The sequence below is a fragment of the Pyrus communis genome, chromosome 1, assembly GCF_963583255.1.
Source record: "Pyrus communis chromosome 1, drPyrComm1.1, whole genome shotgun sequence".
In the NCBI taxonomy this organism is placed as follows: domain Eukaryota; kingdom Viridiplantae; phylum Streptophyta; class Magnoliopsida; order Rosales; family Rosaceae; genus Pyrus; species Pyrus communis.
The window spans coordinates 41391790-41460899 of NC_084803.1; the positions used below are offsets into that span (position 1 = coordinate 41391790).

Consider the following 69110-nt stretch of genomic DNA (forward strand, 5'->3'; position numbering starts at 1 on the left):
TGTTTCATATCTTCAACCTGCACAGCAAACACTGAGGATTCTGAGTGTGTTTTGTCTAATAATATACTCTTATCAAGGTTTCAATTGAAGCCAAATTGGAATCCTAGCAATTCACCTTATGAAATTAAATAGGATTGCATATGATTATGTACTCAGCACTATTCCTTCGTGGCTTCTGATTATGCGCTGAGATCCCCCCTGGTCATAGAGTAAGAGCCATTGGTGTTAAAACTTAAAAAGATTTAATTCCTTTGGGAAGATCACAACCCTACCTGTGCCGTTTTCAGTTTGATGATCGTACTGTGCAGTTGTAGAATTTCAGCCTTTAATGGTGTAGAATTTGCTATATTGTGTTACAGCCACACTCAGGCTTGATTTTACTATTGGTTTTGAATCCCAGGCCCGAAGAGTTTTCATATGTTGTCCTGTATTATTTTGGACTGGTGGTGCTTTACATTGCTGCTTATGTGTAGTAACAACACATGTATCCTGCACTGTACTTGTGATAAACAGAACCACAGTTTATTGAACAAATAGCATAAAGAGATTATGAGGTTACTGAGTTACACTAGAAATCTTGCAGTAGAAAAAGTATCATTGCCTTTTGTCTGCTTAATGTAAGGAAGGCATTATGATTAGCAGACTAGTATATTTTGCTGGCAGACAGACTAAATGATACTCTTTTTGTGTAACTTCTAGATACTGAGTAACTGAACTGATATTATGCATACGGTTTGCTCTACTAAGTTGTGTTTCTTTATAGTTAATTACCTTAAAGTGATCGAAAATTAGGTTGGTTGTGCACTATTAAGTCGTGTTGGGATTGTTGCACCAAGAATCAGTATATTTAAGGGTTCAGTTACAAGAGAATAAATACAACTAAAGCTACTTTATTAGAATTTATCGCCTTTTTTTGTTTTGTTTTGAACTTCGGTTCTTTGTATGCTTGTGTCCTTTCAATTTTTTATATTTTTCTTGGGTTTGAAGATCTACTATACATTTGATAAGCTTGTACTTGCAGGTGTACTTTAAAGCAACAGATCCATTCAATGAGAAGTGGCAAAGTGCTTGGGTCATCACTGCTTTCTGGGATATTCTTGCATTTGCATTGCTGTGTGTTATCTGCTATCTTTGGGCTCCATCCCAGAGTTCTCAACGGTGCGTTATATCTTTCTAATCTTATGTAGTTGATATAATGATGTTTTATTCTTTTCTTGGTTATTGAAATTTTCAAAATGGAAAAGTCTCCGATGGTGGTTGACTAAAGTGGGCTCAATATTCGGTACTTCCATATTCAATCAGAATCACCATATTCTGAACGATCAGTACTTTTGGTAGGGCTCTATATGGGAAATGTCTTTGGAGGTGTGCAGTTGAGAGATCTAGTCTCTCGAGAAAGTGGTGGAGAGGAAGTATGGTGATGATGTAAAAGAGTAAAGGATGCCACATTACTTGGGTTTTATGGAGCAATATCCCACATTATTCTTTAATTTTTAATGCCATTGATGGAATGTTTCCCTCATTTTTGACTTAAGGGACTCATCTGTAACTAACATTATCGCTTGTTATAATTCTTAGGATTCCCTTTTTCCTGACTGAGCTGACTTGTACTGCCAAATGTCCATAGGTATGCTTACTCAGATGAAGTGGGAGAAGAATCTGACGATGAAGAATCTCAAGCTCTTACGAGGGGCAAGCCAGAGGGTGATATCAGCTTAACCAAGCAAGAGAGGATTGAAAGTGCTGAAGATTTTGATGAAGATGATACAGAAGAAGACAAAAGGGAATGATCATTCAACAGGAACCCCATTTTTAACCTTTCGCTTCGTTCAAGGTCATGGAGGCCGACTTGCCCCTCAACTAACTTAAGTAATGTCCCGTTGGCCCCTTCAACTTGGCATGCAAACAGGTGGTGTACAATTTTTGCTACTTTCAACTCGGTCGAGTCAAAAGGATCCAGGTTTCTTTCCCTTGTTCTGAAAGCTAATTTCATTTGGTTGTGTATGTAAAAACCTTAGGTTGTCAACAAAGTTTTACAAGAGTAGATGGAATCGTGAAAAGAAAGAAAAAGTTGTGTATTGTGAAAAGCACGTTAAGCAATTGTAATCTTGATTGGTTGTGACATGTATCATGTTTTGTATTTTTGCTCTAAAGGATGTATTTCCATATTGTTGAGGTTGCTTCTGATATGATTTCTACATGGGTCGTTGAATTCTGGGTTTTGATTCATGTCGAACCCGACGGTGAACGAGGCGACGAACGAGACAACGGTGTTTGCGAGGAGGCCGAGTATTGCTTGGCGAGGGCATTGGCGGCAAGGTGGAGTTGGGGAGGACGACAGGCCAAAGCCCAGGCCTGAGGCAGTTTCCGGGAGGATGGGGAGGGCGAAGGAGGTGGTGTTTCAACTAATGTCCTCTTTTGTCTTTTCACACAATTTAAAATTAGAGAAAATTAGAGAAATGGTCACCGGACCTTGTCCCACCTAGAGCTTTGGTCCCTCAACTAAAATCCCAGTATTGGTCGTGAATTTGTTATAATATGGAGCAACAGTCCTTTTTGCTAACTGCGTTAGAAAATCTATCCAAAATAAGTGTTTAAACGGGCAAAAACAGATGGAAGTTTTAACCAACTTGGTCAAAAGAACCATTGGCTCGGTAATACAAGTTGAGGAACCAATGCTCACGAATTTTTAGTTCGGTGGATGAACTTACATGGGGTGTTTTAAATTTGAAAACTCAATTTTTAATTGGGCAAGGCACGGACATTAGACCAGTAATTGCATATTTGAAGCTGTTTGTTTCGGCCGGAATCCAAATGAACCAATTTGTAAAGATTACACGTCTACAAACAAAAATGCAAGTTGAATTTGGCCGGAATACAAATTTCATGTCATAGCATTCTTCAAGACGAAGGATCGAAGCTGTTTGTTCCGGCCGGAATCCAAATGAATCAATCTGTAAAAATCCAACAGTCAAATTAAGTTGAATTTTGCTCGTCGTAAGCTTTAGAGAATGCGGGTTACGAAAAGTACAAACAGTCGCATTCAATCTCGGGGGGCCTCTGATGCTACGAATCAAGTGCTTTCACAAAACTTGCTGCCTGAATACAGAGGTTTCAAAGGAGCTTCTTTTCTTTATCCACCAAGTCGGAGTGTTTAAGCAACATCCATTGTTTTGCATTGGTGTAAACAGTAAGAAAGACGAACTGCGAGAAGCAAACGAGCATTATCAAAGCTTCAAAAAGGAAAGGATACCGGGCGGGGGGATGCATGCTTAAATAAACAACATGAAGAACGACTGAGCACAAGACAGAGACTGCGATCACAAATGATCTCAAGGCGCTTGTGTCCCTTGTGGTCCGTCTTCCATTCGGCACATGGTTTAAAAGGACAAAGAGAGCAGATAGTGCAAGATAGGGTAGAACCAGTTTGTCACGGTGTAGAAGAGGGAACATTGAGAACAAGGCGTAAAGTGTCATCCAGGTAAAAAGAAATGGTTCTTCCATTGCCAAAAGACTTGCTGGCAGGAGAGGTAGTAAAATAGACTTCTCGTGCACTGGAAGTTAAGAACAAGAAGTATTATGCACCATAGTATCGTGAAATCATGAACAGAAGTTGAGATGATGGGAAAACTTCACTAACCTTGGAATGAGAAGAGATAAAACGAGAAAGCACTATTCAGCAACCCATAAAGGAAACCCGGCTTGCTCGGAGCCCATATCTGCTGAATCATTGAAGGCAGGAAAGTAGAAACAGTTGCACCCAAGCTGATGAGCTTCAGGGACTGTGTTGGAAATAATCTCTTCCATTTTACAAGAACCGAAGTGGTGCACCAGAAGTTAGCCACATAATCCTCAAATATCCCTCTCTCAAAAGGAGCAAGACGAGAGAGAACCTGCGCAATTGACCAAAACGAATAAGGAAACGAACACCTGTTGTGTGTTGTAAACAAGAGAAACCAAGCATATCTTGATTCTTTTTACAATATATATATATATATATATATATATATATCTTCTTTACTTTCTAAATACCCGTATCCTATTAAATTTTCTTTCTTCATAAGAATAAGAAATAAACACATAAATCAAGTGTCATTAACTGTTAACTAATATTTGTTATGTCTAACATCTTCAATGATTCTCTAAGTTGACCTTGTTGTCGGTTTTAAATTAAACCCACATGACAGTGCCATCAATAATTTGACATCTACATTGGGGAAACTTAAAAATGAGTAAAGTGTTTCAATGCCTGTGACTTATGATCCACGTAACTGTGTAAAATCCAGCACCATATACAAGTGAGTCATGAGTTTCAATGCTTGAGACATGATCCACATAACTGCATTCTTTTAGTTGGCTAAAAACATTCTGAAGCAAAATCTGAACCAGTGTATATATTTGTAGTTTGGGCATGAGCTAAAGCACACAGCATAACTTTGCCATGGTTTTGTAGATCTCGGAAGTAGAACCACAGAGAAGATTGAGTTTAAGTTAAAGATTTTTATTAAAAGAAACAACCTGAGGCTGAAAATTCACAAACTGACAAAATTAACTAGTGCTTACCCCAAAAAAGGCTTCCGTTGAATGAACATATGGCCACCATACAACAACAAACGTTCCCAGGACCACAAGGCCAAGTTTTAACACTTCTAGAACAGGATACCGGCGCTTTAGGCATTTACCCAGGAGATGACTGAAAAATGCAGGAGCAAAATACGCACTCATCTGCAGAAAACATATTACGTTCAGCAAATGGGTATTATTCTCTCCTGTAGAATCAATTTTGGTAAAAAAGTGGGTTCCACTCATATTTATTGTAATGAGACTGAGTGAGTTTCCAAAATGGACAATTCATTTGTTATTCCAACATATTCTGAACTTGAATCATGAAATCATTTCAATATTTTTATGGTATACAAGGTTGTGGTGGGGGGTCCTAGGGGAGCTCTACTGATAGCGTGCCTCTATGATGAGAATTGGGCTCTCACCATCCACCCTCCTCAGGCCTTAGGTTTCCATTTAAAACAAAGAATGAGAAATCAATGTTGTGATTTGTGACAACTGCAGGCAAAGTTCCAAATCATCTAATAAGAACAAGATGATTATGACAAAAAGTAACTACCAGTGGTCCAGTAGATCACGTCATCGTGTGATTCATGGTAACCACCATAGTCGCTCTTTCATCAGATCAAGTTACCTACCACCCGTATTTTGATTAGCGAAAAAAGACAGTGCATTAATTCTCACATTAATATGCAAGAGCCAGCCACTTATGTGTTCATTTTCAGAAATCCATTTGCCAATATTATACGCTAACTTTCTCCAATTACTTTTGAGGTAAAATTAAAAATGTCTCTTGACAATTTCGATACAACAGTTTAGTTTTCATGCCACAGTTAAGGGAGGAAATATAAATGTCACCAAGAATAAAGAATGAAACTTAAACAACCATGAGGCACGTTTAAAACCGAATCACAAGATACCTGTTTGTGGTTGAGAGCAAGACTGTATAGGACACAGGCTACAAGATCTTTATCCGAAAGAACAGAGGCAATAGCTCCCACAGTCAGACCCAAGCTGATGCAATTATACTGAACAAAAACCAAAAAGAAAAAGATTGTAAATCTAAACAGTTCCGAGTAAGAACTACAAATATTGCATGGACGCCAACAAAAATGTTCAGAATGCAATAGAAAAATCAAATGTAACCTGGAAGTGACCATGATCAATTAGGATGAGACAAGGATTAAGTAAAATAATTGCGATATGCCACGCTATGTCACTCCTTTGGCGACTTGGATTTTGACCAGCATAGTAAACAAGAACAAAGTATAAAACAGCAGGAAAGAACACCAAGGCATCAGATGACAACACCGTCCACCTCATGAGTAGTTTTCCCAAATAGGACTCATGGCCACGGGAAGCGAAAAGCGCAACTGACTCAGGACTGAAATGTCTGAGGAAAAGGCCATGAACATAACTCTGATAGGCAGTGAGAGGAGGGTAGTCAAGACCCCAGTATCCGAGATCATTGACAGTACTGTTTCGATACCATTGGTTGATTGGCAGATTGATAGTGATCTCCATCCAATGCCTCTGTGCTTCAAAGTCCCCAAACTTGGGAGGATTTCCAGCACCAGAGTAAGGATGCAGCGAGACCGCGGCTCGAACCAACAAGGAGAACAATGCAATGGACAAGAAGGAAGCTGTGATTCCCCTGTGGATCAACCACCACCAACCATCAGATTCAACAATCAGCTTTTCATCCTTGCCCTTTCTAAAATTACCCTTCTTTTTGGAGGTCTTGTCCATTTTCTCTATTTCTTTCTTTCTTTTGGGACAAAAAGCAAACACTTGGCCTGCAACCCAATAGAGATCAAGGAACGCCAATCAATTCAATCAACTGACAGTCAAAGAACACCCACACCCACTGCCCGGAGAGATCACCATGGCCATAGACCCCAGCCACACCACCACCTGATCCGCCAGGGCCGCCACCCAAACTACAACAACGACGAGGATGAGACCCGCTGTATCACCTGCTCTTCCTCCTAAACTGTACGCAGCCCTATCCCTCCGAATTGGGACCCAATCAGCTGCTAATCACCAGTAGCACTACCAGCTGCTAATCACCTGAAGCGCCATCATCACCTCCATTTGGCTCCGATCTGATGGGCGGGGAATTTGCGGGACTCTGTTTGGCTCCAATTGGTAAACGCACCCTTTGATTCTTAAACTAATTTGATCTAATTTAATGATAATTAATATTTAAAAGTTTAACAGTAACTGCCACTTAAACTAGTGATTCCTCTTAACTTAAAAAATTATAAGTGAGATATCTTATGTTCGATTCTTATTAAAAATAAATTTGAACCATATTATTACTAACCTATTGTGAGACTAAACTCATCATCTTCCCTTAATGTAAATAATATCATTTGTTCAACAAAAAAAAAAGTTGGTGCCGTTTTAGACTATCTCCAGAGGAGATGTAAAAATGTCACTATATAATCTCTATTAATTAATAAAACACTCATTATCAACCAAAATCTATGAAATTACCAATTTAATCTTCTAATTAAAACAGAACATGAATAAGAAATATGAGGCAGAAATGTAACTTCACATAACCAAATTTTGCTGTTTTTTTTTTCAAAACCTCACATACATGTAATCCTAACATATTTCTAATTAAAAAAAAAATTCACTCCCACATTATCTATCACTCTCTTCCTCTCTCATTATATTTCAAAAACAAAAATAAAAAAATTTCTCACACCCTATGTGTGTGCCCATATGCTAGTATATATAACGGAAACAAATGACGTACTATTGCCTTCAAATTTGGTTTTTGTTATTTCCAAAGCCATTCCACTTACTTTACTTTAAATGATATCATATTTAACTATTATTTTATTATTTTTAAACCAACAACCCATCTTTTATAGCGATGGTATTGGTACGATTACCGTACTAAAACCCATGTACCAATTACATACCAAAATTTTGGTATGACAACATCTATTACCATTACCGTGTCATACTTTCCGTATTCCGAATTTCGGCATGCCAAATAGTTCGGTTGGCATGGTATGGTAATGGTAATTACTCATTTGTTTTGGGCCAAAATTTGATTTTTTTTTCCAACCCAATTCAAGGCCCAAACGTGTTTTGGTCACTTCCCTTGGGTATCTAAAACTTTTTTATTTAATTATGAGAATTTTATAGAGATTCATTTAAGAAATAAGAAGTAAATAGATGGAAAAATTACTGAAAGAACCCAATATCCCTAAAAAAAGTAGTCCAAAGATTCATAAATTCCATCTCTACATTCTTTAAAATTGTAAAAAAAATTAACTTGATAGACAAACCCAGGGGAAAGACATCCCAATTTGATGAAGGAGAATATGATATGGACTCCGGAGAGAGAGTTGCCGGAACTGGAGCAACAAAGATGAAGTTGGTGGCTAGATGAGTGAAAAGATGAAAAGTCGCAGCGCAATAAGGCTTAGGTTTTTTTATTGGGAAAGTAGAGGTTAAAGGGTAAGATGATTGAATAAATGACTAGGAAAAAAAATATAAAGTGCATATATAATATTAATAATACCTAATTATATATAAATGAATAAATAAATGATATAATATTAATAGTAGTGGTATGATATGGTATACCACTGGTAATGGTTTTGAATACCATTACCGTACAAAAAAATGTATGGTATGGTACAAATACCGCATCATTACTAATGGTACGAAAATTTTGGCACAACTTTGTAATGATACTGTTGGTAATTCGGTTGGTATGGTAATTTGACAAAAAATTTCACCTCTAATCTTTTATTATTTTTGTTTAAAAAAAACATAAATGGAGCAATAAATTTTGGCATATTGAATGAAAGGAAAATATTGATAATATGTTAAATTACCAAGCAGGGCTGGCACTGATGGGTGCAAGTGGTGCTACCGCACAGGGCCCCCATCTCAGAAGGGCACTGATTTTTCAATTTTGCATGCATATATGTATATATAGTAGTAAGTGTAGAATATTACAAACTTAAGTCTTAGCACAAGTGGAATTATTGCTTCTTTACATCATCCTAAGGGAATGGTTCAAAACTCATCTCCATCATTTTTTCAGTTTATATTTTTATTAAATGCATAAGTTTCCACAAAATAATATAAAAATTTCACACAATAACATGAAAATTTGAACCCTGATCCTCTAAATAGTTAAGGGAAAACAATACGCCACCTTTCCACTTGTTGATTTGTTAAATTTGTTTGTAGTATTAGAATTTATAGAAGCTCAATTGAAAACTAAAATTATTATTTTGAACAAAAAAATTAAAAATTTTTTTTTTTAATTCTTAGTACTTTTTTGGGCCTCCAATTCACTTTCGCACATGGTCTCTGAAATCTCAGGGCCGACTCTGTTACCAAGTTAGCTATCAAAATGAAATTTGATGTTTTGAATTTGACGTTCTCTTTGGAGATGCTGAGTAAAACTACACTCTTTTTGTGAAAATATTTTTAAGAGAATTGTCAAGTGGACTCTTTGAAAAATGAGATTCTTCATGTCCTCTCTACAAACTAACAATTTAACGTCAATTTCTGTGCTGATATTATAAAATATTATCTTAAAAATAGGAGTGGCAAAAAATTCATAAAAAAACTCTCACCTTTAACCGTCATTTTTCTATTTTTAATCACCACCCTGTCAATTACACGCCGAAACCCTAAGGATTAAATGGAAAATGCTTTTACCCAACGGGAAAGGGGCCGGATGTTCCTATTGATTCGCCCTGGTGGACATCTCTACTTTTGCTTCGTTGGATGTTGGAACTAAAGAAACCAGCGAAGTAGCCAACTAAGCGAAAGTACCAGCTATTTCTCTCTCTCTCTCTGTCTCTCTAGGAGTACAAAGTTGATTTGGTGATCAATCAGCCATGGCGAGCAGTAACAATGGAAGCGGAGGAGAAGGAGGAGATCCGCCGCTTAAGCAATTGGCGGAGCTTGGCAAAACCCTAAAAGAAGGGGAGAGGCTTCTGGGGCCAACCCGACGACCCGACGGTACGCTCCGTAAACCAATCCGCATTCGGGCTGGATATGTCCCCCAAGAGGAAGTCGCCATTTACCAATCCAAAGGTGCTTTGGTATGTTATCATTTTCTCTCTTTGTACCCTTTTGCCTTTTGCCGACAAAACTGTCAGTTGGAATGTTTGGTGATTAGAAATCAAAAGAAAAGTGAAAAAGTTTGAATCTTTTGATAAACCCGTGTTTTTTTTCGTCTCGGTTTGATTGTTTGTGGAAATTGGGAAGGTTACAAGTTAGTTGTTTGAATTTAGTGAATGGAAGCTCAGACTGGGATTTTTACTTTTGTAATGCAGTGGAAAAAGGAGATGGCCTCAGCGGCTGGACCTCCGGGTTATGATGATACTTCCGTTGATACAACGAAACCCAAGACTAAGTCTGTAAAGAGGAACGAAAGAAAAAAAGAGAAGCGGATACAGGTTTGTCTTCATTTCTTTTTTCCTTTGTTGATCATTGTTTGTTGCCATATGGAATTTGTAGAGTAGATTTTAGCGAAATTCCTATGCGCTTTGGTTTTCAAGTGCAAAGTTCGGGAACCTACTCATGAGGGGCGATTTGATGGTGTAGTTTAGCCGTCATGTTTGCCCAAAAGCCAGAAATTTGAGTCACTTGGGAGCTAGAATCACAAACAAAACGGCTTTATCTGATCGTGGACCACATGGTTCATCAAGATAACAAATGATATTTGCACCAGCGTGAGCTGAAAACATCAACACAAGATGGTAATAAGGAAAAAATATAAGACTCTCCCTTCGATGCATCCCTAGCTGACTAAAAGCCTTTTAATATTTGATTATTCTTTCTCCCCTAAATAGGTGTCAAATGAAAGCAAAGGCACAACATTTTGTTCTCTTGACATTTCTTAGCGATATACAGTATACTCAATGTCTGGCTATGACAAAAACCAAGGCTAAGCATCTGAAGTGTAATGCTGTATGGATGAATGGATGCTCTCTTAGGTTAGTCTTATAAGTAGCACGTCATCAGAAACAGGACACTTCGTAAGATGACGTTGTCCACTGTTCAAACTCTATAAAAGAAGACTTTAGAGGGTTTAAATCTTTTTATACGGCGTTGTCGAGGTGTATCTGTGCTCTTCCCCTTGGAATGCAAATCAGGGCACCTATGCACCTCCCCGTGTGTCATTTTCTATAATTTGAGAATGATCTTAAAGTTAGATCTGGTTCTTAGTTGGTGTTTGTATAGCTGTGTAAAGGAGACTCGCACATGCTGCAGTTTCTTTCATTCGGCACTTGTGGGGCAAATTTTTGTTTCTTCACTCTTGTGAAATCAACATGTATAGGTAAACAATTTTGAATTGCATACTTCTTTCTTCTGCCAAGCTATCTTAATAGCTCTGCGAAGGATGAACAAAGAAGGCCATGTATGTTAATATCCTAATAGAAGCTTTGAAATAATGGAGCTTTTTCTATTTCACCAGCTGAACATCTTGGGGGATTTTCTGGTATTTTTACTCCAACGATTAGGTAAGTCTTTTACTTATGTTTTTAATAGATTTCCCTCTCTTTTTTTTTCTTTTTTTTTTTTCTGTTTTTTTTTTTTGTTCATAAGCTTTATGGTTGTAAGTTATACTTTTGGTGCTTATAAAAGGTTAATTAAACAAGAAATATAATAGAAAATGTAATTGATGTGATTTCTTAGGAGTAGGGATGGGCAACGGTTACGGCGGGCGGGTAACCGCGGTTATTTACCCATAACCGTTTATGCTCATACCCGCATAACCGTTTAACCGTTGGATAATTGCCTAAACGGTTATACCCATACCCATAACCGTTTATAAACGGTTAACCATACCCATAACCGCATACCCATTTAACCATAACCGTTTACCCATTTACCCTATTTAACCCGTTTATCTTTTTTTTTTTTTTTTTTTTTTAACCATTACTCATTTTTCACCTGTCTACATGTTTTTTAACAACTTGAAAATTAAAAAAAAATTGTCATAATTTTCTTTTTTTTGACAATTAAACACCGTTATAGGTACATTCATCATACATTTTGGTATTTTAATTTTTTAAGTCCTTATACCATTCCAATAATTAAAATAATAGTTTATGGACGATATTTTTAACTGTAACCAATGAAGGTAAATATAATATTTGCTAAGTATTATTGGGTTACAAAAATTGTTTAGAAGACATTTCTGTCAATTTTACGGTTACCAGCAAGGAATTTAAATTAATTTGGCGAATTCCTTGATGATGAGAATCATCATTCCTGTAGCAGTGTTATTGAGAGGAGGACCGATGAATTCCTTGCTAATTTATTGGGTGCTAAGTATTCTTGGATCGAGAACATGGTTTGTGTTAATTTTACATATATAAAATAAATGGGTAAACGGTTACCCGTTTATAACCGCGGTTAATACCCATAACCGCCCATTTAAATTTCGCGGGTAAACGGTTATACCCATAACCGTTTATTTATCTAAACGGTTACCCATAACTGTAACCGTTTAATTTAAATGGGCGGATAACCGTGGTTACCCATAACCAATGGGTATTTGCCCATCCCTACAAGTTAGGAGTGCTACTATTTGTTTCACTAATGATTGGTGATGAAGGGTCTCCGTTGCATTAGCATATAAACATTAACTACCTAGGTTATTGATGCAAGCTTTAGGGACGTAAGGGTTACAGTGGTGCCGACCACGAGAGAGAGAGAGGAGTGTAGACTTTGTAGCATATGTGGGGTCACTGGGGTGTGAATAAAACAGAATTTGAGGAAAATAGGGTGCTGATCTTGTTTAAACTGGTTTTACAATTTCTTAAGTGGCAGTGAAGTTGGGTTTTAGAGCTAACAATGAGAAAGATAGATCCCTTTGGTTTGTTCTTGTGAATATTGGATTTGACTGCAAGGTTTCTCTCCCACTTTTACTACTGCCTTCAGGCTAACAGCTCAGCACAAACCAGTCCACGGAACAGACAAGATTGTATGTGAAGCCGCATTCTAATACATAGGTATAAACGGATTCAGTGCCTCATGAGGACATCCAGTTTAAGACAACAACAGCAGCCCACATAAAGCATGATATGATCTAGAGACCATCCGATCCACTTCAAGACCAGCTTTACCATACCCATATTCAAATCTATGTTCATAGGAGCTGTTTCAGCGCTTACATCAGTGTTCAATTGAATGCTAAAACTGGTCAAAGTTAAAGTGGTTCCTTTTTTAAATTGATTTCTTTTACTATTTTATTTCGTCATTCTAAAGAATTCAGAACTTTCAAAAACTTTAAATATTTGAGGTGTAAAAGTTTTGAAAATTTGATGGGGGTGGCTCCGTGATCTATTGCTCCCATTCTAGATCCACTTTGTGCTGCTCAAAGTCATATGTTATACATTGCCATCTCACATACTCAATGTATTGCCCTAACGATATTGCCTTCCAAGGTAGAAATTATGATGTAATGCTGTTATAAGGGAGTGAAAACAATAGGCAATAATCCCTTTTTCATCTTTACGTTTATGTTCAGGTTTGTCCATGTATTGGAATAACTTAGTTACGAAGTAAGAGGAATTGTCTTTGTTCTTGTTTGCTAAGAACACAAAAGATATACAAAGCACAGATATGGGAATTTGTGATTTTGAACTTTTAGCTTTGCTTTTAAGTTTAGCAAGAGACGGTTTTCAATATAGAAATGCTTTTAATCTTCTGAACTCATGTAATTACTGTTGTGTAAAATTACAGGTTTCTGGAATCAGTGTTAATCTGTAATTTGATATTGCGGTTTTCAAGCTGCTTGATTTCTTCTGTTAATGTGTGATCTGCAGGCTGCTCTTGAGAAGGAGAAAACCTCGGAAAGTGGGGAAACAAAGGAAGAAGAAGTTGAAAATTTGGGTCATGTATCAGAAGCTGTCAAGTCATTGGCATCTCAGATGAACGAGCTAGGTGTTTCTTCTAGTCCTTCTTTAGTTACCCCTCCCTCTGACTCAACTGAGGATTCGAGTCCAGCAGGTCCAGCTCAAGATATAGATAAAAAAATTCGAGCTCTTAAAAAGAAGGTATAGTTTATTAACCCTTTTAGCCTTGCCTTTAAATGATATAAGACCATCTGTTTTCCTTGCTCCAGTATGACTATGGAAATTGTTCGGAAGTTTAGGAATACGTAGCCCTATCCTTTTTGCGTGTCATGGATTTGTCAAGATAATTTTCTCCTTTTGATGTCAAATTCAGTTAAAACTTATACATATCGGTTTTGATTGAGAACTTTGGGGTACGCGTTACATCAAAAGGTTTTTTTCTAAAACAAAAATGGATTTATTTACTAAATACTTGAAAGAAAAGAAGCAGATGCTATAGTCAGTTATATGTAAGGTGATTACTCCTTGTACTGCAAAGTGAATTATTAAGTTTTCTCTCCGGTTTAAGCCTACAATTTGGTGCAGAAACGTCCAGGATCCGCAAAAATTTTGACATGATTTGAAAAACTATGCAGTGCGTTTTCTCATACGTTATGGTTCGCCTTTGCAGATTCGACTTGCAGAAGCTCAACAGCAGAAAGCTAATCAGCAAGATGTTAAGTCAGAACAGTTGGACAAGTTGACGAAACTGGAAGGTTGGCGTAAGGAGCTAAAGCTTTTGGAGGATAAAAAGGAGGCGGAATCGGTTGCACTGTAAACAAGGGTTTGTGTCAGAATCAAGAAACCATTTTTCTTTTTTTCATTTATGTTTTTTCTCATGAAGACATGAATGCTGATTTAGAAAGAGGTTCATCTCTTCATACTTTGTTCTCATTAGCTTAATTTATATGTGCTTTATATGATCGTACGGGTACAATGTAGTACCTGATCCACCCCTAACGGGGACCGTACATACCATGTCTGTCCATCTCCGTCGTGCTCATTTTGTTGGTCTCTTCATTCATAGTTCCACATTCGCATCTCCCGGAGATGCAAATGTGTTTTTACATCTCAGATTTGCATCTCTCCATCGGAGATGCTCAATCAGTTGTCTCACAGCAACTTGAGCAGGCCACCAGGAGCAGGAGTAATGTGAATTTGAATTTTGTGGCTTGTTTGTGGACTCCGTCGAGTAAGATGTGCGAGTTGTGACAACTCCAATTTGGCAAGTTATTTCTTGGATACTTTTTGTATATAGTACGTAGGATCATCCAAAAATGCTTAATTAGTCACAAACAATTGGGCTGGCTCAATAGAAGGCAGGATTCTTCCATGCTACATGCTATGTAGCATTGAATGCTACGAGTATCAGATGACCTGAATTATTGCTTTTATATGGTCATGTGTATGCAAGCTATCCAATGCTCGTAGCATTTAATGATATGTAGCACCGAAGTGGAACCCTATTTTACGACAGTTTTTATTCTCATTTTTTAACATACAACCGTCAGATTAATGATCCTAAGGACGGTCGGACAAAAAATGTGGCAAGGCGAACTAGTTTGGCCGCAGAAAATGGAAAGAGAAGAGGCGAAAGGGGACTCGTCTTCATCGCAACCCTAATAACATGATGAAGAAAATAAAGTCTTCCCCGGGAAAACAACATCGCGTTGCGTACGCAGTTGAGCCGCGTGGTCAGCTGCGCACGGCGGCAACCATCAAACTCGGCCCTGGATACAATCGATTTAGTCTCTATGGTTTCCTTTCTGCCTGAATTTGGTTTGCTTGTGTCAAATTGTAGGCATAGATGGCTTGACTCGGAAGTTTGACAATTGTAGGCCAAGACACCCCGCAAGGCCCATGGGTTCCTCCAAAAGACCTAACCCTAAAAGCAGAGGGCTCCCCTACAAGCAACATTTCTGTTTCTGATAGGTAATAACTAGGAAATCTGTGCCCAATAAGACTCTAATCAGCACTGGTAATTTGGGATTTTGCAGAAATGGCAATGTTACTGCAAAACCAGAGCATACAGCAGCAGGTCAAAACATATGGATTAAAATTTTGAAAGTGCAGAGGTTACAGACTACGACCAAAAACCAGAACGAACTCAAAAATTGCCCGAGGGTCTGCAAGAGCCATTGTATTTCATAATACAACAAACACATCATACTTCCCCACACCCAGTCCCACTAGTGTTGTATTCAAAAATGCCTATGGATCCCGTATTTAGCATTTACGAGGATTCGACACCTGAATCATCTGGTCCTGGAGCATATTGTTCAAAATCACCAGGGCTCCATCTGCAAATCAAGTGAAGTCGGAAACTAGCCATCTTGGTTCCCAACAAACGCTGCGTACAAAAAAGGTAAATTAGGTCACACGTATTATTATCATTACTCATTTGTTTCAACAGATTTCATAATACGAGAAATTGAGGGTAACCGTCATGCATAAAAACTCAGTTGGGATGTACTTGAAATACAAACCAAGTAAAAATATGATCATGAAACAAACCAGTATCCGAGCTGACTCAGGTGACAAAGGCTTTCCTTCATCACAGACAAGGAAGTCTGAAACAAGCTCGATAACACCTGCAAGTATGAATAGACCCAAACCGTTTACATTGTCTTCTCTTACAAGTGCAGAGACTGGCAAACCAAGAAAGCAAATAGGTACCTTTGTTTAATCGGACAGGCATCCCTTGTTTTCTAAGAAAGGGCTCCATCTCATGACTGAATTGCTCCAAAGGACCCTCCTTAAGCTCCACCTAATACATTTGAAAGAAGATTCACGAGTTAATGGTTGGAATAGTTGAAAGCTAACAGCTAAACCAAATAATATAACCCCAGAAGATAAGTCTAGTGTTTCAACTATAACCTCACAATATAACACTAACTACACACAAAAAAAATAAAAATATCAAGAACCTTTTCCGTTGAAACGCTTCCTGTCCTTGCGAAGTCATGCTCCTCATATTCATTGAATAACCTGCAAAGAAAGAGAGGATTTGAAAACATAGTAAAATAAAACAAGTACAAGGTACTTGGAAGAAAGGATATTTTCAAAATTTGAAACTTAAAAAGAAAATGAGCACATATTCAGATAAAACTCTCGAGGTACCCTACAACCACAAGATCAGAACAATTATAAGTGGAAAAATAATGTACGCACCAAAGCTCTTCACCAGAAACATTCGATTAACCAGGGATAAGATGCGTTAATAGAGTATTTATATTGTTGAACATCTCACTATTAGCAAACTTTAGTTTCTTCCTTCAAACTGTACTATATTCTTTTTATTTCAACTATTTTTCCACAGGTAAGGTGCGTTAATAGAGTATTCATAATGTAGATAAAGACATATGTGTTTTGTAATCCACATTCAGTAAAATCACTGCAGGCATGGATCTCATATAATTGACCATCATAGACTCCCTTATATGTCAATAAGGTACAATATTGTGAAGTTCTATGAACTGAGTTATAAAGCTTCATATCGCCCATCACCTATATAAGTAGATAATCCAAAACTCCATACATTTCCCAAGCGTGTAAACATGAGTAAATGTGTTCTTTTACCTTTCAACCTCTACCTTAGGCAAATTGGTAAAACATAGACCAGCATCTCCATGCAGAACCTAAGAAAAATAAACAAAAGGTATAAGACAATAATTTCAACTTAAAAAAAGACAGTAGAAATCTTGGGTGCAATAAAGGAGTACCTTAGAAACTTTGTGGAGGCCTGGTCTAATCTCATCAGATTCCAACCGACCTAAGGCAATTTGCATGACTTTGTTTGAGCCAAGGAAAAACCTGAGAACAACAATGAAATCCCTCATGATACACTTGCTCATATTGTAGAATCCATGACTAAGAAACTTATCTTTCCACAAAACAATTACATACTTACATGTACAAGTTGAAATAACCATATTATCAGCACAGTTAGTTTACTCCAATACAGGATTTATTCTCTCAAAGCCAACTTTTTCTAGTTCAAAGATCAATTCTCGGCCAACAACTCACTTTCAATTGTGGTTGGTTGTCCACAGGAAAGTGATCTTAAATCGTTTTAAGGCTTTAAAGTTTGATTTTGAAAAGGCTGCCTGGGTTTTGTAAAGATGCTTTCTCACGCCTTGAAAAAGTTTCCATCCTCAAAGCCATAAGAAGCATCAAATTTTTCTTGGCCACATTTTAATTTTCTTTGAAAGTTGAGAGATGGGAAAAAGAATTTGAAGTCTTACATTGTTTAAGATTACAGAGCACCCCACCGATGAAAAAATACAATTAATTTCTTCCTAGGAAAACCAATCAAAGCACAAAAAAAGTTGAATTTATTTTCTCCATTTTTATCTGCAAAGTCTCTCCTCTCTTAGCTTATATTGCAAAACAACTTATAGATGACCGATACTCTCCATGTTTAGGATGCAATCAAATTAAGAAGAGTTGAAACATTGATTGAAAGTATTCTGCGTATTCAACGAATTATCAGCCTAAAACTGCAATGTCAACTTGAGTTTTTGTTTTTTTTTTTTTTTTTTTTGGGTACCAAACATCAGCGTGCGAGTTTGTTTCTCTAAATTTCACGGCATACATACTGAGTTACCAGTTACCACTAAAACCAATGGAGCATTTTAAAAATGAACTTGCCTGCTGTTTGATTTGAGCTGATCTCTGAACTCCTTGAATTTGTGATTCCGCATGTTCTCAAAAGAGAACACATAAGCAGAACTGTAATCTTCCGCTGCCTGCCGAATTGTATTTACTATTGTTTCTTTATGTTCCCTTCCCTTCTTCTTTGTCTTGGATAATGTAACTGCAACCATTAATTCAATCAATCACAAAACGGACCATAACATTATTCATATTTCATACCACTCTCCAATTCATAAGACCAATCGCTCAATGCTCGCAAGATGTACGAGATAACAAATTAAAACTTTCATCATATGCATCAAATTTCAATAATTATCAAAATTTTCATTTTTTACAAGTTAAATTTCTGTTACCATCAAACTAAAAACTCTTAACAAATGAAAATAATATGAAACAAAATTCAAACCAATTTAATTTTAGCTTCCAATTTAAACCACACAAACATAATATTAAAAAAATAGAAAAAGAATTCAACAATTCAAACCCAAAACCAATTATATGTAAAACAAAAGAAAACAATCTCTTAATTCATGATAAACAACCTAATTTACAGAGATTTCAGCTGACAGTTCGAAACATAAATATACTTATATATGTATTAATATTAAAAACGAATAAAAGGATTGGAATTTCTTGGTTTTCTGCAAGTTTTCTCGGCAACCAAACAGAAAGGAGTGAGACTGCGGACCTTGTCGATCGCGCTTAGACTTAGGCATGGCGAAGGATTGGAAGTGGGCGGCTTCTGGTTGGCTCTCTGCTTTTTGCCCCCTGCGACTGCAGAAACCCCAACGAGCGGCAAAAGGGTTTTATCGTTCTTTGTTTCTAGGGTTTTGAGTTGCCAGTTGATGGCGGGTCGGTTAGGCCCGGTTTGGATGGGTCATAAACTTATTTTCATTTTTAAAAATGGGACAACCGGTGGCATACCACGATTATCCACTTATTCTGGCGTTAGAAATACTCATATAATCATTTTAGTCTTTCCTGACCACAAATCTCGCGTCATAAACTTTGATTCTATTCTTTGGGTGTTGAGAAATTATGCGTCCCATGCTTAAATTTCTCAAAACTCTAATACAGCCCATGCTTTGAAAAGTAGTTTGTAAACTACATTTTACTACCTCAACCTCAATTTTAGGTCACATAACAAATTTATAGATTTATGTTATGATGACTAAACGATGATTGTGCAAAAACGTGATATTATGACTCACAAAATTAAAATGTTTTTTTTTTTTTGCAAAGTAACAAAAAAAAAATTAAAATTAAAAAAGTCAAAAACTTTTTGCGAAAATTAGGTTTCTGTGTGCAGGTGGCAGGCTGACAGAATATGCTATTTTTAAGTTTTTGAAAAATTTTATTTTGGCGGGAACTTATTTCAAAATCTCCTTTAACCACCTTCTACACCTTGCGGGACCCACAATCCTACGTTTATGCATCATCTTGTCAAATTCCACGTCAAGTTTTAACGGAGTTCATGATGCTAGGCTAATAGAAATATGAATTTGAGATCAAAACGTAATTTTAGATAATGAAAGTGAGATAAAAAAAATTAAAGGTAAAAAAGTGCAAATTTCATGATACTTGAGAATTAGCAAGTAAAGATCTTGCCATGTCATCAGTTAACAAAAAAAGTTAACGACTAGGCTAAGGGCTGGTTTGGTATTGCTGTGTTTTGAAAAAAAATTGCTTCTACTGTGTTGTTAGAATAAGTAGCTGTGAAATAAAGCAGCAGAGTATTTGGTAAACTTTTTTTATAAAAGTGCTTTTGGAAAAAAAAAAAATAATAATAATATTATAGTGTTTGGTAAACTTTTATGTAAAACAGTTGTGACTGTGTGAAATAACCAAAAATTGTATAATATTAGATGTGCCATTAATTTAATTTTCTTTAAGTCTTCCCCCTTTATTTTCTCCATTTGCATTGAGAAGTCTCTCCCACTACCCCACTACTGAACCAGACTTTCCAAAAACCAAAAACATCTCTCTAGAAGTCTCCCTCACAACCCCAATTTTCTCAGTTTTTATTTTTTTTTGCTCCGTCTTCTTCTTTTTTATTTTATGCTCCGTTCCTCAATCTCTCCCACCTATCATCTAATTTGCAGTACATACATGGTCTAGTTGCTCGAGGAGTTCATTATATACATTGGGCAAGGCCAACGCTCCAGGATGTTGATTTCTTTCTTCTTCCGAGACTAATCATTTTTTCTTTTTGAACTTGTGTAGTGTGAATTTGATCATATGAAGTAGTTTCTTGTATTTAATTTTGGGTATTTGGAATAATTGAGTTTTGGTGTCCGTCTAAGCAATATGGGCTCTCATAATTTGCAGAAATATGAAGATCAGTCACCTATAAGTGGTGCAACCTGGGAAATTTGGCAAATTTGCAATGCCAAAACCGAATCTGGTCCTCGCTGGAAAAGATGGTGGTATTTCTCAGTACGATTTTGTCGGCATGGGAGTGAGAGAAGACAGACAAGAGATGGGAGGAAGGATAGAGGCAAAAACAACGTCCTAGGGTATGGAATCCAAGGTCAATAACGGTGATTGTTGAAGCTGGGAGTGAATGGCGTTGTGGCAGGATCGGCGAGGACGACCTTCCAATTGAAGTCGGCGACGTTTTCCAATTGGTCTTATGTGTAATTATTTAATTGTTTAAGGTCATTTTGGTTGAAAGTTTCGTTAAAGGGCTCATCGCTTCTTGCAAATTAGGTTTGAGCATAAGCAGTGGAAGCAAAAAAAGTCAATTTTTTAAAGGTAGCTTTTGCTGCTTTGAAATTTCAATTTTTTTTCGCCCAAAACTGTGAAAAAAACTGAAGTTGAATGTTTACCAAACACAAAAAAACTGACTTTTTTGGATACCCGTTTTAAAAAAAAAAACTCATCATATCAAACCAGTACTAATACAAGTATCAAAATGGCAAAAGAATCAAATTTTAAGTATAAAAGTTATAAGAAGAAAACTAAAAGTAGTAAGTGCACCAAACTTGGAAAAGCAAAAGGTGTAGGATTATCTTTCCTCCTAGTCCCATCCCCTTTCCATCATTCTTCACATATTATTTTTTGTCTTATTATTTTTATAAAAAAATTAATACAAAATGTTGATATGACTTAACCGTAATCGTTAAAAAAGAAGACGAATGAGAGATAGATTAGGAGGGGAGAATTCTCCTTGAAAGTAAAATGGGAAATACAGCTCCATTTTCCTTTCTTTTTTAAATAAGCTCGAAAGGGAATGTCTTGGCGCGCCCTAGGCCCAGAAAAAGCCAGACATTTCTTAGACATTTCTTACTCTCTCTCCACAGGCCATGGAGGAGACCGCCATCGTTTCAAAACTTGAAGCCTCCAACTCCGCCGGCCTTCATCCCCTCGTCGCCGCCTACCTTCAGCCCTTCACTGAACTCCAGAACCCCAAAAAAACAAAAAAACCAACCAAATCCCAAGACCACCAAACCCTCCTCCGCACGCTCGCCAAGAAATTCCTCCCCTTCCTCAACCGCTCGCTATCCCTTCTCCCCAAACGCCTCGCCGACCCCTCAAAGTTAGATGACAAATTTGCCCTAGAACTCTTCGATATTTACCGGCTCTGCCTCGACTGCCTGGCCGCCGTGTCCTCTGTGTTGTCCGCTTCACCGTACTCGTTTCACTACCCGAGGGTGAGGATGGTGAGTTGCCTTGTGTCATGTGGGCGGTACAAGGATGCGGAAAGTGAGGGGTTTAGGGTTTTGGAGAGCCTTAAGGCGATTGAATGTGGATCGAAGAAATCGGTGAAATCGGATCGGAGATTTGTGCCGGATGTGGAGAAGGGGGGTGGAGATAAAGATTTTGGGTCTTTGGTGGGTGAAATTGTGGTGACGCTTGTGAAATGTGCGGCCATGAGTCAGAGTAAGGACAGTGAGGTGTTTGAGCGGGTGCTTTGTTTGGCTGAGGAGGTCATGCCGTGGTTCCGGTGAGTGAGTCATCCGATTTTCGCTTTCCGTACAATATTGCTGTTAGTATTTTGAATTAAATGTTTCAAGTTGAAAAGCAGAACCCTGAACTTATCTGAAGCAGGCACAGTTTCACTGGCATTTCGAGCACTTAAACATTATTTGTGATTTTACAGCAATGATAAGTAGTTTACTGATTGGTGTACCTGATATGAAATGTCTTAGGGTATTAGATGCAAGCACATGTGAGAAGTTGCACAGGAATCTGGTTGCCTATCTGAGTAGGTGTACTCAATTTTTAGTTGGGGAGCTATCGGTGTTCAATGGGGATCTTGTGCAAAAGTTCTGCATTGTAACCATGACCGAGTATGCTAAGTCGCCAATGAAAGACACAATGTTCAAGGTAGCCTATGTTTGATTCTATAGTACGGATTTTATAAAAATTTGATGCACGTATCTAATCAGTCTTTTTCTTTTGTTCATACAGTTTGCCCGTACAATATGTTCATCTTTATTCTTGTTTCAAGAGGATACATTCACACTCACTCGCATCTTATTTTGCTTGTTGGACTCCCTTGTCCACGAATGTAAGGTAATGCAGATGGTTTTAAATGTGTATTTTAGGATTGAGGAATGTGATTTGACCAAGATGTCTATGCTCATAAATCGTCAGTGCCCATGTCAATGTTTAGTTTCCAGATATTCGTTTGAAGGCTGAGCCAGTTTGTATTAGACATTTTGACCTCTATTTCAACTAAATGGCAGAAATATGATCACATGCTTTTATTTGTATTCTTGAACTTTGGGATACCATATAATAACTAAGCTAAAGAAAGGTTTCCATATCTTCTGGGTTCAAAGTACTTTGGCCTTTTTGAAAATGTATGATGGCTTGGGAATTAGACATCAGATCATGCAGATTTTTTAGTTGTTACATTTTTTTTTCGTTGTATGTACTTGGTATGATTTAGACCTCCGATTTGATTGCCTTTGTTTTCTTTTTTAAGACATATCATAATTGTTTTCTTAATTGTATTATTCTTTTGGCTCAACAATCGCATTACAATGGTATAGTTAGATAATTAATTTAGGGTAGGTTTTCCGCTTCACTTTTATCTGAGGAAAATGAAAAGGGAAAAATATCACAGTGATTATTGAAGACCACAAATATTATTTGACTCTTTGACAAAAAAATAGAGAAAAGAATATTATGTCTAATTGAATTGACTTTTATATTAATTGTTGTTTCTGCAAATAATGTAACAGTTTAGTTAATATTTATTAAAAAATTGTTATTTGATCATAAAATAAACAAGTATCAAATTTTCGGTAGAAGTGAATGTACATGAGAATATCCTAATTAAAAAATCATTCTAATTAGTAGCATATAGGTCCTTTGTAAAAGGGTGGTGCCATCCACACACCCTCTGTTAATTTTTGCCCTTTGATCCTCTTCAATTCATTCAATTTGACGGCCGGGAATTTAGAGGAGTGTGGGAAAGGTAAAAAGGAGTGTTGGATAGCACCACCCTTGTAAAACCTTGGACTAGTCTGCGTGGTATTTAATCTGAATTACTTCATATTTTTAGTATACTAAAATTCTCATGCAATGTATGTTTTAATTTGTTACTATCCCTTAATAAATGAACACAACGTGCTATCTTTGGACCTTAATTTTGGTGAAGAAATTATATGACAGGGTCTCTAACTAAAGTTCTTGTGTGGAGGAGAACTTAAGCTAGATTTTCCACTTGTTTATTGTTCATTTTCATCAATTTTCTTTGGACTAAGTACTTTTTATTGTCTTTCTTATGAGAATTATACTGCAACATACAGTTGATTACCAATTCATATGCGTGGACTTTTAGTACTTTCCCTTGTTACCGAGTTACATCTTGATGGCAACTTTTTATTTATTTGAATTGTACCTCATAAACAAATGTTGCCTTGAACCTTATATACAATTTCTTTACTTTTGGAGGTGGTGCTATCTTCATATGAACTGTTTGGAGATAATTACTTATGGATTTATAACTTGAATTAGTCAGAATGATTGCATTTCTGTAAACTTTGGCAGGCTGAAGTGGAAAATACAGGAAAAGAGTTAGTTGAACTTATTGCTTATTGTGCCAAGAAATGTCAAAATACAAACACAAACCTTTGCGGTATTATTGGATCTCATTTAAATAAGTTAGCAGGTGATTTCCATCAGGTATCTTATTTATGTAGTTTGCTCATATAAATTTCACTAAACTGGCACTCATTGGCAGTGTTTGTATTTGTATGTTGTAATGAAAATACTACCTTTTTGTGCAGGCTGGAACACCTTTTCAGTTAATTCTGAGGGTTTATGCCACTGGATTGCACTTTGTTGATCGTAGTATGAAGTCAAAAGTTGGTCATTTTCAATCCTTTGAAGGTGCAATTAGAGTTTTGCTTGATGATGGGGACACAGTGAATCGCTTGTCCGGTTTGCTTGGTTCATTGAGAAGTTATTTCCAAATTGGCTGCAATGACGACTCTTTGTTATCCAATTCGCAATTGAGTTCGGACAGTGGGGACTCATTGATTCAAATGCAGAAGGATAGAAAGAACTATCTTCTGTCTTATTTTAATGCATTGAAATTCTTATGCCAGCCGCTCACAGAGTTTGTAAATTCAGGAAGGAAACAGATTATTACTAATAATGAAGCTGCTTCTGTTTCTACTGAAGTGTGCCATATCCAGGGTGCATTCCATCAGTTTTGTGACATTTTTCTTTCTCTTAAAATGTGAGTCAATGATAAGGTTCAGTGTTTCGTTTCTTTGAGTACTATGAACACGTGAATGAAGTTGCTTGGTCTTTTAATCCACAATTTCTTCAGTCTTTTCCCTAACTACTGTCCTACAAGATTATAGTCAGTTGATGTTGCAAGATTTATCTGAAATATGCTTGTGCCTAGGTACAGATGTACATATGAGGTGGATAGAGATGGATTTGATGGAAACAGCACCCTTGATGTTGCTGTGGCTGCTTTTACCCTCTCCATCATAACAAAGCTGAACATTCAGGTTGTCATTCTTGTGATATAATGCTGAAATGGTCCCAGTTATTTGTTTTCTCATTAGTGAAATGTTTATTTCTTATGACTCTTGTACAGCACAATCTTTATCTGCGCAAACTAGGTAATTGGCTTGCCTTTTTCTTATTTCAGAAGAGTGTGCAAATACTTGAAAATGTCATCACCAGTGTTTGGATTCAACCTCATGGTCTAAAGCATCTGTATGTCTCTCTGTACAATATCGGGGTACATTTGTACCGGAACAAGGAGCTAAAAGAGGTATTCTTTTACAGAATGAATATTTATGACTGGATGGCATATGGTGTAGTATGAGAAGCATCATTTTCAGTCTAAAGTAATGTTGGTTTCTATTATATTCTACTTGTTATCTTTATTGTACTTGGCTCTGTAAGTGCTTTTATGGCTTGAATAAATTCTTGCCATGCATCCATTCTAAACATTGAACTATATCTTGTTTGAAGTTTCTTTTTCTCTTAACAACCATTTTATACAATTAGCTTTAGTAATTTAGTTTGATCTACATTTCATCAGAACTATTTTGTTTTAAGTTCCAAAGATGATTCCCGAGGCTTGGTTTGAGGTCCATATTAGATAGATTTGGTATTTTTTTTGTATATATTGCGTTTAGTTATTAAAATTTCTAGGTAGTAGATTCGAGAGGGAAGAGGGGGTATTTACTTTCTCTTATTCTTGTTTGGATAGGTAGAAGAAAGACAGAAAGAAATGTTTAATTCAGGATATTTTTTCAAAAATCAAGCACAACACAAATTTCATTTTCTTTGCAAACCTCTCATCTTTTGTCTCCATTCCGCTCCAAATTTTATTGTTCAAATGAAAAAAATTCTCTGTATTTTTTTTCTCTCAATTTCTTTATCCAAAAACACCATGTATCAAGATAAAGAATATATCTGGAAATTGACACATTTATTTATGTTGTCTATATGCAGAAATGCTGGAACTATGGGCTTAATATTTAAATACTATCGAATATTTGAGGGGCACCTCTGTAGTTGTTTATGTGTAAAGAGCCATGATAATCCTTTAGAGTTAGATACATATATTACACTACTCGATTTGGGTATCACCATAGCAGTATTGTCATGCAAATGTTTTACCTCAAGTATCTAAAGATGTTTGCTCTGTTGTCAATGTATTAATCTGCTCCCTGTCCAATGTGTTTCACATATGTATATCCCTCAAATATGACCATTTGAGGGACGCTCTGTTGTCCCCACTCCTCATTGTAGTTTGATAGATCCAAAACATTTATCTTTAGTTCTCCAACCAAAGTTCATTTTTTGCAAGGATGAAAAGCCCCTCAAATAAAACAATGTCATGTATATATTTGTGTGTGTGGGTACATAACACACATTGTGGCTGAAAAAGGGAAAACGATATCTTGTCAGACAGTTTGGCATGTTATACAGTCAGACTGAATAACTTAAAAAATGAGAGCTTCTTAAAGGAGATGATATAGTGTAGCCACTTTGGTATAACTCAAAAGCAGTTGATAAGGTAATAACGAAAAGTGAGCAATTTTTCTCCATACCCTTTTTGAAAGTTCGATGCTAGATGGATTTAATACCCATACAAGATGCGGTAGATCTTAAGAATAGGATCGCTTTGTGCTATAGTTTAAGCTTCTAGATGAATATGTGCATCTGCACTTTCATTTGAACTGGATAGAGTTCCAGACAAGGCACTGCTTTATTTCTTATTAACTGAACCTTTTATCCTTAGAAGTTAGCCATGACCCTTATAGACAATCCAGGCTCCTGCTATGTTTAAATATGTTTCACTCCTGACCTAATTTAACCAAATTCAAGGAAATTTTCTGTTGTTTTCTGATGTTTCTTTTTGTTCATGTAGTCACTTTGTACAGGATAGATACTCTTTTTCAATCTTATTGGATGGGGATGTAGCTGTTTGATTGTTCTGTGAATTGCTGTTGGATTTTGTAGTTGTATGTGGATCGTTTATTGGTGGAGGCTGGTTTTTAATTATTTAAGCTTAGTGTATATGTCGTCTACTATAATTTCTCTTTTCTTTTAATGAAATGTAGTTTCCTATGAAAAGATAAAACCACCTTATACCAAAAGCATTTTTGTACTTTACAATTCCTTGTTGAGGCCTTTCTTTTGCTTGACTTTGTAAAGTACCTCTGCAGGCATCACAGGCATTGAACTTATGTTGCAAGGCATCATGGACTCGTGTTATACGTCTTTGTGAGATGTTTGTACACAAACAAGAGGCGTCCGAGGTTGATCTGTCAGAAGATGCCATTTTAGATTTCTATAATGAGTGCTGTACGAGAAGTGCTTTTCTTTTGGACGTTCTTAATGAATTGCAGAGTTATGATGCGAAAAGAACTTTATTAGAGAGCCTTGAAAATTGGTCCATTGCTGCAAACTTGTTTGGGAGGCTGCCAGGTCCTATGGCTGTGGTGAAGCAGTGGGTTAAGGTATCATCTGGAATTTCCTTTACTTTTCGTATTGTGTTTACTTAACATCATCTAATCATCAAATGTCGACACAAAATCTCATTCTAATCATCTTATAATTATCTATTGTGTTCACTTAATATGCTGTATCTGGTATCTTACTTTTATTATGCCATATCTAGATGGAATGTAGACGTTACAAGGATGTGAATGTTGAAGATGATGCTCCAACCTTATACAGTTTGTTATTGTCTTATAAGAAAGTCCCAAAGAAGATAAACGAAACCGTTTTGGAACAGGTTGGAACATTTTGTATTTCTTTGCAGTTGGAGTTCATTATATATATATATCCCTAAGACTTTAGGTCGCACTTGTACTAACTTTTCTCACGTCTACATTTCTATCTTGAAATATCAGGAACTTCTTGCTTATGAGGGAATGACTGCTGTGAACCCTAAGTTTTGTCAGAAAATGCAAATGAAAATTATAGATTTCCTGCTGAAAGATGTGTATGTCACACCAAATAGTTGGTTACAAAAATCAAGAATTTTGTTGAAAAAGGGAAGGGCATTAAGGCTTTCTGGAAGCAATGGTCTGAAGGACTGTATTCAGTGTTTATCGGATGCAATATGTTTACTTGTAAGTCAATTTAGATATTAGTTTATTTTTTGTTGTATTTCCGAATCTTAATGACTCGCCTTTAGCGGGTAACCCTTTGATTTTTGCGTTTCTGGCTGACATGAATAAGCTACTGTATCAGAGTGAGATGTATGATGAAACCTGTACCCATGAAATTTCTCCTTGCCATCAATTAGCTGTGGCATATTGCTTACGTGCACTTTCTACCCAGGAAGCTGAACCCAACTCAAAGGTGCTAAATCATGAAAGTTATTTACTAAGATTGAGTAATTACTGCTAAAAAGCTTTATATGCTGTTTCTATATGCTTAAGTGTCATTGAATTTACAATATTTCCAACTATTTGATTTGTGTTTGTTATGACTCATGAGCAGCGAGTGCTTGAAGATATCAGTGCTGCCATTAATCTATGGTTGGGCATTTCTACTCCTGATAATTGCTCTCCGGCTGACAAGTGCTCCATGTTGTCTGAAAATACTATGTTGCTACTTTACAATGTCATTGATTTGTTATCCATCAAGGTTTGTCCTCTGATGTTGTTGGTGCTGTAGGATCCACCTGAAAATATTATTTCTTTAGGACATGATTTTATTCTTAACAATGACAATGCTTTTGTTTCTTCATTATCTTCAGGGTTGCATGGACTTTCATAATGATATACATAAGCTTATGATTAGATTATTTAAATGGAGGAATGTCCCATTAGAGAAGTGCGTGGCCAGATTTTGGGAATGTAGGAGGATTAGCCATGCCCTTTGTGCCTCACCTGTAAATGAGACATTCATTATGAACTTATCGGATCATTGTGGTGAACTTTCAAAGTCTAATGCTTTTTGGATAGATTCTCTAAAGGATTCCAGACCATTACTATTAGTGTTCCAACATAGTTTCTCATTTCTGTTTCCAAACTTTTCTCGGGGCCCATGGAATCATCAAAGCTTGTTTCGATCAGATATCACAATTGATGAAGTTAAGGAAGCTGCTTTTGGACTTATATCACAGGTAAGTTTCTCTCAAGTTGCCATCATGAACTCTTATGCCTTAATGACACAATAAATACATTTTGGTACTCTTCTTCTAGGCTCCTGTATCGACTTGGTCTGCTTACATAGCTGGATATCTCTACTATGATTTATCGGAAAGACTTGTTTCAAATGGACGGTTAATTGAGGTAGTCTGCATTGGTTTATTTTACTTGATTTATTTTGGTTTGTTAAATGCTAACAAAGTATTTTGCACTGTTAATTACTAGATGTTGAGATGCTTTCATGGTTTAATCAAGGGGATTCCTGCATGATGATTTTGTATTCATATTTCTTAATATTCTGTAGGCTCTCTCATATGCAAAAGAAGCTCACAACTTACGTGCTAAACTATTTGGAGGGAAATTTATGTTCTCTTCTGAGCGACAGCCCAAAAAGTACAATGAAGGGGGTATTTGTCAGGAGTTAACATATAGCATTCATGATATGCATATGCAAAGATCAGTTGCTAGTGAAGTTTGGCTTTTTGATACTAGTTCATGTGACCTGGAAAGCTATTATCTGAGTCCATGGAATGCACTTCAATGTTATCTTGAGAGCACTCTTCAGGTTTTTCTTCCTCTTTCTGTCAATCTTGTCAAAGTTCAAGTCTGGACCTATCTTTTACTAACATTGGATTTGAATTTGGATCTCCCATATAACCTGCAGGTAGGGGTTATCCTTGAAATAATTGGTAAAGGAGCTGAGGCCGAAGGTTTTTTACAATTTGGAAAAGCTTTTTCCTGCTCACAGAGCTTGCCACTATTTACAATTGTTTTTTCTACTGTCTTGGGTATAACAACTCTTTTATTTCTTGTCCGTTGTCTCACAATTATTTCTTCCTTCGCCCCTGGTTTCAAAAGAAGCGGATTGTAATAACTTGCTAATTCACTGTTCAAATTTGAGTGACTTTAGGAAAGCTTTACCACAAGCAGCAACTTTGGGATTTGGCGGAAAAGGAACTGCAAAGTGCCAAGCAATATTTTGGGGCTTGCAGCACAGATCTTTCTTGCATGAAATGCAGATTGTTGCTGGAAGCAACTGTTAATCAGAATCTTGGTGATTTATATCAAAGCATTTCTGAAAATACAAGAAGTACATCGTCAGATAAGTTGTCGCATGCTGAAAACCTGTACAAATCAGCCATTGCCATACTAAATCTTTCTGAGTGGAAAAATTCTGTTAGTTGTCCAGAAGAAGAGTGTGTTGAATGGACAATGCCTGGAAAAGCTAGTTTTAAAGACGTTGGATATTGTGTTAGCAGTATATATGCTGTTTCTGAAGAAAAACAGCGGGATAATAGAAAACCCACTAAGGAGGGCCTGAAAAGCAAGATGGATGCTAAAAAATGTAAAAAGACCAAAAATGCACCAAAACCGGTCGTGAAGAATCAGGTTTCAGTACCTGAGCACAATTTGAGGGTAACTCGGTCTAGATATCAATCTTCTCAGAACCAAAGCATAAGTGGAAATGGCATTGTCCAACTTGGTCCTTCAAAACATCTGCAAGGAAAAAGTGAGCATGATAGCCCTGATACTTTTAGCAAGAGGGAATTTCTTTTGGATTTAAAAAGCTGTGAGGTTGCTTTTGGGAGCAATGTAACTTGCATTTGCAACCAAATGAGGTGTTGGCAATGTCTTCCTATGGAAGTTATGGAATCTGGGTTAGTGACAGACTTAGTACATTTAAAATGGGAGTTTGTCCGCAGGCGTTTATCACTCAGGCTTCTCACAGGATTAGGTAGGGGGCAGCTCTACGTTATAATCTCTTACTTTCTATATCTGCATGCATGTTTGTCTATTGAATGAACTTCTGTTTGCACTGTAATAATTTCTCATTACACCCATCTTTTAATGAAAATTTTGTTACTATTTTAGCCTAAAGGAAAATTATTTAAAAAATTGATAGAGATTCAAGTCATGGCTCTTGCCTCATTTCCCAACACCAATGCCAGCTCATGTGTGTTGCCCTTTGGTAAGGCCAGCGCTGATGAGGCTGAGCATGGTGTCAGCACCAGTAGTGTGGGCCGAGGTGGTGATGGTGGTGGTCATGCTTATTGGAAAAAGGATGGACAATGCTTATTGTGTGCGTTTTTTGGAACTATGAAAGATGCTTTGAGTTTTGTCTCTAACCTCTTCCTTGTTTTAGGACTCTTTTTTATCATGTGGTTGTGGTGGTTTATGTAGCTGATCTTTGTGAAATGAGAAATGATCAGTACCATTTTACTTTATGTGTGATTAATTTTGATTTTGAGAGGTCAGACATAGCGCCATGGAAGAAACTGAAGTTCAGAGACTTTTAAGAGTGGATTCATCTGCATAAAATTGTCCTATCATTTTTAATGCTATCATTAGTATTATTAACAATTTTCTTAGCACTATAGTTTCTTGCTTTTGAATTGCCAAACGTGTCATGATTTCCATACATAGTTGTGTTCTTGCATTTTGTTTTGCAAGTTATGGCTAAAGTATGAGATCCAATGGACATGGAACTTTGTTTTGTGTTTTGCTTTAAAACTTTTTTGTTGCCGTAAAATATTTATTGATTAAATTTAGCAATTTTCAGGAAAATGCTTGGAGAGTCGTGGTCAAATTCACGAGACACATGAAATTATAGTGCAAACTGTATCAGTCTTGGTCAGCCGAAACCCATTTTGTCCTATTACCTCAACTGTTCCATTGACTTCCTTGCTTGATTTAATGGGAAAGGAGATCCCCGGGGATGTGTTCTGTGTTGAACGGGCAGAAGTACTGTTGAACATAAGTTGGTTGTCTTTGAAGAGTTACTGTTCTAAGGAAACCAGGTAATCTTAATAGTAAGTTCTTATGTATGTCTATGCATGCTTATTGCGTAAAAATGCCTTAATTTAGAATCAGGAGTATCACTGGCCACTTCCTTCTTAGTATAAAAGAGATGAGTAATGCCTTCAATTTTTTTTTCTTTTTGGGATAAGCTGCAATGGATTTATACAGTTTACCCATGCTCTTATGGGTACATGCAATTGCAGCAAACAATGTCGAAAAAGTTTAAAAATTGAAATTGTGTCACTTTCAGAGAAAATAAATCTGCTGGAAGTGCCCTTGACCTGCAAGAAAACCTTTTCAGAGACAGTGAGAGAATTTCATGCAAGTTTTTTTCTCTCCCTCTCTCTAAAATTTAGAAGGAGTTAATAATTTGGAATGATAATCAGTTGCTTTATGTTTGGAGCCAAACAGTCACATTTTAGTTTTACTAGGAGAAGAAAGGCATCTTTGGAACACAAAAGCCCTTTTTCTAAAAAAGTAATAGAAAATCCCGAGTTGCCAGCTGAAAATTTGTCCCAGTAGCTTGAAAAGGGTATAAAATTTTATTTAAAGAACCAGGGTGACTAAGGATGGCATCCTAATTTTGCCTAATTGAAGAACAAAACTTGTTTGGTTGCTTCTCTTAACTGGCCCAAATGCTTTTAGAAACAAAGCCATGTGTATATGTTCGTCTAATAAGAATTTTAGGTTTTCCAGAATTAGTATCATGTGTCTAAATTCACTTTGTGCTACAGTGATATCTGTAAATGATTGATAATTTAGAAAAAGAGCAATCGTGTTGAGCATATTGTTTGTTTCTTATATGATGCTTTAGCGCTGGAAAACTGTCCTAAAAGCTAGCTTTGAATATTTTTTTTTTTTTGCCTTTACAGTTGAATATTGGCTTTAACTGACAAATGGATGCCAATGTAAAGACCTAAGAAAAAATTTCAATTCCAAGGCAAATACCTAATGACAGATGCAAATGTTAACATGAGTGCATTGTTCAGATTTGTAATAGTGCTAATTGTTTTTCTCTCTCTTGATTTTCTTTCACCAGGAGTATGTGCTCTGATCTGCCTCATATTCAGCTACCAAAACTAGTGTCTTGGTTGATGCTAGCTTTTGTTCTCTGCCGCGACGTTCCTGTACTTTTCCAGAAGGTCAACTCTACCTTTCTTTTTTCTTTTATTTTGATTTTCTATTTATATTCTTTCATGGTCCTTTCATTGCATTGGCTGTAGTGTTTTCACTGATATATCATTCTCCATGTGTTTGTGAGTTGTTAATGGACTTTATTCTGATGTCAAGTGCATACGTCACACTATGATAGTAAGGAGCAAATCCTGAGCGTTTGTCTTTATGAACTACTATATCTCTTTTGTTTCATGACTCCTTTTTTTCCAAAAGAAAAATGAAATCATTTTTTTTAGGCTCAAGTAAAGCTAGCTTCTTTTGAAAGGCATGTTGCAACATTGTCGTACTGGGCGGAAAGTAACCCTGGTTTTATTTTAATGTTACAGGGTCAACTCTTGTCAAATTGGATTACATAGTCTAACATAGTTGGGGATGTTTATGTATTGAAAAGGAAAACAATTTCTTGGCTGCTTCTGTAACATTTAGTGCTTTAAGTAACTTTAGCCTGAACTGTGGCTTCTTTGCATTTTGGTCAGTTGAGTGTTTTTGGCTTTGAATTCAAACCTCTGGTCCTGCGTGTAGTCTCATTACAAATGGTGGATGGTGACTCAAATGCCTAAAAAGTAATCTGGAACATCCTGTTAACCATAATTTCTACAGGAATTATTTTGAACTCGCAATCCATTGTGTTCCATGTTTTTAAAAGGGAGGTCCATTTTATGATGGGATTGTATTACTGCATTGAGTCATGCAGTCCAAAAAGTTGGTTGACGGTTTGTAGAGGAATGCTATGGAGCCTTTGAAAGATTGATCTGTCCTGGGTTCATACTATATTGTGTTTGTTACAGAATATATAGATTTAAGAGGATCTTGTGGTATGCTTTTCTTCATTTAAAATATTTCCTATGGCTTTATGAGTAAGTTCAATTGTATTTATTGGATTCTGTAAACATGACAGGAGCTCAGATTGTTTTTTATTGTCACTGCTACATCATTTAAGTTCACTAGTGTTCTTTTGTTTTGTTAAAATTTGAATATGGGTGGATGATCACGGCGTTGTAAGGTTAGCAGACTTATTTTGTAAGGAGTTTTAGTTCTTGGGTTTAGTTCCTTATCTGTGTAAAACTTAAATAATAACCGCATTTAATTTGGATGTTATGGATTTGAGTTTCTTCTATTACAAATCCAAGTGTCTTCCTATATTTTTTGTCGTTTTGCTTTTATTTGGTTTCTATAAAGTTGTCATTATTCAAGATGATTGACTTTTGGTGCTAAACAGGTTTCCAGATTGCTTGCAGCTATATTTGTGCTTTCTGCCTCAAGTGATCTTTTTTCTTTGTCATCTTCTTCTAAAACTCTCCGTGAAAACCATTGGGCTTCTTATTTCCATCAAGCTTCACTTGGCACTCATCTTAGTTGCCAATTTTTCACAAATATATCTGGGATATGTAATGTTCAGCACCTTGTAAACACTGAGGTATGTTTACACACTTTGATTCTGTTTATTTAGTCTATTTAAGCAATAATCAAGCTACATACATAATAATGAATCTATATGAGAGATTTTAAACTTGGGGGCTTACATCAATTATTTGAATGTCTTAGCTCCCAAGATAAATGCAAATGGTATATTTTCTGGTTGCACACTCATTGTTCTGTTCTTGGGTAATTATGAACAAGTTTTGTCACCACTTGGATTGTTTAGTATTGAAATAAACCATCATTTGGACATTACCTCCCTACTGCTGTGAATGCATGTTGGAATTTGCTTTTAAGGCTCTCTAATCTTCATATTGTGTTCAGCTAATTAGCATTCCAGATTGTTGTAGTTGCATAGCAAACCCAATGTTTAATTCCTTTATTTAACACATACTAGTAAGTTAATGTTGTTAAAAATCCTTATTTTCAGGGTTCACATGTTCCTGGCTCAACTTGTTTGGGATCAGAAAAAAGGAATTTACTCAGGTTGTGTTTGTCACGTTACAAAATTGTTGGTGTCTGTTATTGAACCATTCTAACACGATTTGTTCGTATCTGATGCAGGCTTGCACCTGAGTCTATTCAAGAACTTGAAGGATTTGTAACACTGTTTTTTGCCGGCCTTCCTTGCACAACAATTATCTGTATAAGTTTGCTCGGAAGCCCTTATGCTAGTTTCCTACAGGAGCTGTTGTCCTTTCATACTTGTGTTCATGCATGGATTCTTGTATCACGCTTGAACTTGAAGAGTCAACCTATCATTATGCTTCTACCTGTGGATTCAGTATTAGAAGGTAAATTTTTAATGTTGGTAGGCATGAATTCAGAAGTTCATAGCATGTCTTGCACTGATCAACACTTGCAGTAATTTGTTTATGTTAAATTTCCACAGGAGACTCCTCTGATGATACAAGTTCTGGTTCTGTTAGTGTTTCTGAAGGAAAGGTTGGAAAGCGTTGGTGCTGCCCATGGGGTTCCACTGTGGTTGACAGGGTAGCTCCAGAATTTAGAATGATATTGGAGGAGAGTTATTTGTCTTCTTCAATCGAAGAAGAAGAAGATACAAAAGAGAATAGGGCGTTATGGTGGATGTGGAGAAATAAGCTTGATCGTCGCCTCTGTAAATTGTTGAAGTAGGTTTCTCTTTCCTCTCTTTGTATGCAAACTTTCGTGTGCTTAATTGTGCGACTCATGAATGTCCACCAACCTATTTTATTTTTATTGGATTTTGTTGAGATAATGAGTTTAGATTTGGGTTTTCAATCTATATATTCTGTTAATGGCAGTATAATTTTTATGAAAACGAAATTCTGTACCTTGTTTAATGTTTTAACATTAGACATCAGTTTTCAATTTGGAGAACTGTGTATCACTTGGCGCTCATGGTGTTATGTCTTCATGCACCAGGAACTTAGAAGATTTATGGTTTGGTCCTTGGAAATATGTGCTTCTGGGAGAATCGTCAAACTGCAAGCAGCTGGACTTGGTACATAAGAAGCTGGCACGGGATTTGAAATCTAAGTGCAAAATGGACATAGATGAGAGTCTTCTGAGAGTCATTCTTGGGGGTTCCAAATATGCCTTTGAAGGAGGAGGTGCATATGTTTCACAGCTTTGTTTCAAGAAAGGTTGCTATATTGGTAAAGCTGGATGTTCCGAGGAAAATAATTGGTTGGCATCACCTAACGAATCTAATGGTTATCAGAAACTATCTGAATTGGCTTTCCAACTAATACAGGGAGCAGTGAATGAGCTTGAAGGGCTAGATACTGTAAATAGAGAGCCCATCATTCTAGTGCTGGACTTCGAGGTGCAGGTATTGTGCTTGGTTCCTCTGTTTTCTACTTATTTAGAGAGGTTTTTGCAAAGTTATGAGCCAAATGTTTTTCTTCTCTGAATATTATCTTTTAAATTGAGCAAAGCATGGATGGTCAACAAATTCTGTAGTTTTCTATAATGAAATAAGGGGGTGTCGGAACAACATGAAATTACTCAGAAGTATAAAAAGAGTTGTCAACCATTTTGATCAATATAATTCATTATATATTATGATTATCCTAGTCTTTCCCTCAATTTCCTACATAACTCTAGATGGTCATCAACCATTTTGGTCCAATTGTCGTTAACTTGTTAGTCATGCTAGGATTACAAAGGTTAGCCCCTAAACTATTTTGTGTCTCTTGAAAGTTTGTGCTGGATCATTGTATGTGTGGAGCATATAGTGTGTCATCTCATGAAACTGCTCTTGGTTGATTATTCATGCTTTTGTAATCCAAGGTCAATTCAAGACAAATTAGCTTGTTTTTTTGCTGCTTTCTTTTTTGCACAAGGCAGTATATGAAATTCAAGACAACTTTCTTGGTTTTCTTTTTGCTAAATAGGCAATTAGCAGCTTACACTTTTCTGTATAACACCTGATACCTTTCTATTTCTCCAATACACCTATCATCATTTAAATAAGCTGATTAAATGATGATTAACAGATGCTTCCTTGGGAGAATATACCGATACTAAGAAACCAGGAGGCTTATCGCATGCCTTCTGTTGGGAGCATCTTTGCAACGCTGGAGAAGAATTACCATCAAGATAAAGTTGCATGTAGTACTAAGAAACCAGGGGGCTTATCACATGCCTTCTGTCAGGAGGCTTCATTCCCTTCGATTGATCCGTTGGATGCATTTTATCTCCTGAACCCAGGTGGTGATCTAGGTATCACACAAATCGAATTTGAGAAGTGGTTCAGGGATCAAAATTTGGAGGTAATATCCTGGTTTCTGTTTTTCTCTTTCCTACTATCGCACAGACGTCTGTGTTCTATAATTGGGGAATTCTGAAACATTCCTCACCACTGTCTGAAATTAGATTCATGAGGATGTGGCATATTTTATATATACATATAAACACAAATCTATATGTTTCCGTAAGTAACCTTTCATTTAAATACCCTGCACAGGGGAAGGCCGGATGTGCACCCCCTGCTGAAGAATTGGCAGAAGCCTTGAAAAGCCATGACCTCTTTATATATATCGGCCACGGAAGTGGTACGTTTGATTATAATTATACTTTATTATTTACGTTGTTTGTATATATCGGCCATGGAAGTGGTACGTATGATTATAAGTATACCTTATCATTCTGGTTTTTTTATATTTGGCATAAAAAGTTTTTAAAACATCAAACCGAACATTTGTGTCTGTATGTCTTGTGGTACAGGGGTGAACTATATTCCCATGCATCAGATTCAGAGTCTGGAAAATTGTGCTGCTACTCTTTTGATGGGATGTAGTAGTGGTTCTCTGACACTGAATGGTTGTTATGTTCCACACGGTCCCGCACTATCTTATCTGCTGGCTGGTTCTCCTGTCATTATTGGAAATTTATGGGAAGTGACAGACAAGGACATCAACCGATTTGCAAAGGCCATGCTTGATGGTTGGCTAAAAGAAAGATCGAGTTCCTATGAGGGTTGTGCCGAATGCAAAGTAGCAGAAGAATTTGAGGCATTGAGCATTAGGGGCCGTCAAGGTATTGCCAAGAAGAAAGTCTTGAGGAAGAAATTGCCTGAAGCTTGTGAAAGTGATCCAATGACGATTTCTTGTGATCATAGGCCGAAGATTGGATCATTCACAAGTCAAGCTCGTGAAGCTTGCAGTCTTCCTTTCTTAATTGGAGCATCACCAGTATGTTATGGTGTTCCTACGGGCATAAGGAGAAAAGATTTGTAGCACCATATCGTGTGGAAAATGGCATGCTCTCCAAGTTCATCAATGCCGCGGGCTTTAAGTTAACTTAAAGTCTCCGATTTTAGCAACCAATTATAGGCTGGAAACTTAAGGTGTGTGTTCTAACAAGAATCAACAAACAAGTTGTCTAGTATACATGTCAATACGAACTAATTTCCTTCTTTTCCCTACATTCGATTACATGTATTTTGGCCTATTTTTTTGTTGCGCCATTTATAGCACAGTTCAGAAATGCTGGAATTCGGAAGTAGTTTTTCGTTTTAGCGGCATTTGCCGTGCTCTTGAACTATTAGAACGCTGGTAGGGAAATGACAAATCTGTACATGATTTTCCTTTCTTATGTTCAGCTGAGAATTTTTCCTATTTCCAATTTGTTGAATAAAACCTTCCATATAATTTGAAGGACGGGTAGCGATTTTGATAACGGAGTTTATTTGTTTGCAGTCTTCTGATTCCGACTTCTCAAGCTCACAACGAAGAAGAATATGAATATGGGATTTAGAAGACCCAAAAGACAGTCCCGCTGAGTTGAGTTGCGTTTTAGTTCTTGGATTTTAAGGTCGAAATTCTTTTTCGAGAGAGTTGCTGTGTATCCTCTCTCAAGTATCAGACTTAAAACTTGGCCGAGTTTGTCGGCCCTTGAGATAATTTCGCCTTATAAGTCACACAATAGGTCTAAATTAGCTTTCAAACTAATATTAAATCGTTCTCTTCATTCATGTAAGTCGAATTTGAGATCGGGACATCGGTACACCGATTTTTTGTCGGCCCTTGAAATCGTCCTCCTCATCCAGATAAGTCGAATTTTACAAGATTATTGGTAGACATGAACTTTGAGGAAAAATTTAAAGGATAAAAACGGTTGGATCATTGAAATACATTACAATGTTTACACAATGTAATAATGAATCCTAACCCTTTTTAAAATGATTAAGTAAATCAAATTGCAAACAAGAAGCGTAACCAGAATGATTAGAGTGGAAATGAAAGAATAAAAAAGTTTATTCATACATTGAGGAAGGTAAAAGGTAAAAGGTGAATGGTAAAATTACATTCATACATTGAGGAAGGAATAAGGTAAAAATACATGTTGAAAATATATTACACAACAAAGGGAAAAGGCCCCACGCCTTTCAAGTGAGAAATAAATCCAATGCAAATGCGTGAAAGTTAAAATCCTAACTTCCTTTTATTTGTTTTTGTGCAATCACTCCTAAAATTTGTGTGTCTAAACAAGTGTTCCTACTTATCTTTCATCACTATTTCCTTCTCTACGCGCACCTCTCCTCCCAGAACGTCCCAACAACACCCTCCCATGACGCCGAAGGCGGCTCACCAACGACATACCACCACCGTCATCGTCACCATCACTTTCATTCTCTTCATCTTGATCAGAGGAATCTAAACCTCCAATTGGAGTTGTGTGCCTGATGCCAGCAGCACTGCCATCCGCTGAGTGGTGGAAGGCCCTCTCTGGCTGCCGTAGACGTCTTGTCAGGTCAGTGCCTGGTGGCCCAAATGCATGTAATAGGAAAAAGACGTTCACCAGATTGCCGTCGAATCCCAGCCCGAACCCCCCATTTCTTTCGGGAGCATCTGCATCAAAGCCACCATCCTCTTCGTCTGTATCCAAACCATAATTATTTCTTTCTATTACATAATCTCCAAAAACCATTGCCCCTGGCATGGTAGACTGGATTGTGCTCATCAGATCGTTCGTCTCACGCTCATGCTCAAGACTTCTCCATTTCTGTTCGAGGTCTGGATCCACTTCTCGTGGCCGCGCGGAGGGGTGTTCTTCCTTCACATGCCTCCTAAGCTCCTTGTAATTTCCGACAAATGAGCAATTTTCTTGCATGCAGCTTCTCCTTTTTGTATTTAGATAATCTCGTGCTGGTTCAAGAACAGTCCAGCCCTTCACCTGGCCCCTACAGAGGGGGCATGCAAGCTCTGTGACTTCACAATTGTGTACTGGCCATCCAGCATCTGGTACCGCAGTTGGATTGTTGTTGGAGCCAAGCAATGGTTGTCCATGATCAGCCGACCCCATTTTAGTATAAGCTTTCTTGTACTGACCAAGACAGTTGGAATGCCGAAAACTAGTTCCACACATGTAGGGACGGCAACCTTTGTCATGAGAAGAACAAAGGAGAAGGACAGCATTGTGAGGATACTCCATGCACACAGAACATGTTGCATCCTCCCAGTCTTTTTTTTCCAAGTCTCTGCATTTCCTCGGGCACAGATCCTCCAATAGATCTTGATTGTTCTGCAATGGGTATGGAGTTGCTCTGTATCGTCGGGAAGCAATTCTGCGTCGTCCCCGGCTACCTTTTGCCATTTCTATGATTTACCTGCAAATCATATTGCAAAATTTATACCAGAACCATGATAGTCCAGATATACGCACATGGAACTTTAAAGTTCACCCTATTACTGCAGATGCCAATCCTGTGCTTCAATTGTCAAAGTCTCAAAGAATAACAATATATCAGAACCTTGAACTCGAAAAGAAGCCATAGTGCGCCTTTCAATCACCAATTTTTCAGATTAGGTCATCTCATAAAAACTCCTCACAAGCGGTTAAAAAGAACACACAAAAAGGAGTGATGACAAACTTTGCAACTTAAACTCTTATCCATGGTTGTAGAAAAGGGGAAAAAAGGAAAGAAAAAAATTGTCCTTTAAAATTATTAATTTTTAAATAGAAAAAAGGAAAGAGAATCCCCTGTCCTCATAGCACGCAACACATCCAACACCAAGCGGGAGAATCTTAAGACATCACTCTTTAAACCAGAAATGCATACATGCAATTTCCTCCAAGATTGCAATTCCAAATACGGATGTGTATCGATTTGCAAGGTGAAGCACAGGCATATCCATTCACAAGGGAAGAGGGTAAAAAAAAAACAAAGGCTGACTATGCCTAATACGTTCAAATAGGACAAAAAACAAAAAAGAAAGAGAAATAAGTGCCCTCTTCTGTCTTACCTGACTACATTCAGGGGACATGTGCCTTCATATAGTTCAAGAGATGTGACAGCAATGATTTAGGGCCATCTAGACCATCCAGAACAGTTGTTCCAATCATGAAATAAAACATATGCATCCTTGCTTGACAAATTTCAAAATCTTCTGGTTAAGGACGGTAGCCTCCTGACTCAAAAAGTTATACACTACTACGCTGCTCAACTTAATGCAGAATTCTGCAATCTAGCAAGACTAGAAATCCATATAGCAGACAGATTCACAGTTAATGCTTTAAAAAACAAAGAAAATTTCAGAAGCCATAAAATTTGCTAATCTTAAAAGCCATTGCAAGCAAGGTCTAAAATCATCCTACATTCTTCTGAACACCAGTCCTTTCTAGATCCCTGCTTGTGGTCTATATTCAAAGGACTACAGAACTAAAAGCAATGGGACGAAATAATTTAAATTGGGTTTTCCTAAATACAGTTGCAAAATGAATTGTCACAATTGAATTCTAAACTATGATTAAAAGCCTTGAATTTTTAGATCAACTATCAAACCCAATGAATAAAGAATAAAGTACCTCGAGATCAACTCTCAGATCATTGATATTGAAGGGGTCAAAACAGCCAGTGCTCAATTGATTCTTCAAGAAAAAAAGACACACAATTGCATATACACTAGTACGAATCTTGAATGATTGAACTACTGAAGTAAACAGAAATCACCGAAAACTACGTGATTAGTAGAGATGAAAATGTTGGGCAAAGCCAGAAACTGCTTGAATCTTGACTCCACGCAATCAAGCCAATTATACCCGGAAGCACATACATTTCATTCCAGCTAAGATATAATCTTTGGTAATTGAAACTGAAAACCAGAAAGCCTCACCTGAGAGGCGGTCAGAGCAATTCTGGATCCGAGAGAAGTTAATGGCGTCTGAGATACAATCACAAGAGAAACAGAAACAAGTCAGAGATTTATATCGACAACGTGTTTATGGGGGTTAATATATTAATCAAATTACAACCAAAAGCCTGAACCAAGCACATGGAACCTCACCCTTTATCCATATGAGAGAGATCCACAAATATATTAATTAATATTCAAATTCAGTTAAAATTAGAATCTTTTGTAAAAAGCCAAAGATAAAATCATAAAAGTGAAAGTGAAAAATCTCAAATTTTGGTTAAAAATGAAAATTGTGGACTTTTGGTTGCTCAATTTTGCAAGCAAAGGATAACCCAGCTTTCAAAATTCAAAATTTCCAATTTTTAATTGGAAAAGTAAAAGAAAATGAAAAAGAAGAAAGGGAAAAACTACATAACTTATTGATTTTCCTTTCATTTCTCGGCAACCAAACAGACTCTCAAGCTCGAGAAATGAAGGAAGAAGAGAAAAACATCTGATAAGATAAATTGAAAAAGTATCGCAATCGCACCAGATATAGGTATATGCACTACTATGCGATTGTTGAAACTTCAAAAGCGGTCAGAGTCGGAGCAAATTTGGAATTTGGATTTGGGGGAGAAGAAGGGAAATTAGGGTTCCAGAGGAGGCGGAGGAATCGAGGCAGAGGCTCAGAGCTAAGCGAATGAGTGATGGGCGGGGGCGGGAGGGAGCGAAATGAAATCACAAAAGCTTTGTTTGTGGCGAAGTTTCTTTCATTTTTAGAGAGAGAAACGAGGAGAGAGAAAGCTCCAAGCTTTTCGTCGATTTCGAGTCATTTCTACGCTACTCTCTGTGAAAACTGTATTGTATTCTCCTCTCTCTCTCTCTCCTCGCTCTCTTTCTCTCTCCTCTGATATGTGATCGGAGACGTGGGGGCAGCTGATTTGATTTTGATCCACGCGCTGCTTGGGCGGCTGTCGAGCACGCTCAGTTTCACTGGTTTAACGCAGTCAGTCACGTTGTCACGTGCCGTCGTGCTGTACTGTAAATACGTGTCCACGTTCTAAGATTCACGGTTTGTCAATTTCACGTGGCTATCAGCCCTATGAGACGATCATTACGACGGAAATACAGATGTGACGGAAATACGGATGGTACACCACATGTTTTTATATAAGTATTGGAAAATTTATTTTTTAAGTTATTAACATTTTAACACACAAATCCCATCATTTGTATAATGACATGTGATATACTACTTCGTGTGCCGATCACATTGAAAAATCTCTCTTATGAAACAATATACATCTAACTATAATAATTAAATTTATAATATTAAAAGATTCATCTGGAAGCGTTTTTGAAATAACTGCAAATCTTTTTAAAACAAATATATTTTTGAATTTTAAAAGCACTTGAAGTGAAATGTGATTTGAAATGCATGATTGAAATTTCATAAAAAATTGATTTGACTTGCGTATTCAAAATTTTTGTGAAATGTGGTTTGAAATGCATATTTGAAATGTTTGAGAAAAGTGATGGCTAGTAGAGGACATTAACCCATTGTCATATTTTGTTAAGCCGTTGTAAATTATGTTCCTTGGATTCTGAAGGTTTTTCTTAAGTGGTCTGACGCCAGCTTCAACTAGGGTTTCGTTGAGAGGTATGGTTCCTTGTTCTATATTGTATGTCGTTGAGTGCCCTGAAATCCATCTATATTATTTTGAATTCCATTGAGTGGGCCCGAATCTTTTTCACTCCGCGATTTTGTTGAGTGGTCTGGAATCCAGAGTAGTTCAAAATTGCATCCTTTGGGCAAATTGACACAAAAAAAGTTATGATTTAAGAATCACTAAAGGTCACTCTTGATAAAGACTTATGAAATATAAATTGTGAGAGAAATTCTTGTTTTTTTCCTAATTTCAAAGGCTTGCTCACCTAAACATTAGAGCAACTCTAGCCCATGGAGATAGGTTGGTACAAAGTATGGAAAATAGGCTGGCACCATCAAAATCCACTCCAGCCGAACCAAATAGGCTGGCACCTAGCTCAAGCCAACTTGTAGGTCGAGCCAAAACGTGCTGAGCAATGTCCTGGCCTATGTGACGTCACACTAGTGTTAGCAAGGCCCACTCCTTTTTTTTTGGGGGGGTTAGGTGCGTGTGGGCGCACGTTCTTTACAAAAAATAGGCGGTGGGGCCCACCGGTGCAAGCGCAAATAATCTGAAGCTGGGATAAGCCACGTGGCACATCTTCGGCCTCTGGATTTCCAACGGCTAATTTTCTGGATTGTTGGATTTCCAACGGTAAAATATTTTTGAAATTCAAACCCAATGGCTAGTGACGTGGTGCGTTCTGGGCCGTCCGATTCCTAGATCAACGGCCCACGATTTTCGGGCAAAAAATGTATATAAAAAAAAGAAGAAAACGGTCAGAATTATGATCGTTGGCCACGTGTCCAAATCTAGACTGTTGGATTTCAATCTTTTTCAAATCCAACGGTCTAGATTAATTAACTTAATAAAATTTTTAAAAGTATTAAAAATTGTTTAAAAATACAAAAAAAAAAATATAAAACAAAAAATTATTAGTTTTTTCTATAAATACCTAACCATCATCTTCCACCTTACACCACATTTTAATATTTTCAACATTTTCAACACTTTATCGGAAATCTATCCACAAAATAGTACTTTCGGATAATGACACGTATCGTGACAAGATTGATTAAAAATCCTATGCGAAATTAAAACTATTTTTTTATTATTTTATAAAAAAATTAATAATATTTTAATACGAATTAACTAGATTTTGTGTCAGTGCATTATTTAGAGATGAAGATGCATTTGATCAATTACTGTTCATTATGATCAATCACTATTCATTTAAGTAGATTAAATAAGCTAGTGGCAACGCATTTTTAGAAGTAGATTTGCTCTAACAAGAAAACTAAGAGGCGAGCAATAACACCCTTGAAATCCCCAAAAACACAAACAATAATATCATCCAATATGAATAAATAAAACTGAAGTGAGTCGTTCCCTTGACGCCATACAAGGAGCAAGGATGCTCCAAGGTTGTTCACCAAAGTGTAAGTGTGGAGTGGACGGCTCAGATCGCATGGTCCGGAGAGTGGAGATCATTGAATAGAGTCCTTCGCACAGCTCAGATCGCTGCCACTGCTACTTGCAGGAGCGGGAAAAACAGTCTGAAAATTGAAACGCAAAAAAAAAAAAGAAGGAAAGAAAGATGAGAGGCACAAGCCGTGGGCGAGTCAGGGAGTCGTTCAACCCACGCCCACCACCGGCGACGCCGCTGGACCACTTCCGCCACCAACGGGACTCCGATGCCAGCTTCGCAAGCAGCCGGCCTTCCTCTGTGGGCATGGGTCCCACCACCACCGCCCTCGACCTGTACAAAGACCGCTCCTTCCAGCAGTCCACCGTCTCCGCCATCAATTCCTACCTGTCCTCCCACTCCCTCCAATTCTCCCTCAAATTCCCGATCCCCTCCGCCAGGGAAATCACCGAAACCCTAAAGTTCCTCCTCGCCCGCCTCGACTACCCTTCCCCCAAGCTGGAGGACGACCTCCCCCTACTCCTCAAATTCCTGAAATGCCCCTTCAAGCCCAACAAGGCCATGCTCCGAAACCCCACCGTCAACGCCCACCAGTGGCCCACTCTGCTCGCCGTCATCCACTGGGTCTTCCAGATTGTGCTCTACACTGACCATCTCGCCGCCGATTCCCGGGCCTTCGTCGAGAACAATGCCATGTCTGAGTACGCCCTGGAGAGTTATTTGCATTATATACACGGGGACGACGACGCTGTGGAGGCCTTGGACCGAGATTTCTTGGACAAGTTGGATAGGGAGAAAGAGAATGCGGAGGAGAATGTTAGGGTATTGGAGGCAACCGCCACGGAGCTGCAGGGGAGGGTGGAGACAATGCGGTCGGAGCCCTCCAGGAGGGAGGCGCTGGAGAAGGAGAGGGGTTTATTGGAGGGGGATGTGGTCAAGTTCAACGAAATCATAGGGAATCTGGAGAAGAGTATCGCGAATTTGGAGGCGGTGATGGAGGGGAGAGAGAAGGAATTGGAGGCCAAAGTGGTGGATAATAAGCGCATTTGCCAAGAGAATGCGGAGTTGAAAAATAGGGTGGAATTGCAGACCTTCAATGCCAGGGATGTGGATAGAATGAAGAGAGAATTGCAGGCTGTGGAAAGGGATATTGGAGAGGCCGAGCTCGAGAGGAATGCGTGGGAGGAGAAGTCTTGGGAGCTTGATACCATGCTTAGCCATAAGTTTAAGGACCTTGAGGCTGCGGCCATGGACTGCAACCAGGCTATGAGGAGGTTTGTCTTCCTTTTCATTTGATTTTTTCTTGTTCCTTGCTAAAGAAATGTAATTTTTGCGTGTGATTGTTTTGGGATGCATATCATTGACTTTGATAGTGTCGATCCAATTTGGCATCGAGCCAATTATGGCTAGTGATTTGTTTGAAGTCATTTGCCTACTTGTTTTTATTTGTTTTAATTGTTTGCTGGCTTATGACAGTCGACAGTGCCACAAGTTTCGACAAAACTTAGTAATCTTTTGTATGCAATTTCTCCTTATCTTTGGTGGTAGCAGGTTGAAACTTGGTAATGGATTTCAGTATGGATTGAATGCTAAGGGATCGACACCAGCTGAGATTATGGGGATTGACTACAAATCAACATTAAAGCCTTCACTTGACTCCTACTTAGACGATATAAAGAAAAGCTCTGTGGATAAACTGGAAGAGTTGATATCCCTTCAGAAACAGTCAAGTGAACTTTCTGCTCAGATTGAGGGCAAACGAAATTATATAGCAACGCTTCAATCTCATATTGACGAAGTAAGTGGATCAAAATTAAGCCACTTTTCTTTGTTGTGCATAGGAAGGGAATGAGTTATTTCATTTGGTGTGCATATGTAGAGGTCTCCTTTCTTGGTCTGGTTATTGTTGTCACAAAACCGCGTAGTCCATTCTATTTGGTGTTGATGATGAGTCCTTTTTATTGTTCCCACAAACAATTTTTCTACTGCTCAATAAATTATTCCAAAATTAATTCAAATGTTAAAATCCTTAGGATGCTTTCAAATGCTAAATTTTATTTGAATGATTCTTTTCTTTACTACATTGAGCTCATTCCAGTTTTGTAAGAAAGTGTCTTTGGGTTTTTATAATCATGGGTAGGGTTTGGTGTTTCCCATGCACTGACATTTTCCTTGGTTCATCTGCATTTTGGATTTAAAGTTATAAGTTGCAGCAACTATAACAGTGAGAAAGAAATATTTGTCTGCATGAGTGCATATTATTAGAATCTTCCAGGTTGGATTTAATGGAAAATGCTGCTAGGTTAGGAAGCATGTTGGAGCTTTATGGTTTGAACTTTGAACTGTGAAAGCAAGTATTGTGGGAGTAAGTGCGAATATAACTAGTGACAATATATGGGCTGTGAACAGTGTTCTTATTAGAATTATGAATGGGAGAGGGGATGGATTTGGGAATTTAAGGTAAGTTTTTTTCTTGTTTTGTTTTGTTTGGAATGAGTGTATATCCAAGGTCTACTTGCTGCTTAAAGTGGTTGGAGCGCTCAAAAGTGTCTGAGAAAGTTATAATGGTTCAGTGACAACTGACAAAGTCACATCATATGCTAAACTAGGATTTTGAATTGTAAATCCCAAATAAGTGACACCGCTTTACTGTAAGAGAATTGCAAACTACCTACCCGAGAGCATCTTTCCTAGAAATAAAGGGTATCTTTGTTGGCATTGGCCTCTTAAGGCCCTGTATGTTTAGTCTCGAGCTTTCCTTTCTGGAACATTTCATCTCCTGCCATCTCAGAATCATGTTGTCATTTACGCCTGTTGGCATGTACCTGTTGCTGCGCAACATGGTATTTGTTTGCCTACTTTTTAACATTTTCTTGGTAGAATCTAGGGCGTCGGATTCATAAGAGTTGTTTGATCAATTTGAAGAGGCAAAGTGAGAAAAATGAAGGATGAGAACCTGGCTGTAGACAATGTAACGACAGAATATTCATGTAGCCAACCTTATGGTTTTAATCTTGTGGATGGATCTATAAAAAAGGTCTGGAAAATAGTGAACTGCACTTCACACAAACTACATAAAGGGTGCTTTTGGATGACGGCAAACCTATTATACTTCTTGTTTGGAGAAAGACCCAGAAAAACATGAACCGCTTAAGGAAACCAATCTGGTTTCAGAAGTTTCAACAGTGGCAGGCAAAATAAATGCAGCCTGAGGGAGCATATTAGTTTTGGAGTGCTCTGGTGTTCTAGTCATGGCATAAACCATTGGATTTTGTACACAGGCCTTGATGCTGCTTTCTGGTTTTACTGATTTGGTCCTTATCCCCATAAGTTTTTTAGCACCAAATTTCTTTCGTGTCTTCTAGAAATACATAAGACCTTCATGCAGTAAAGTCTTAGGTATGTTTTAAAACTTTGTTATTAACATAATGAACTCTGATAACAAAGTAAAATATTGACTGTAAGGGTGATTGATCCTGTCATGTAAGTTCGTATTTACCTTGTAGAGGATAGGGAGGTCCGTTTCCAAATATTGATCCTGTGGTGGGACTCATGGAAACCACCCTTACTTTTGAAGCATCTTATGGTTATTGTTCCAATATGGTTTGGACTTTGGGACAGAAATACAATTTTACAAGGATTTTGTTTTGACTTCATCTTTTGCTTGTGTATATTTTACCCGTTAGGTTGAAGCTCAACTGAACTTGTTGAAGAAAGAGACACAGGAATACACTTCTAGATGTGCAGCTGAAGCTAGAAGCTTGATGGAAGATGTTCAAAGGGAGACTCATAACTTGAATACTGTGGAAAGAGAAGCAGACGAGATTCTGAAGGTTTTTCTTTAACTTATTTCTTGAATAATTAACTTAAAGAAGTTGGTTTTTTCTTAAACTTGTTATGGTCACCAAATTGTTATGCCATACAAAAATCCTTAACTAGGATTTTGCTAAGTTTGATATCATAACCAATCTCATTTTTCTTGCAGACCTCCAAACTGAAACTGCAGGATGCAATCAAGCAAACTGAAGAAGAAACCCAAAAGTGCGCTTATGAACTCATGGCAGTGGCTGACTCAGTCTCGAAGTACAAAGAATATGTGCAGTCTAAGATTTTTGAAATGAAGAGAGATGTCTCGGAAACAGCTGTTGCTGTATCAGACACTCACAAAAGTTGCTTGGAATCGCAATTTGGTTTTCTGTACGGTGCAAACCAGCAATCAGAAACGGCCCTCCAATAGGCTTTCATACTCGATTCACCGTCCTGCTGCTTACCGGTTTTAAACTATCATGCTGAAAGTTCCGTTATTTCATCTGATGGGTAATTAACTGCCATCTTAATTTATCTTTTGATTTTTGTTTGTTACTATTTTGATTAGTTCTACTAATTAGATGGTATCCTAAGTTTCTTAGAGTGAAGAGTTTCCAAATGAGTATTGTATGAGAGCCGTATATATACTATGTACAAAGTTTATGCCATTTTATGTAACCATATATTTTAGCGAATCGGATATCTTTTTTTTGTTATTATTTTCGTTAGTTATACTAATCAGATGATATAATGTGAGTATTGCAGATGAATTCTAGGGTATGATCTTTGAGTTTCGGGTCTTGTTTAGATCTTGACCCGTCTATTTCTAACAAGAAAACTAAAACGTAATGGTTATCAAACAGGCTCGGTGGATTAGGTTATCAAACAGGCTTGATGCCAATCCACTGAGCCTCATATTCAATTGAGTTGTACCCACGAGGAGGTTATCACAAAAATTATTTACAGCAAGTCAATAATCTACAACATGTGCTTATATCATGTTTTGTTCTAACTACAATTAATTCCCCCCAGAAACAAGGTAGCTTTGTAAAACAACTTGCCCTCTAAGTAATGTACAAGTACCCATGATATTGCTCGCAAACTTGTCGACTAGCATACATCCGTTTCAAGCATTCGGGTCAGTTTTGCCATACCAGGAACTAGTTCAATGAATAATTGGACAGCGGATAGAAGGTTATGCACAGTTCATCTCCTTGAACGAGCTTCTCTGGTCTGTCAAGTCCCTAATATTGTAGACCCACACAGAAGGACCAAGAGGTGCTTTCTTTGATTCGCAAGCCATTTGCATCTTTGTGAAAATATTGGGAGCATATCCCCTTCCCAAAACCACGTTCGTGGAAGGTAATGCTCTAACATAGCTTGACAGCGTATATAGATTCAATCGCTAAGCACGTATGAGGGGAAGTAAATCGCAGTACCAGTTCCTCTATATTACCTTACGATGTCACTGAGGTTGGTTGACCAAAGCATTCACAAACGAAAACTGTTGCAATGAGGAGAAGGATGTGTGGAGTGGCCTTTTCACAAATGGATGCTTCAGTAGCTGAGCCGCAGTAGGTCGACTATTAGGGTTAACTTGTAAACATTTCAAAATGAAATCTTGTGCATCGCTTGATAACGAATCAGGAACTGGAGGAGGTTCACCCTTGCCAATCTGAAATAATGCTTGCATCTGCCAATCAACACAAACAAGAACATGATTTTTCTCAGATTCCTAAATGACTCTGCAAGGGACAACTTAGTGATCTGTCTTGTTTATCATATGTCTTAGCCTTCTCGCATGAGTGACAGTCCAAATTGATTAAGAATACTAAGGTTACCCTAACCGTCACTGATGTCTGAGTAGAAATCGTAGGGTTTAGGTTTTGTAAGGGGTAAACATAGGTCCATAACTCTTGATTAAGGAATCTAGGTACATGGAAGAGTAAATACATATTGCTAATAGGTAGCACAAAGGCCGAGTACAAGTAGGATGATCCGGGTAAAATCTCATGGTGGGGGATGTGTGGCATGAGGTTGGCTCCTACATCCAATGATCTAGGTCAAAATGTAATGCAGGCATATTGTTATGCATTTCTTATCCTAAAGAAAAGGTAAACGATTAGCATTATATGAGCAGAAATGTTGAACATACGCCTTCCAGGTGAGAGTATGGAGGCCGGCGGGTTAACATCTCTAACACAGCGCATCCAAGGCTCCATATGTCAGCTGCAAGCCCATAGCCACGATTCCTTAGATTAACAACCTACAATTTTACAGCTTACTGGTCAACAGGTTAACTCAAAATCCATGAAACAGATAAGCATGCTCGTAGCAACTTATTCCCAATTATATTACTGCAACAGAAAATTCAACTATGGATGAGAACTGAAAGAAAAAAAAATCAGTGTCTATTGCAAGGTAAATGATGAAAATTAAGTTTTGTACGTCAAAGAGTAACTGGACAATAACAGCTAAATCCTAATTTCAATTAGGGAGAGCCTAGTCATAAAATAAATGAATATCCAATACAACAGTACAAGTTATCGGCACTAACTACATGGACAATCAAAACTAGATGAATTACTCTACATCATACTAGTTTTACTATCCAAAGGCGGTTGTTGAAATATCAACCTGATGTGTACAACAAACATATTTATCATAAAGAGAGGAGGCAAACCTCAGGCGCCATCCAATAAGCAGTCCCTTTGCAAGACTTCACGTCATTAAATTTGGTTGCCTAGAAACAGAAGGCCAATGTGGAATGATTCAGCATTAGAATTTCCATGGATTTGCATTTCGACAAAACAGAAATTCTATGAAATGAACATTAGAGAGACGTTAGTATTAGGAATTCTACCTTGGCTAACCCAAAGTCTGCAAGTTTCACAGATCCACTTGCATCCACCAATATATTAGCACATTTGATATCCCTGGAAAAAATAATCTTATAAATATAGATAATAGAATCAAATATTAAACTTCTACAAGTGCAATATCAATATAAGGAACACAAGTGTAGGTTAAATGAGGATTGCTTGGTTTGTTATTTTTTACGTAGTTGTATCTTATCTCTATGCGGGCCTGTACTGTAATTACATATATAAAATGTTTCACATTACATGACGGGAGAGATTTTAATTCAGATAGGAGGAATTAGAAAATGCACCTCATGAGCATTACAAAGTTATGCGGTAGGGATTTCTAAATGGCTCCTTCCAACTATTCATTTACAAATTCCCCTATCATGTCTTTTGTAATGCATTTCTAATTCCTCCTACCAAACATTTTGTGATCCATTTCTTCTTCATTTTGCCTAAATGCCTTGGAATTTGGAAGACCCTCACCCATTTCCCAAACTATTCCTTATATTTTGTTCTACTGGTTGTTCACAGCTTTGTCTACTAAGATTAGCATAGGTCAATGGTTCAATCCCTTCCAGTGTAACCACAAAAGACAAAGAAAGAAGGATCACAATACAAAAATTCCAGTACCAAAATTATATTACCTGTGAACCACATTACGATCATGAAGATATGTCAACCCGCTTAAAATCTGCCTTGTAAACCCAGAGACTTGAGAATCCCTCAAGAGATACTTCTGATATAGATTTGCAAGTGAGCCTTTTGTTACAAGCTCAAGGAAGATATAGAGCTTAGTTTCATCCTGTAATAATATTACAACGAACAATTAGTGTACAAATCAGGAGAGTTCAATAAATATATTAAATTACATTGAAATATAGCAAGCTACTTTATCTTATGATTACAGTTTGAGTAGTTGCATTGGTGAAGCATTTCTTTAACTGATCGTTTATGGTTCTACAAATACATGTACATACATCCACACATACACACATACAAGTACAAATACCTATGCACTAACTGTAACAACAAGATCAAATGCAAAAGGAAAAGATAAATCTCCCCCAATAAGTAGAAAGTTGTACTTCTAATAAACTGGCAGGAGCCAAAGAAATGCAAACCAAGAAAGAAAGAAGCACACCTTGTCTGTGCCCAGATATTGAACTATGTTGTCATGTTCAAACTGACTTAAAAGAGAAATCTCCTGTACAATAAGAATCGTATTAGAAGAAAGAATGTTAAGGAATCCAGAAAACACAATAGCATCTACTGAGTAAGAAAACACAATCAGAATAAGACTGTTTCTTTCGACCTGTTCAAGTTGGATAACACTCTGCTTCCCCTGGCTCCCTTGATCCAGTAAAGAAACCTCCTTTACAGCGAAAAAGAATCCATCACTGCAAAAGAACATTTGCAGCATGAAATAAACAGAGGGAGTGAGATCAACATGTTGATTTTGTTGAACAGAATAGCCCCAGTTTAATGCAATCCCAACTTCACCTTCTCCATCCTTTTCTCTAACTTTACAACTTCTTGCTAAGAAAAATTCTAAACGCTTTGAGTGGAAATGCCTAAAGTAGAATTGAATGCTTACACTATGAAAAATAAAACTTGGAAATGGTAGGGATAAAGTTTTTCAGGACTACCTCAAAGTTTTATGGGTACATTATGCAAAAGATTAAAAAGAAACAAGTGCTTAAATGGATAGCAGCACAAGAAACTATAAAATTAGAAATGAGAATCGTATAACCATGAACAGCAGTCCCCCTTGTTATAAAAGTGGTGGTAGTCTTGGTGTCCTATGTTTCTATTCGTTAGCACTAAGTTCTTCAACGAATTCCCAGTCTCCTACCGAAGTATAGTTATTTCTTGTTCTATTTTGTCCCAAATTCAAAGTAACTTATTAGAGTTTGCAAATCAGTAGAGTAATGTCTTTAAAGTAAGACGCAATGGACCAAATATAAAATTCACAAGTCGTGTTCAGATTGGGTTTAATTCAAACATAGCGGTAATCACCAACAACAAGACAGGAACAAAATTAGCCTTCATACACATTTTGGATATATGGACGTGGAAGATGATCGCTTACTCAGTAAAGCCTTCATACACCGTCCCATAAGAACCACTTCCCAAAAGCTGACCTTTTTGCCACGATGACGAAAGACTCCGCCTGAATTTCCCATTCGGCGAAAAAATACTATGGATTGGCTCGGGGTTCACTCTTACAATGCCAACAAAACCAACTTTGTCATCTGCATTTTGATCATCATTATAGTCATTGGATGGAGATGAGTTGGATGACAAACACTCGTCAATTGCTTCGTTTACCGATTCCCTCTCGCCATTTGCTTCATTTGCAAGCTCCTCTTCATCCGAATAGCTCACATGGCCAACGCGATTCAGCGAATTTACACCAATGTGGTCCTCCCGAGGCGAAAAAGATTTCAATACAACCGGAGGCGGGCGGAGACCCTTAATTCCTCCACCAGCACCGCCATTTCTCCCATTTCCCCCAAATTCTGCCAAACTCAAAGCCTTGATTTCACTGTCGAGCCGCATAACCCTAGCTTCGGACTTCTTCTCCAAAACGTCAACGTTTGCTCTGTCGCGTAACTGAGGATGATGATTCTGATCGTGGAGGCGAGAGCGAGGGGTGACGTTGGAGGAAATGCGGGCCCGCTGGGCTTCCCAAGCGGCGACTGGGATGGCGAAGTCTTCGGGGCCGGAAAGTCCGAGGCTGCGGCAGATGAGGTCGAATTCACCGTCAATGCCTCTGACGCGGAAACTGGTTTGGTGGTCGGAGAGAAGGGATTGACGGCCGCGCAAGGAGGATGAGGAAGGGGAGAGGGTAGAGGCGTCGTAGTCGAAGTTCTTAATGGCGTTTTGGCGGTCGAGTTTGGGTTTCGGACGTTTAAATTGCTTAGCGACGTCCATGATTTGCTGCTGCTGCTTCTTCAAGCACTACTAGTATGGTATGCTATGCAGTATGAGAGTATCAAGTTTGAAGGTTGGAGGATTGGAAGTTTGTGGTGGACGCCATTGACGTTTGCTTTGTCTTCTAGCTTCTGCTCTTAACTGGCGCTGTAACGCGGTTCTGCTATATTTCTATTTCAATTTCAATTTCAACTGGGGAAAGAGACGAGAGATAAAGAGCTGAAACGCTGACACTTGGCGGCACCTTGGAGGCCTATAGTTGTGGAGAATAACTTGCACAAAACTTGTTCACCGGCACGTGGCTTCCTGTATCCATTAATTCATTGCCAAAGTTTTAAAAGACGCTAGAGGCTAGTCAGGCGGCGGACTGAGGTTTAGCGGTTTGGCGGGGTCTGGGCAGGTATCTAGGCGGATTTAGATAAATTCATTATATTTCGTGTAAATAAATGTTTGTTTTTACTTAAAATATATATAGTTTCATAATAAACTATAAAATAGAATAACATATATATATATATATATTATGAAGTATTGGAACATAATGAAAACATAAGAAACAAGCATATAATATGTGTTCATTTAAGTATTCAACAAGTCTCTTACAATTTATTAAAAAAATGAAATGCAAAATGAAAGTTATCTATTTTCTGTCTAAGTGAGTCGCAATTTAGGCGGGCTAGGAGGGTGCCTTGGTGGTCTAGGCACCATTTCTTAATTTTCAAATGCTTAGGCATTAATTGGGGCAATGGCCAGCAGCCTAGCGTCGATTTTTAGAACAGTGTTCATTGCAGTGTAAGTTTTTCTTCACATGACAATAAATTATTTGATTGGGACCCCAGGTGGAGGTGAACATGTTTCATATAAGTTGCTCTCCTAATTGTGGTGCTAAGCTATGTCAACTTCTCCCTTAAGATGGAGCGTATAGTGAGGACTAGATACGCTAAATTGCCTAAAATCTCATTCAGTACTTCAGACTGTAATGACTATTTGTGTCAGATAAACTAACATGTGTGTTGGATAGTATTGACTATTTAAACATGCAATCGACTATTTTGTACCATGTTTACTATTGTATCTGACAACAGGACTTTAGACTACTTTTATTTTTTATAAAAAAAAAATAACATTCGTATTATCTATACTATCTATTCACAATACACTCGTTGTCAACCAAACGATGATAAAAAAATGATTAGATCCTCTATTCATAATTCAATTAACATAAGAGCTTAGCTCATTAAGGCTAAGGAGAAGTTCCTTCTCAAAATACTTTGTGGCCTATTCACAAAACTTAAGTGCTTACGATCAGAACAGTTCATTATAAATCACTCTGTAATAGTCATCTCTGCAAAAAAATTAACTCAAACTAAGATCGTTTGATCAATCAGTTGTAATAAAAAGATAAACCGTTCGTAAGGCTTTTACTGAATCCGTTTATCTGTTTTTATACAGTTCAAAAACTAAACGATCTTCATTCAATTGATATTTTTTTAGATATGATCTTTTATAGTCATATATAATATGAACACTTTCGATTATAAATACGAAGTTCTGTAAATAAGACACGAGATATTTTAAGGAGAAGTATCTCCTCAATCCTTGAGGAGCCAATATTACCTAAATAAAGAAAAAAAGAACAGAACAGAATTTTGAGATCAAATGTTTCGACTGTGATTTTCTCTTGTTTATGCAACTTAGTTTCCTGATTCTCTTTTGATATTATCTAAAAAGAAGAAGAAGAAAAAAAAAGTCTGAAAATCACTTTTCTTAGTACAAACGTAACAAAAATTAAAAAATAAAAATCTTGTCTAGATTTCCTTTCATGTCTGGAATTGTGAGAGAGATTTTTTTTTTCAAAGTACTCGGCATTTAAGTCGGTGCTCTACGTGTCACAATATAAGCACACGAATGTTTTGAGATTGTAGAGGGAGCATCCCTAAGATTGCTCACAAAATTCACTTATTATCTATACAATTTCTTTTTCTTTTTTTAGTCGAGCGATAAGAGTTAGTAAGTCAGATGTTAAATTAGTCACCAACGGAGTTCGAACTCACGCCATCATGGAAGGGCACGCCACATTTTCACCACCGTGGTAAAAGACCACTTGCATCTATACTATTTCTTAGCATACTAAGATTTGCATGCATTTACATGTCGAATGAACGCCTTACCCTCGACACTCTCCCTCTTCATTTCTCAATTCTGTTTCAATCAACCTTATGACACCACCAAAACTAAGGACGTTTTCCTAACAACAAATTTTTGTTTATGTAGCTTTTCCTTCTTTTGGGACCAGTTTTCAACTCACAGTGAGATTTTAAAATCAAAGGCAGCAACATAACACCAAGAGACTGCATATTCGGTAACCATAGAAAGAACAAAAACAAGTCAACAAATGAAAAAAAAAAAAAACGACGAGTATACGTTTCCAATCTAGTAACCTGTTGATCTTATAATGGGTTATAACCTGTGACTTCCTTCTTCTACAACAGATGCCTCGCCTCGGTAGATCTCACACGACATTTCTACTCCCTGGGAAAACAAATATTTGAGAAATGAATCAGTTAACAAGCAGAATAAACTTCACGCTATCAAAGAAAATATGCCTTCTAACAGTTGAAATGTACAATGCTGAATTATACACCGTCTAGATAGTTAACTGCTGTCAAATCACGATTGAGAAATTAACATCTCTGTTTAGATCAATCAACCAATGAAAAGTCTAATAGAAAACGCAAACAAATTATCAATACTACTTGTACAAACCATGCTGCCACAGCACTAGCCGTTCACATAAGTGATCTAAGGTGAAGGGTATTATATTCTTTTGACGGTTATCCTTATTCATAAGAACTTCAGATGGTTATCCTATGTTTAAAGAAAACTGAAATGATCATAGCATGTTCCCTGGTATAGCTTTAAGCCTTTAAGGAAGCAGAGCGGCATTACTGGCTTATGAAAATAAATCTATTTTAACTCCAAGATGAGATTGCTCACAATCACAACTAAGTGAAGGCTCCTGCCAATATGCGGTATAGGGAAGCAAGATGTACACAGACACCCCTATTCCCCGAGAGGCTGTCTCTGCGAAATCAGGTCATTGGTGCAAGCCATACCATTCCACAAAGTCTCAACTTCAGATTGCTCACAAGTTCACCTTCAAAATCTTTTTCCTGACTGCATATTTCCCAGAAAGCACCCTTGAATGCCATCTTGTGGGATATGTAGTACACATTTTATTAGATCATAAAATAATGACTGGTTGTTGGCAGGTACCATCATCCCCGATATACTCACAACTAGGCAATCAATCTAGCATGTCCCAGTTCTACAAAAGGGGCACCATTATAAAAAGGTAACAGAGGAACTGACTTAAGACCAAGTAAATGATGTCTCTCTTGTGGAAATAGAGGTCTTATTCACGTAAAAGCCAATAACTAAGTTCCAAACTTCAAAAAGGTAACCACTGAGATGAGCCAAGACAAGACTGATGCACATTAAAATTTCCATAGTACCAGTCGTGATTTTGATCAAAACAGGATTCTAGTATGTTTGTATTCAGAAAGGCAACTCCGAAACACCTAATAAATTGCATTCTTCGTCTTTACAGTACATAAACAAAATAAAAAAATATATATATATTGGAATTTCCCATTTTTGCAACTTAAGGTAAACAGAATCTCACCATTCATAAGGGTTGTGCATTAAATAGCATTCAGATAATCTGAAAATCATGACTCATAACACTCTGCTAGACACCTGACTCCAAAATTGCTCTATCAGAAATCTCGTTGATTTGACACAAGAAGGTTGATAACATAAGAGGCACAATTTGGATGCAGCCTTAATGTGAAAAAATGAGCCACTGGAGGTAATTGGCCCCACAATAACGTTAAATAAAAAACTACGACAACTGCTAGACATTCGCCTAGTGTTGTAGAGATATATATACCAATTCGAAGCATCCTCCATGCCCAAATTTTTTAATCAAACCAATACAAGGTACTAAGCTTAACCAAGCACGCGGGACAACACCGAGTAATTGGCCTAGTAGCTTAGGTGCGGTTCATCCAAGTAAGGAAAACAAGCTCCAGCATTCTGCCAAGCTTAAGCGTAGTTCCTACGAACCTAAGTTTGTTAAACTATCAATACCCACTAGATTACATAGCAAAATGAAAATATTTCTTAATATCTTTCCATATTTGCACAAACTAGCAATCATATTCAGATCATTTACGGAGAGGGAAATGGGCAAGGATCATACCACTTGATGAGCCAGCCAAACAGAAAATGCTGCATAATTGGAACCTTCCCCAACACCTCAGCCTTATACATCTTAAGCAACCCACTATTCACTTTGTTCCAATTAGGCACTCCGCTGATATCATCCAACAACGGTGAGTGCTCCGAAAATGGACCCTTCTTCACCTTCTTCACAAACTTAACGCACGAAAGATACAAATACTCTTTCGAAAAATTCTCCACGATATCATCATTGTGAATTGACTTAGGCTTCATATACTTATGCCCGATCAACTGCGACGCCCCGAAAATAAACGGCAGGAAATGGTAGTCGTCGAGGCCCCAAACGCCGTGAGACCCCGCCGGCTCCAAGCAATACACCAACTGCAGCTTCCTCATCAAGTCCAAGTACTTGACAAAAACTCGAGCCACGACAGCCGGATAATCTTCTTCTTTAATCACCCCCATTCTCGCCAGACAGTAGAGCCAAGCAGCGAAGTTGGTCTCATGCCCAGTACCATAATCGATTCGACTCGGGTTCCCGAAGCTATCGGTGAAATACGGGACGATCTCGATCGTAGAAGGGTGGAGATGCTCAGGGAGGAACTGCAGCATGAGGGAGTGGCTGGTTTCGGACAACCGCTCGTGCCAGGAGCGGAATGAAACGTTGCCATATCGGGCGGCTTGCTGGGTGGGTGGGATTTCGTCGACCCATTGAATTAGGGTTTCGAGAATGGAGACGATGGTGTTGACGACGTCTGATTGGTGACAAGGGTCGGAGATTTTCTTGGCGCGGATGGACTCGGAGAGGGCGGCGATGAATCCGACGAAGTGTTTGCCGGAGAAGGAGTCGTGGAAGCGGCGGAGATCGTCGGGGGACTGGATGACTTTGGAGGGGGATTGGAAGTGGTAGGGAGGGGAGATTTGGGGGACAGAGAGGGACTGTGGGACAGGGGCGAGGATGATGGCCTGTTGGGAGTTAGGGTTTGGAGGGAAGTTGATGGCGGGAGCTCGGATTGGGCGGTAGTTTGGGGGAGGGGAGATGTCGGAGAAGGAGGGTGGGGGAGCGGCCATGGGGGTTGGGGCTCCGCATTTGCAGCAGGTTGGGGTGGAAATGGAGGTGGCAGTGGCGGTGGAAGATGGTGGAGATTCTAGGGACTTGGAGTGATGGTGGTGGTGGTCCGATTTGCAGGAAGTGGGTTGGGGTTCCATTTTTGGAGGAAGTGGAGGGAGGAAAGGTGGCAAACTCAAAACCGGGAAGAGCGGACGCTTTTACGCAAAATCTCTTGTGCGCTGCGTTTTAATACAGTTTGGATCAAATACGGCGGCTGAGATTAGATTGATACAAAAGAAGTTGCACGTTGAAACGTAACGTAACACCAAAAGCGGCCGACCATACCCAACATCAAATTTCAAAACAAGAAAATAAAGATACATTATAAAACAAAGTTAGAGTATCACCTCCGTGATTATATCAACCACCACCATCACCCTCGCAACCATAGACACCAGCACCTCCACGGTCTCACTATCGTAGTTGGCACCACCGCCACAGTCTCACCCTGACTACACCACCTGCACCTCGTCGCCACCACCACCTCCACCGTTTCACTGTTGCGGCCACCTTCATCACCACCACCACGTCCCACCACATTATTTCTCCACCCCATTACCCTGATCATGGCCACTACCACCCTTCACTATTACTCCACTCCAACCACCATTGCTAGCAACACCACTCTTGTTTCTACCACCATCACTACCACCAACGGCACCATTACTACCAACACACAAGTTTACGTTTTTATGGCATTATAAATATTGGTACCATATGCGTTTTCAAAGTTTTTATTCTCAAAAGTCATTTTAAGATATTAAACTACTAGGCGCATTTTCAAATTATAAAAATGAAAAATTTTATTTGCCCTTTTCGATTTACACAACAGTTGTTCAAAAATTGTTTTGCATTAAGTTACCGAACAGGCCCTTAATTTCCCCAAAACCCTTGTTTTGCACTGAGTTGCAGATTAAGAAGTTGCCGCAACTTCGAATTTGGATTCAATTCTTGGGTCTGAAGAAATTATATCCAAATTCGATTTCAGTTGCCGCAACTCAGTCACGTACGTTCGATGAGTAGGTTCCGACGAATGAGAGAGATCTGGTCATGGGGAGGGTGCGATGATGGAAAGAGCGTATGACATTGAAAGTCGATATGAGTCCACTGCTTAGTTTTTCTGTTTTTTGAGTTCTGGGTGGCGTTCTACTTGGTGGTGGTGGCATTGTGACTACAAGTAAGAGAGAGAGTCGGGGGGGGGGGGGGGGGGGGGGGGGGGGGGGTGGTAATTCGAAGTTTTTAACTTTATTTATATATTTTTCATTCCGACTAGGGTTTAGCGAGTTTTAGGACCTTGTTTGTTGTTCACTTATTCCAGAATTTGATTATTCAAGTGAAGTTGTAGTGACTAGTGAGCATGTCTGCCCAAACTCCAGACAGAGTTTGAGAAGCCAGTTCTTAAACACGTTAATCAATATTTAAATAATAATTTAATTATTAACAATCATACCTAAGCATCACCATTGATGATGACCAAGCTCTAATAAGAGACGTTGCTTAGACTATCTCCAACCCTTGGCCTAAAACCTAAAATTTTTAGCCCAGAAAATTTAGGTTTTAACTTAGAAACAGTTTTTTTGCTCCATATTATTAAAAAATAAATTTAGGCTAAAATTTTCTTTTTAAGTAAATTAAAAAAAATTATGTACACTATACTAATTTAATTTTATGAACATTTTAACTAAAAATATTTGAATTCCGATAAATATTGAAAAATTACTAAATTTGAGTGAATTTTGAGTTAAATAATTTTTTAAATTATTTTAGCGGATTTAAATTTGGGCCGTTAGATCACGTGGGTGGGGTCCCGTTGGTGGTGCCCACACCATTTTCTGGGCTATATCCTGGGCTATTCTAGCTTTTAGGTTTTAGGTTCAATTTTAAACTTGCGTTGGGTTGGATTTGGGGGGGGGGGGGGCGGCGTGGTGTTGGTTAGGGGAAGGAATGGAAGGGGAAAAATATGTTATAGGCCAGGGTTGGAGTTCGCCTTATGAGGAGCCTGGTCCTTTTGTCTAATACTCTGATGTTGATGGTGCAATGCACTGCTTGTTTTGGGCTTCTTTTAACATAAGTGGCAGCTTGGATGATCATCATCATGATGGAAACCTAATTGTTCAATTGACCTACGTAACCCTTCTCCCAGAGGTTGCATTGCTTGGTGGCGGCTGACCAGTCACAAGGGCCAATTGTGCGAGCAGGCCAGCAGCCACCAAAGATGCTCCATGTCACAATTGGCTGGTACGCAGTAGATTAATTTTGTAACTACATCTTAGCGTGTGCTTGCGACTCCATATATTCAAAACAAGAGTAACAGAAACGCATTAACCAAGTCAAATGTGACATAGCTTTGGTGTGTATGGGTGCGCCCATGTCTGTTTATGTTAGGTTGTAGTATGATTTCATGTAAGCTAGCAGTGTTTCTATTGACTTGTTCCTAACTGACAGAAAGTATTACACCTTCAAAATCATGACGAAACTATATTTTCGTTTCAATGGACAAAAGAATTCTAAACCGAGGGAAGGGGATGAATCAAATAGATTTGCAAATATATACTAAACAAGACGCAATGATCAAACAGATAACATGGTCCAAAAGAGTTTTTAATCAAGTGTCCTCTTCTCTTCTACGGTGGCAATAATCTCAGCAGCATGTATTAAAAACTCCACATGTGCTTGACAACAAAAAAGCCTTTCTGCATTCACTGTAGTTCATTGTCGAGCAAGGTATCGAAGGATCATCTTCCAAGTCAACTAAATTGTTCGTTACCTATGTTTGAGAGCGGAGTTGTGACCAACCTATTCATATATATAAGAGAAGAAACACCGTAGAATAAAAAATCCTAATTTGGTAACGAACCAAAACCAAACTATATAAAACCAACAATAGGTTGAAGGTAATGCGACCAAAATGAGACATATGCATACCAATGCGACATATTGTCACACATTTCGAATTTCTACAAATGGATATTAATAAAACAAATGCACGTCAACTTGGCCACACAATGTGGCACATCACTTACCCTCTATTTCTTACCCCTACCGCCTTTCGATTTTTCTGGAAGACGAGTGTGGGAGTGGAAATCGTCTTGCTTTGTTACTCTTCCTTAAAGCATTTGATTGGTGGGTTGGGGTGGATAAAGTATTGTTTACCCCAAAATTATTGTTGGGTCTTAGGTTTGGTCTAGTAGGATGATTCACAAAGAAAATAAGAGTTTGAGCCTTTGATTTGGACTAAATGAATAGTACATGGCTCAAATTACAATTTGACTTGTCAAATGCTAAGTCTCGATTTCCCTCTCGACTACCGGGAGCATTGAATGCAAAGCACTTTGCTGTCTTTTGGAGGGAGGATGATATAAATTTAAACAAAACCATCGTTTTGGTTAGGCTTATTTTGATTCACTGCACAAATTTTTTGGATTACTTTCTCATTGGTGCCATTACTTTCTGGAAAGTAATCCTCGGTTGGCTTCAAGTGGAAACATAGGAATCATTGGAGGAAGATGTGAAAGGTATATAAATACAAGTAAAGGACATAGAGAGCAAAAGGTACTCAAATCATTTAGCAAACAATCAAGCATTCAAACCAAAAGCTCTCTGCCTTTATTTGTTTCATATCACTTGAAACCAAGACCTTGAACTTGAGGAAACTCTCCTTTAGACTCTAAGATCTATTAGAATTTTCTTTGCTACCAACTTTTACGTAGTATTGATTTACCAACCTCAAGATAGTTAGTCTCTTTGGTTAATCCTTTAGAAGGAAACATCTTTAACCCAATCTGATGGCCGCATATCCAATTCGATAAGAGTTCTATCTATCGTTCTAAGTTCATATGTGTATGTACTTTCCTTGTTTTTATAATATTCAACAATATTAATATCAATTTCAATTACTTACTGTTTTCGTCGCTTATTGTCTTGACTTGTGCTATAAATGACTAAAGTGGTGTGTTTGAATATAACCAGTTTGTGTCCAACCCATCTTGGTAGTTTCTGTTGTAACATCATGAAACAATTAAAGTCTTTAACATGTGAGGAATTAAAAAGAACCAAACTTGAGTCAAGGTTTGGCACGATCCTTTGATAAAAGGAGTTTTATTTACGTGTGGCTCAAGTATCTCATATACATATAATCTATTCTATAGATAGTGTTTGAACCATTTCAATTTTAGTTTTTAACTTTCAATTTTTAATTAGTTAACTGAAAACTCATTTGATAACTACTTTTAATTTTCAAAAAAATGAAAACTAAAAGCCAAAATTTGAAAACTCAAGAAAGTAAGTTTTCAAATTTTAAAATTACCAAATAATTTTTAAGTTTTCAAAAAAGAAAAAAAGAAAAAAAAACTGAAAAATGAAAACGAAGCCCTTTTACTATTTCAATTGGTGGTCATAATTTTTATTAAGATTTAGTTTTCTGGCCCTAAAGGATATTTTATTTTGGTAATAATTTTTAAAGCAGTTTTTATAGATTTTGTTACCAATGTTCTAAGGCCAAAACCTTTTTTTCGTGGTTCATGTGGTAATACTGTACTTTTAAATTCACCTTCTGATAAAAAAGCTATCAATCGTAACTTTGTGGTGAAGTTCGTAACCAATCATAGTTCAAATTGGATTTCCCTCATTTTTCTGCTATATGTAGGGACAAAAGTGTCATTTTAAGTTCTATTAGTTGCAACAACTAATCATAAACCGCCATAAGGACATGAATTTTTTTTTTTTTTTTTTTATCTTTAAAACTAGAATTAAAAAATGAAACAAGAAAACTATAAGGTTCATTTTATCAGACTGGCTGTCATCGGATATATTCCACTTCCCTATCTCAAGACAGCCAAAAGTCCAAGACCAAGATTAAAAAAAAATAAAAAAATTCATCTTTAGGAGCCAAGTTAATTCCTACATTTTTTTTTTAGTAGAACAGTGATCCCATGTCCAAACAAAGCTATTGACTCTATGAAGGAGTACTATATCTATATATAATTAAAAGGGATTTCAGCCATATTCTTTCTTAGAAACCTAGAATTTCTTCTTTTATACTAAAATCTCTAACTCATGTTATGACATGTGCACTTGGAAACGTAGCAATTCATAAATTCCATACAAATAAAATAGTAATTTAAGAGTTTACCAAAACTAAAACAATTAATAAAATATGTCATAAGGGCCGGCTATCTATCGATTAAAAAAGTCGAAATACAATACTATATACTCCGGAGAACCATAATTTTTTTTTTAAAAAACTTGTTGGCATTGCACGAGTCTCGGTCTTCACTTGACAGTGGTCTTATTGATCATCTCCTCGTTTAGATAGCTGCGGGTCCATATATCGAAGGCCTTACAAAAACTTATTTGACAATTTTAAATCTTGTTTGTGATAGTTAAAATGTACATGCAAGGTGCTTAAGAAACAAGTTTGGAGGAACTTTCCAGCTTGTGCTTTCATTTCTTGAGATATTTGTTAGTGGGGTTCTGGGAAACCTTCAAGTCGGCCCACGTAGGAAGCGGATATTTATGCATGAAACTATCCTGAAATACTTTCTTAACTTTTATTTATTTAAGCTCACGAAATCCACTTATTTATTCAAGGATCGTTTAGTGGGTTGGATGTGATTATATGATTGAATTGTTAGGAACTTATAAGATAAGACCTATAACTCATGTATAAGGATAGGTTAGATACACTCTAATGTGAACTCATAACTCATCACGTCAAGTTCATCTCATATTTTTACACAACAAATAACAGATTGGACTCAAGTTTATTTTAATTGATCACAACCTATATTATTCAGCCTACCAAACGGAGCCTTAAGCACATGACTACTTAGTACAACGGATTTAGATTCTTCTCCACTTATGTGGATGTTTTAGATTTAATTTCCGTAAATATAAATTTGAGGCTAATATTATGGATGTCCCATTTTGTAACTTTCATAAACTGAAGAATTCGATGCTAAATTATTATAGATCAACCATCACCTTCAATGTATGGTAAACTTTAATGCTTACCAAAGGCACGCCATTCTTGTTGATAGAACCAGGTCACAAGAAATACGAAGGAAACTAATTGGCCATTCATAGATAATAAGTGACCGAATAAACACAGCTTCTAGCCACAACTAGTTAGAAACCCTTTCAACTCTATGTTGCGTTTTGTGCTAATAAAACAACATGTACTTGTGCCATACGAAATCTTATTTCGGAGTAGAAAACTTCAACCGAAAATGGAACCTCAGTGCATGGAAACCTAGCTAAGTCAATTAATGTGTGCCTGAAGTCACCAATATGAAAGTGATTTTAAAATGACTGAAAGTGCTTTTGATCTAAATATTTTTGAACTTATCCTTAGTAAAAACATTAGTGAATCATGAAAAAACACTTTTAGTGCTTCCTCAAAGAAATGCATAACTTGTGCTTCTTTCAGAAAGCACTTCCAAACGAGCCGTTACTACTTAGCTAACATCAAACTTCATTTCGATCAAACAATGCAAACTTTCACGTTATATGATATTTTTCAATGAAAATACTTTTTACAAATTACAACAAAGTCATGCCACCACAAATGTGAAATCCGTAACTAAGTAGCATACTCATTATAATCGAATTCATATTAATCGAATTTGAGATTTGCAACCAAGACAGAGATTACTACCACCAAAAGGCTAGGTTTTATCTACCGTCTCTACAATGCATTAATTCTAAAGGTTTTCATCTTTTGCACTGAAGTTGTCCGAGTCTAAAGGGTTTTAACTTTCCCTTAATATAGTGGAAGTATACTGTATAAAATATGCCTGCACGCATCTGAAGAAGGAGATAAGATGGCAACACCGTATACACATCGACGGAGTCAGAATTTGATTGCAATAAGGACGGGGAAATTTTTTAAAAAACTGATTACATGACTTTGATCTATAGTTTTTGCGCATGATGTTTTGAAGGCGTGCATGCATACAAGCTTAATTTTAAGTTCAGCTTATCTTATTTTGTTGGTGTGTTTTATTGGTGCTAATTAAGTCTTCTGTGAGCTTAATAAACATACACTAGAGACTTTACACATGTTATTTATATTGAATACATATTAATACCAAATGCTCAAACTAAACATATATGTTAGACGCGCTTACTTTTATTAGAGAGGCGATACAAATTTAGTATGGAAAATGTAGTAAACATAGTAGTATTACTCAATAGTTAATAAAGACTTCTAATTACCTGGAAGATAAAAAATGTTAACTCTTATGGTAGTGGACCCTACCTCTATTAGATAGATAATACAAATATATAGTGAACGTAACATTATTCCCTAAAAAATATATAAAATGAAACAAACGTCATTCGAATTTTTCGCTGTTAAGTATAATTTAGTTGGTGGAAAAGCAAGTTATTGGAGTCAATGACACCCAATGCACCCACTCTTCCTCCGCTACTGCATATACTATACTCTATACACATACATATATTTAAGTCTCAATAGTTAACGTGGGAGGAAGTGGGATCGGATATGTTAAAATTAAAATAGGAAATCATTGTTTATAAACATGCGAGTCTATCGGGAGAGGTCTTCCAGTTGACAAATTCAAGATCTGATGCCAAGGTTTCTCTTGTTTTAGGATTTCGTCCGCGGTGTGTGTTCCACCGGGAAAGAGGATGCCAGTATTTTTAATTGATTTTTCAACTAAAAAGTATCACTTTGGATCTAGCTTTAATTGCAACTATATAATAGTGGTGCCCGTTTAGGGATCGACCACACCCCTTTACGGATCGATCACGAGTTCTTGATCGTGAATTTTGATAATCCGGCCAACAAGCATATTTTTTTCACGAAAAATTTAGTTTAAGCTATACAGTGATCAGTCATGATAATTTAGTATTAAACTCGTTATGACATCTCAATCTATTTAAATGTGGTACTAAGTGATGGCTAACGAGCATTTTAATATGTTACAGAAAAAGTCTCATGCTAATTTGCATAGCTAAATTCCAATAGTTATAAAATAATTCACTATATATTGTGTTCTTCATAAAAAGATACTTGTAATAAATACATTAGGGCTTTTGCGTAACAAGAAACTTAATTAAAAAACGGCCATCTTTACTTTAAGGAAAATGAACGCTTAATTCATCCTCGTACCTAGGCCTACACACCAACACTCTTCTTTAAGTTGGTGCATCGCCAATGCTATAAAACACTCGAATTAAGATCACCATAGTCAAGACATATGCTAGCTAATTAATCCTCTTATTTAATGAAAGGTAGTGAAATGATGTATCTGATTTCTCCTTGATAATGACGACTTACTTCAACATGCGTAGTTCGATCATGTTGAACCAAATTGTGTTCAATCTCAATGATATCTTTATTATCATGAAAAAAAAACTCATAGGCTCAGCTCTAAACTCCAACTTGGTCATTACATGCTAATTAATCCACAACAATTCACAAATATCCAGCGATATGTTGGAACCCCAGTTTGTCCCACATCGGACAGATAAGGGAGAGAGAAAAGAAGTTTAAATAGAATTACTTTACTCTAACTAACACCAAGGCCTTTTGTATTAAAACCTCACATCTGACGGATTGAGTAGGTGGCCAAGTGGGGACAGTATCGGTGTTGTTGGAGTGGATCCATGGCCCGTCTACCAAAAATTCCACACGATATACACATATACTTTAGCTTATGTGAGCACTTGATCCGAAAACAACATTATGTTTGTTAATCGACCAAGTAACAAGGTTCCCATTAACAAACATGAAGTCACACGAGGTAGAACGCTTACATAAAATCAGCATAGCTTGCATCTATATACCCTCCAACTTCAAGATGTCCATTCTTCTATAATTCTGTTTGGGCCCAAAA

The 69110-nt window shown here is 37.4% G+C and overlaps 9 protein-coding genes across 11 annotated transcripts in view; 4 read left to right on the forward strand and 5 right to left on the reverse strand.

The window, feature by feature from the left end:
- LOC137740287 (uncharacterized) overlaps positions 1-2187 on the forward strand; it is a 4557-nt gene extending 2370 nt beyond the window's left edge. The window contains exons 4-5 of the mRNA XM_068480148.1: positions 1022-1158; positions 1628-2187. Coding sequence (XP_068336249.1) covers positions 1022-1158; positions 1628-1790 — 300 coding nt within the window. The 3' untranslated portion in view covers positions 1791-2187. The remainder of the gene's footprint in view (positions 1-1021; positions 1159-1627) is intronic.
- A 534-nt stretch (positions 2188-2721) lies between these two features.
- LOC137743106 (probable dolichyl pyrophosphate Man9GlcNAc2 alpha-1,3-glucosyltransferase) lies at positions 2722-6735 on the reverse strand. The gene is made up of 5 exons (XM_068483013.1): positions 5710-6735; positions 5484-5591; positions 4564-4725; positions 3641-3893; positions 2722-3554 (listed from the first exon to the last, which is right to left on the reverse strand). The coding sequence occupies exons 1-5, from the start codon at positions 6310-6312 to the stop codon at positions 3115-3117; spliced, it is 1566 nt and encodes a 521-aa protein (XP_068339114.1). The 5' UTR covers positions 6313-6735; the 3' UTR covers positions 2722-3114.
- Positions 6736-9230: 2495 nt separating this feature from the next.
- LOC137715906 (partner of Y14 and mago-like) lies at positions 9231-14377 on the forward strand. The gene is made up of 4 exons (XM_068455270.1): positions 9231-9653; positions 9888-10010; positions 13392-13622; positions 14092-14377. The coding sequence occupies exons 1-4, from the start codon at positions 9447-9449 to the stop codon at positions 14236-14238; spliced, it is 708 nt and encodes a 235-aa protein (XP_068311371.1). The 5' UTR covers positions 9231-9446; the 3' UTR covers positions 14239-14377.
- A 1120-nt stretch (positions 14378-15497) lies between these two features.
- On the reverse strand, positions 15498-18944 carry LOC137747898 (uncharacterized). The gene is made up of 8 exons (XM_068488029.1): positions 18805-18944; positions 18111-18276; positions 17183-17273; positions 17040-17098; positions 16388-16448; positions 16137-16227; positions 15975-16051; positions 15498-15810 (listed from the first exon to the last, which is right to left on the reverse strand). The coding sequence occupies exons 1-8, from the start codon at positions 18830-18832 to the stop codon at positions 15694-15696; spliced, it is 690 nt and encodes a 229-aa protein (XP_068344130.1). The 5' UTR covers positions 18833-18944; the 3' UTR covers positions 15498-15693.
- Positions 18945-21421: 2477 nt separating this feature from the next.
- LOC137728057 (separase) lies at positions 21422-38749 on the forward strand. Its single transcript, XM_068466944.1, has 27 exons — positions 21422-22062; positions 22268-22445; positions 22530-22634; positions 24120-24254; positions 24359-24813; positions 24985-25093; positions 25237-25362; positions 27272-27565; positions 27727-27843; positions 27962-28183; positions 28305-28415; positions 28557-28703; positions 28816-29184; positions 29264-29353; positions 29514-29774; positions 29874-29997; positions 30120-30944; positions 31770-32007; positions 33048-33150; positions 34404-34601; positions 35034-35089; positions 35168-35397; positions 35496-35736; positions 36011-36419; positions 37087-37362; positions 37557-37644; positions 37817-38749. The coding sequence occupies exons 1-27, from the start codon at positions 21422-21424 to the stop codon at positions 38326-38328; spliced, it is 6660 nt and encodes a 2219-aa protein (XP_068323045.1). The 3' UTR covers positions 38329-38749.
- Positions 38750-39375: 626 nt separating this feature from the next.
- LOC137735094 (uncharacterized) lies at positions 39376-43091 on the reverse strand. Of its 3 annotated transcripts, XM_068474473.1 has the most exons (3): positions 42758-43091; positions 42208-42255; positions 39376-40700 (listed from the first exon to the last, which is right to left on the reverse strand). In XM_068474473.1, exon 3 carries the CDS (start codon positions 40685-40687, stop codon positions 39593-39595), a length of 1095 nt encoding a protein of 364 aa, XP_068330574.1. In that variant the 5' UTR covers positions 40688-40700; positions 42208-42255; positions 42758-43091; the 3' UTR covers positions 39376-39592. The 3 variants fall into 3 exon arrangements, with proteins under 3 accessions (XP_068330574.1, XP_068330580.1, XP_068330588.1); XM_068474479.1 differs by lacking the exons at positions 42208-42255; positions 42758-43091 and adding an exon at positions 41900-42193; XM_068474487.1 differs by lacking the exons at positions 42208-42255; positions 42758-43091 and adding an exon at positions 41338-41892.
- A 2268-nt stretch (positions 43092-45359) lies between these two features.
- On the forward strand, positions 45360-49780 carry LOC137714350 (kinetochore protein NDC80 homolog). Its single transcript, XM_068453590.1, has 4 exons — positions 45360-46559; positions 46837-47083; positions 48972-49118; positions 49271-49780. Exons 1-4 carry the CDS (start codon positions 45457-45459, stop codon positions 49520-49522), a joined length of 1749 nt encoding a protein of 582 aa, XP_068309691.1. The 5' UTR covers positions 45360-45456; the 3' UTR covers positions 49523-49780.
- Positions 49781-49967: 187 nt separating this feature from the next.
- On the reverse strand, positions 49968-55127 carry LOC137748134 (mitogen-activated protein kinase kinase kinase 1-like). Its single transcript, XM_068488224.1, has 8 exons — positions 54049-55127; positions 53272-53356; positions 53101-53163; positions 52604-52761; positions 51956-52028; positions 51776-51835; positions 51248-51358; positions 49968-50785 (listed from the first exon to the last, which is right to left on the reverse strand). Exons 1-8 carry the CDS (start codon positions 54891-54893, stop codon positions 50558-50560), a joined length of 1623 nt encoding a protein of 540 aa, XP_068344325.1. The 5' UTR covers positions 54894-55127; the 3' UTR covers positions 49968-50557.
- A 1993-nt stretch (positions 55128-57120) lies between these two features.
- On the reverse strand, positions 57121-60411 carry LOC137743099 (uncharacterized). Its single transcript, XM_068483010.1, has 2 exons — positions 59158-60411; positions 57121-57425 (listed from the first exon to the last, which is right to left on the reverse strand). The coding sequence occupies exons 1-2, from the start codon at positions 60345-60347 to the stop codon at positions 57419-57421; spliced, it is 1197 nt and encodes a 398-aa protein (XP_068339111.1). The 5' UTR covers positions 60348-60411; the 3' UTR covers positions 57121-57418.
- Positions 60412-69110: the final 8699 nt, after the last annotated feature.

Excerpts from the sequence above, each read along its gene's own strand:
- LOC137743106 (XM_068483013.1), bottom strand. The coding sequence starts at position 6,312 with ATGGACAAGACCTCCAAAAAGAAGGGTAATTTTAGAAAGGGCAAGGAT. Across the intron at positions 5,592-5,709 it reads TTGATCATGGTCACTTCCAG|TATAATTGCATCAGCTTGGG; the intron begins GTTACATTTGAT and ends GTTTTTGTTCAG. Across the intron at positions 4,726-5,483 it reads TTGCTCTCAACCACAAACAG|ATGAGTGCGTATTTTGCTCC; the intron begins GTATCTTGTGAT and ends TGTTTTCTGCAG.
- LOC137715906 (XM_068455270.1), top strand. The coding sequence starts at position 9,447 with ATGGCGAGCAGTAACAATGGAAGCGGAGGAGAAGGAGGAGATCCGCCG. Across the intron at positions 9,654-9,887 it reads ACCAATCCAAAGGTGCTTTG|TGGAAAAAGGAGATGGCCTC; the intron begins GTATGTTATCAT and ends TTTGTAATGCAG. Across the intron at positions 10,011-13,391 it reads AAAAAGAGAAGCGGATACAG|GCTGCTCTTGAGAAGGAGAA; the intron begins GTTTGTCTTCAT and ends TGTGATCTGCAG.
- LOC137747898 (XM_068488029.1), bottom strand. The coding sequence starts at position 18,832 with ATGCCTAAGTCTAAGCGCGATCGACAAG. Across the intron at positions 18,277-18,804 it reads GTCTAAGCGCGATCGACAAG|TTACATTATCCAAGACAAAG; the intron begins GTCCGCAGTCTC and ends TAATGGTTGCAG. Across the intron at positions 17,099-17,182 it reads GCCTCCACAAAGTTTCTAAG|GTTCTGCATGGAGATGCTGG; the intron begins GTACTCCTTTAT and ends TATTTTTCTTAG.
- LOC137728057 (XM_068466944.1), top strand. The coding sequence starts at position 21,422 with ATGGAGGAGACCGCCATCGTTTCAAAACTTGAAGCCTCCAACTCCGCC. Across the intron at positions 27,566-27,726 it reads TGGTGAAGCAGTGGGTTAAG|ATGGAATGTAGACGTTACAA; the intron begins GTATCATCTGGA and ends TGCCATATCTAG. Across the intron at positions 35,090-35,167 it reads GAAAAAAGGAATTTACTCAG|GCTTGCACCTGAGTCTATTC; the intron begins GTTGTGTTTGTC and ends TATCTGATGCAG.
- LOC137735094 (XM_068474473.1), bottom strand. The coding sequence starts at position 40,687 with ATGGCAAAAGGTAGCCGGGGACGACGCAGAATTGCTTCCCGACGATAC.
- LOC137714350 (XM_068453590.1), top strand. The coding sequence starts at position 45,457 with ATGAGAGGCACAAGCCGTGGGCGAGTCAGGGAGTCGTTCAACCCACGC. Across the intron at positions 46,560-46,836 it reads TGCAACCAGGCTATGAGGAG|GTTGAAACTTGGTAATGGAT; the intron begins GTTTGTCTTCCT and ends TGGTGGTAGCAG. Across the intron at positions 49,119-49,270 it reads AAGCAGACGAGATTCTGAAG|ACCTCCAAACTGAAACTGCA; the intron begins GTTTTTCTTTAA and ends TTTTTCTTGCAG.
- LOC137748134 (XM_068488224.1), bottom strand. The coding sequence starts at position 54,893 with ATGGACGTCGCTAAGCAATTTAAACGTCCGAAACCCAAACTCGACCGC. Across the intron at positions 52,762-53,100 it reads AATATCTGGGCACAGACAAG|GATGAAACTAAGCTCTATAT; the intron begins GTGTGCTTCTTT and ends ATATTATTACAG. Across the intron at positions 52,029-52,603 it reads GATCGTAATGTGGTTCACAG|GGATATCAAATGTGCTAATA; the intron begins GTAATATAATTT and ends TATTTTTTCCAG.
- LOC137743099 (XM_068483010.1), bottom strand. The coding sequence starts at position 60,347 with ATGGAACCCCAACCCACTTCCTGCAAATCGGACCACCACCACCATCAC.